Source organism: Balaenoptera physalus (genome assembly GCF_965194825.1).
Source record: "Balaenoptera physalus genome assembly, chromosome: 1".
Lineage (NCBI taxonomy): Eukaryota > Metazoa > Chordata > Mammalia > Artiodactyla > Balaenopteridae > Balaenoptera > Balaenoptera physalus.
Window position 1 is genome coordinate 164,031,727 of NC_138882.1, and position 52,287 is coordinate 164,084,013.

The window sequence follows — 52,287 nt, forward strand, 5'->3', positions numbered from 1 at the left end:
GTCCCCAAACCGCCTCTTTCTCACTATTCTCAATCCTGATTATAATGGTCCCACTACCAGCCTCATCACCCAAGCCAAAATCCTGGACGTCATCCTCGACCCTTTCTGTGTCCCCTCCCTTTCCTTCTTGCATAACTACGCGGTCATTGGGTCTTAACCATGTGTATTTGTTTCCTATTGCTTATATAACAGATAACTACAAATTTAATGGCTCAAAACAACACAACTTTACTATCTGACAGTAGTGGAGGTCAGAAATGAGTATTACGGGGTTAGAATCAAGGTGTAGCGGGGCTGGTTCCCTCTGGCGGCTCCAGGGGAAAATCTGTTCTTGTCTCAGCTTCTAGAGGCTGCCTACATTCCTTGGCTTATAGCTGCATCACTTCAGTCTCTGCCTTCCTTTCCCATTGCCTTCCTCCTACTACTCTGATCTCCTGTCTTCCTCTTTTAAGGACCCTTGTGATTTACATAGGGCCCACCCACATGACCCAAGATAATCTACCCATCTGGGGGTCCTTACGTTGATCACATTTGTAAAGTCCTTTTTGTCACATAAGGTGACATCCACAGGTTCCAGTCATTAGGCTGTGGCTCTTTCACACCATTCTACCCACTTAACATTCCTGTTCCAACTGTTCTGTCTCTGCTCTTCAGGTCATGTCGTCTCTCATTTAGACTCATAAAACCATTTCCTAATTGGTCTCTGCCTCTGGTCCTGTCCCCCCCGCCCCCTCCGCTGATCCATTATCGTTGAAATTGCATCTTGTATGCTCCTCTCTCTTGGTTAAGTTTTTATGGACCCCTCTTTACTTTCAGGATAAAGTCTGAGCTCCTAAGATGCTGTACAAGGTCTTCTGTGGTCTCTCCCCTCAGTCCTTCAGCCGAATCTCCCTCCCGCCTTCACAAAACCACTTTCGATGCCTCCATATACAGAATAGTGTGTGTTATAGAGCTTCTGCGGCCAAGTGTCTCAGGCTTGAATCCCAGCTCTACCATTTGCCACATATGAATTTTGGGGCCAATAACTTAACCACTCTGTTCCTTAGTTTCATGTTTTAAAAAATCTGGTTGTTGTGATGATTAAATTAATATTTTAAATGTACTTATTAAAACAGTGCTTGGCACACAGTTGTCTTTCCTTCCATCATTCCACGTTTTTTCAGACCCATTGATGCTGTCTGGAATGCTCTCCCGACACTCCTATGTCTCTGGAAATTCTTACTCATCCTTTCAAGGCTCAGCTCAGTATCACCTCCTCTGCACAGGCCTCCCTGCTGTCTCCTCCCACCACATGCCAGCGCTCTGGAAACTCTGCAGACCTGAACTAGAGACCCTATCATATTGTTTTTACAATTATTTGATGATGTGTGTAGGAGGAAAACATCTTGAAAAATAAATATAAATCTTTGTGCTTTTCTTTTCCACACGTCCTTGTATGTGACCTTCCGCCTGGTCCCTCAGAGTCATTCACATTGCCTTCAAGAAGTAGTATTTTTATAGCAAGAGTATAATACAAAGAGAAAGGGGGGGAAAAAACCTATGTTTAGGTTTTCAACTTCCAAACTAGGCTTCAATGTGGACAATGTGAATAATACTGAAAGCCAAGTGGTGGGTTTATGGAAACCCAAATAGGGGGTCCTAAAGGAAGCACGGTGTGAAGTTTATACCTGTATAACCCACCCGCTCTTCAGTCCCCAGTGATGGACTGGTAAGAGCGTGGAAGGATGCCTAGCCCATCCTGCTAGTGGGAAGGCCGGTTAGGGGTCACTCAGGTGGAGAATGGGGACAGGAGTTGATCTTGGAGATCAGGGTGGTCTGAGATGGAAGCAAAGATGTGGAGAGGGGCAGAGTCAGTGTCAAGAGACTGCCCGGCAGCCGGGCCAGGTTGTGCTGTGACAACCAAGCCAACGTCAGGAACCATTCACGGCCCCCTGCATCAGCACCACCTGTGCTGAGGAGCCACGATCCCTCTTCTGCCCCTTACTTGCCGGTGAAGTCCTTCTCTTGTCAGCTACCTGCTGTTGCCCTTGAATCACCCAGCAGGACTGATGCCCACCCATGCCATGCCCCAACTGAGCCATTTCCCATGGACACCCACTTTCCACAACAGCTCAGGGACATTATAAGCCTCATGAAACAAAGGGTGGGATCCTGACGCTGAGTATCAGTGGTGTGGGAAAGTCTGCAGCACCTGCACTTGGGCAGAACTGGACACTGAAGCTGACCTGTTTCACATGATGACACCCCATGCCAGACTGAGGAAGGAGCCCCTGGGAAGGAGCAAGCCCTGAGTTGGATTCATCTCTGTATCCCTAACGTATGGGTGGTGCTTGGTAGACGTTTCTTAGGTTGAAAGAATGAATGAAAATCACAGCCTAGTGAGGAAGACAGATACACAAACACATAATTGTAATACAACCCAAGTGCTGAGATAAAGGACTATGGAAGAGGAAAAGGGTCCAGAGACGTCAAGATTTCCCGAGGCAACACCAGGATTAGTGCTCAGGTTTTTTGAACTCCACTCCAGAGCACCCCTGGGGCAGGTAGATGCTCTGGGGAACATCTGCCCAGCCCGTGCTGCTGTCTCCGGGCACTAGGACTCGGTGCCTGGCTGTGCCCTCAGCCACAGCTGATGGGCTCTTCGTGCAGAACCCAGGGAGGGTTCTCCCTCCCCTGATTTTGCTGTTGGGATTCAGAGATGCCAGTCCATTTCTGCTGCTCTCCTGCCCTGAGAACCAAGAGCGGGTCACATTTGGCCGTGTGTTTAGGAAGTGCACAGTGAGGCCCGGAGAGGGAGAGAAGCTTGCTGTCTGCTCCGTGGTTTTAATCAGGATCCTCATTCCCTTGAGGTCTGTTTGCCCCCTACCCTTGGGCTCCGTGTGACACCGCTGAAGACTTGTATTAAATTCCTCTTTTACTCAACTTGCTTGAGCGGTTTTTGTTTTGTGCAATCAAGCGTCTTGGCTAACATTAACCTCAATGATGTCACCATCACACTCTCAGCAAACACTTCTACGACTCCTACCCTGCCCGAGACTTTGTTCTGAGAGCTTTACATGTGATAACTTGTTAAATCCTCAACATTCCTCCGAGGTAGGTACAACTATCATCCCTCATTTTCAGATGAGGAAACTGAGGTACAGAGAGGGTAAGTAACTTGCCACGGTCACACAGCTACGAGGTGGTGGAGCTGGGATTCACATCTAGACAGAGCCCATGCCCAGCGTTGCAGTTTTATCATATTTTCTTGAGCCGAAGTTGGTATCTTTATACATCTTTAACCCATTCTCCTGGAAGAATGTAGTTCTCAATGCCGAACACCACGAGGAGCCCTGAGTGAGTCCTGACAGGAGGCTGGAGGGCCCGCTCTGTCCGCCCTCCCGCCCACCCCGAGTCCTGCCTCTTGCTTTGCCGGCACTGGCAGAGGAAGCGCGGGAAGGAGCTGCTGGGCCGGGCGCAGAGCTTGGCGGCAGAGCTGCTTGTGCGCGGGGGGCCAGAGCCGCGCCCTGGCACCTGGCAGGCAGCCCGGCCCCAACGTTGAGAAAATACCTGGAACAAAGGAGTCCTCCCGCCTCCACTGGCCGCCTCTCCTGTGCCTGCAGCGCCTCGGCTGAGGAATCTGACCTCCAGGCCAGCCCAGGTCGGGTCCTTACACGGCCTCAGGAGGCCACGGGGAGGCCTTGATGCCCAGCCTGGAACGCCTGCCTGCCTGTCTGGGGTGGGCGTCCCAGAGGGAGGCCTTCATCTCACCCCATCTCCACCCAGGGGCTCTGCTGGGCTGCCTGGACCTCCTGTTACTGCCCCCCTCCCCCCTCCCCCAAGGTGTCTTCACAGGGCAGGTGGCTTCACGGCTCTAGGGCCTGGCGTTCCCCCCAGCCAGGAGGTCCGTCTCAACAGCCATGGCTGCTCAGAGGAGCAGACCGGACAGATGTGAGTCTGTGGTAGAGAACCAATGGCCCTGCAGAGGAATTTGGACATGCCACCAGGCATTTGGGGGAGTAAGTCTGGACTAGGGCCCCGGGAGAGTGAAAAGTGGAAAAGACTCTGGAGCCCCGAGGGCGGTGGTGGGGTTCGTGTTAGACATATCTTGAGCAAGGCACTAGAAGCTCCTCGAAGGGGAGGTCCAGCCTCCTGAGGGGGTGGCCAGCCTATGACCTGTTCCTTCTCCTTCCTTCCTTCCTTCTTGTGAGCAAGACTTCGGGAGCACGAATCTGGGCAAGAGACCACCTCACTGCAGCTCTTTCATTCAAATAGGGCCCGGCCCAGAGCCCCAGGCCCAACTCCCAGCCCCGGCCGACATCAAGGCTTACCCCACCACCGTGCTCTAGTGACCCCTGCCATCAGGGCCACTGCTAGCCCGTGTGGTGCTTAATGATGATTCAGAAAAGGAAGCTCTTTACTCCAGGTGGACACAGCCTTCCTCCAGGGCCCCCAGCTGTGCTAAGCGGAGCAGGGCATGGAGCTGGCCTTCAACCCCCGCTTGCTTCTCATTTATGTGAGCGTGCGCAGATCCAAGCTGTGTTGTCTTATGCGGGGGCAACAATGCCTGGGAGGATAATCCCCGAACCATGACCCTGGGCCCCTGATTCCCAGGCCAAACCCTGTTCCCCTGACCTGGATATTCCCCGGGCTGGACAAAAGGAGGCCATTCCAGAGGTGGTCCCTCTTCACTGGCCCAAACCAACTCCAGACAGCAGGGCAAGGACTCAGGAGGGGTCTCTTAGAAAAAGCTCCCAACACCGTTGGGAGGAGACTTCTTCCCACGCAGCACTCCCTGGCCCCGGAGTAGCCCCTGGATGAGGAGCTCCCAGCTCTGTTGGTAGCCTCGAGGCTCTTCTGGGGGCAGAATGCTACCCAGGAGATGCTCTGACCTGCAAAGTGTCAGTCTGTGGAAGATCAGGCAGAGGTGTCAAGGAGCCGGCACACTCAGGCCTGGCTTTCTGGCCCCTGGGCTCACTGCTCAGTGCCCAGACCAGGGAGCCCGTAGGCTCGGGGCCTGCAAGCGTGTTTCTGCTCACTTCAGTCCCCATCATTCACCACAGGGCCCAGGGCATGGCACCCTGTACCCACGACAGGGCCAGCTCGGGGTGAGTCCTGCACACATGAATGAGTGAAAGAACCATCCAGGGGAAGAGGCCCCTCCTGGGGCAGGTGTGGCTGCCCGGGCCTGGGGTGCCAGGACCCCGCCCCTCGCTGCCGTGGGACTCCCTGGGCCTCACCTCCTCTTCTACAGAACGGGCCTAAATGATGCCCGTCTCCCTTGGCTGCTGGACAACTTCCTATTAATAATAAAAACAGCAACAGCAACAATAATATAGCCACCACTTCTCGAGAACTTGCTCTGTGTTAGTGCTTTGCATGAATCCTCACGGTAGTGCTGTGAGCGAGGCGCTCTCCCCGTTTTACAAAGAACTTGGTAATGACGTAGTGAGGATGAGCCTTGTTCAGGAGATGCAGCTGGATCCCTTCTGTGTGTAGGGCAGCGTGGGTTGTGCCTGGGGCCACGGGTGTCTGTGGTCCGTGCCCACCGCGTCTCCCCCCAGGTGCTGAGTGTCACCTGAGTCTAGGGCCAAGGTCATAGCTGCTGGGAGGCTGGAGTCCTGGGCTCTGGTCCCACTTCTGCTTCTGATCGGCTCTGCCACCTGGGTCGGTCACTATCCCTCCCTGGCCTTGGTTTATCCTATTGTAAAGAGAGAAACAGAGGTCAGATCCCTGTTCACCAAGATCTCTCACCACAAAGAAAGGCCAAGAGGAAGTTCAGGCAAACTTGGAGGCTGAGTCTGAATGCCTGGCTTCTCTCTGCTCCCTGGTGGACATCAGCAGCCTAGCACCCGGGGGAAGTGGCAGCCAGAAAACAGTAACTCCCAAGGACTTGGGCACTAGCTATGTGTCCTCCACCAAGGATCCTATCCCTTGGAGCCCCAGTCCCCATCTGTTAAATGGGGATAATAATAGTACCAACATCATCAGGATGTTGTGAGGATTAAGTATAACAGTGAATATAAAACACTTGCTACTGAGCCACACACAGGATGTGCCCCATACCTGCCAATCATTATCATTACCCCTTCTTCTCCCCCACCTCCACGTCCTACAAGTCACCAAGTCCTGCTGATTCTGGTTCCTCTTGTATCCCCTGTACCTCTTAGACCAGGCCTCATGATCTGGATTTCTCCAAAAGCCTCAACCCTGCTCCATCTGCCAATGCCCCATCTTGGACGGCTGTCCACGCCCCTCAGCCGGGCCCTCTGGGACCCTGCCTGCCCCTGCAGCCGCAGTCACCCTGTACCTTTCTGCTCCCTGTATTCTGACCACACCCAGCTCCCAGCATCCTTTCACTTAGGTGAGTTCATTGAAAGGTTACTTCAACTGCCTTTGCTTCCCCCTTCCCCACCTCTGCTGTAGCCCCAGACCCTCTCTAGGTCTCAGTTTCCTTATCTGCCAAACTGAACTGTTGTGAGGATGCAAAGAGGTAGTATACAGAAGTACGTAGCCCACAGTAGCCACCAGACAGAAGCCAGGTGCCTACAGTTGGGAAGGAGAGGTCCAACATCCGTGCAGTGGGGAGTCACATTTGTGGGCGGGGAGGGGACAGAGGCATGCAATGTGATGAGAGCTCCAAGACCCCACCACGGCCCTCAACCCCAGCAGGGGCACCATCTGAGCAGGTGAGCACAGACTCGACTTCTAGGTAAAGCACAGAGCTTGGTTGGCCCCTCAGTGTGATCCTGCTGGCCCCATCCCACTGGAGGACCGAATGGAGAACTGTCCCTCTGACTCAGTGGCCCCAGGGAGCGGCACTGGGACTGGAGCGCTGACAACCCTGAGCCTGACTTAAGAGGAGGGAGGCACCTGACATGAGGCAGACCCCTTCCGACCCTCTACCAGGTCTGGGGCCAGAGCAGTAGCCCAGAGTCCTAGAGCCTGTACACAAAGTAGGGGAACCAGTGATGGGAAGGCCCTCAGTGGTCCTCCAGGCCACGTGGGGAAACTGAGATTTCGATTAGGGTAAAGAAGTTCCTTAGGGTCATATGGAGCATTCATTAATTCAACACATTTTTATTCTATTTAATATTTTGGTTAAGTAATATATCACAACATCCAAGAAACCACATATAGAACGATATACTTTACAAGGCCTTCCTGCTACCTCTATCTGTGTTCCTTCACTTACCTCATCCATGCCCTATAAGTAATCCACTTTATTAGTTTCTTATGTATCCTTTTCAGGTGAATAAATACAACCAAATAGGAATATGCATTCTTATTCATTCACACCCCTGTTTTACTCAAAGGAGGGTATACCATGCTCTGTATCTCACATTTTTCACTTGAAAAGGTGTTTTGTAGTTTAATTAGTCCATAGAGAGCTTTCTTCTATGAGCTTTCTAGTACATGATGGGATGTAGCAGAATTTATTAGCTAGCTCCTTCCTTAATTACACTTGGGTTGTTTCCAGACTTTTGCTATCACAAACAATACTGCAGTGAACAAACTTGCCTACCCAGGGCTGATAATTAAGCAAGAGTATCATGGGCAAGGCTGTACCAGTTGTTAAAATATTGAAATACTTTTGTAGTGTTTGGTAAATAGTACAATTGTAGCTGTAACAATCAATAACTTAATATAATTCTGCTATAACTCTTTAGTTCAAGCTATGGTTGTAGGATGTCAGGACTTGCCCAATGGGCCTTCCGGACGATTAGAAATGTCAGGACTGGGATTTCCCTGGTGGCACAGTGGTTAAGAATCTGCCTGTCAATCCCTGTTCCAGGAAGATCCCACACGCCGCGGAGCAACTAAGCCTGTGGGCCACAACTGCTGAGCCTGCGTGCCACAACTACTGAAGCCGGCGCGCCTAGAGCCCATGCTCCACAACAAGAGAAGCCACCTCAATGAGAAGCCCACACACGGCAACGTAGAGTAGCCCCTGCTCACCACAACTAGAGAAAGCCGGCGTGCAGCAATGAAGACCTAACGCAACCAAAAATAAATTAATTAATTAATAAAAAAAAAAAAAAAAAGAAATGTCAGGACCAGTTGGGACTATAGCCCATGCTGCAGGGTGACTGTGTTGATGTATTGAGCAGTCTTTACAGAACACTCTGTATTTTAGAACCATCACCGGTTTATCATTCTCTTCTAATTATCTAGCTGCTACTGCTTGTAAATATTTTAGTTTTCACTGAGCTTCTACTGGTTCATTCTCATTCTTGTTCAGTAGGATGAATGCAGTGATTTGATATTTGTAAATTTAAGATTTATAGTAAAACTTTAAAAACAAACACCAGAATAAAGAGACAAGAAATGTTGGATGTTTCTTAACATTTCTTTTAAATATTTTATTCTTAAAATTAATTAATTTATTTATTTTTTGGTTGCATTGGGTCTTTGTTGCTGTGCACAGGCTTTCTCTAGTTGTGTTGAGCAGGGGCTACTCTTAGCTGTGGTGCACGGGTTTCTCACTGTGGTGGCTTCTCTTATTGTGGAGCATGGGCTCTAGACGCATGGGCTTCAGTACTTGTGGCATGCGGGCTTCAGTAGTTGCGGCACACAGGCTCAGTAGTTGTGGCACACGGGCTTATTACTCCACGGCATGTGGGATCTTTCCAGACCAGGGCTCGAACTTGTGTCTCCTGCATTGGCAGGTGTATTCTTAACCACTGCGTCACCAGGAAAGTCCGTCTTTTAAATATTTTAAATGTGAATCTTTCTTTCCGGGGAAAAAGAAGAAAGAAGAAATAACAATAATAATCCATCACAGCCTGGGATATCTTTTATTGCTGTGTCCAAATCTGAAGAGCCTAGAATATTTATTAACATGCAAGAATCAGTACAAAATAAGACAAATAATTTGCATTTCTAGAATAAAAAGCAAATTGATAGTCTTGTGCTTCAGGTTATTATGGACGGGGTAATTCTAATCAATCTTATTTTTGAGGAATAGAAAAGTTGGACAAAAGTTGGACAAAGTAGAATCATTTAAAAATCATTCTGCTTAACAAGTGAATGGGTTTAAAATGTGTCCAGTTATTGATGACATACCTCTTTTCAAGAGGTAGAGCCCAATTCCCCCTCCTTTGAGTGTGGATTGGACTTTGTGACTTGTTTCTAATGAATAAAATAGAGTGTAAGTGACCGTGAACAGCTGGGCCATTAAAGAGACTGCGGTCTCCTCCTGCTCTCAGTCTGGGAGAAGTCAACTGCCATGTTATGAGGACACTCAAGCATCCCTAGGGAGAGGTCTACGAGGTGAAGAAACAGAGGCTTCCTGTCAACAACCAGCACCATCTCGCCAGGTGTGAGTGTACCATTTGGAAATGGGTCCTCCAGCCCCAGTCAAGCTTTCAGATGACTACAGCCCTGGCTACCAGCTTTACTGCAACCTCATGAGAAACCCTGAGCCAGAACCACTCAGCTAAGCCAATCCTGGATCCTGACTCTCAGAACCTGTGTAAGACAATAAATGTTTATTATTTTAAGCTGCTAAGTTTAGCAATTATTTGTTATTTGGCAATCAATAACTAACACAAAGGCAGTGGAGTGGTCATAAGTTAGTGAAGAGTTACCAAGACTGGGCCAAGACTCTTTGGAGTGTAGAGGCTCAGGGAGGTGAGCTTATGTTTGGGGCTGCTTTTCCCCTGAGAGGGAGGCTTAGAGGCTGAGTAGTACTTCCACAAATTTGCAGGGTAAGAGGGACAGGATTTGGAGTCAAGGACCATCAGGGAGGGCTCCTTGGTGAACCCCCCTCCCTTTGAGTTAGGACACTAAAAGGCTAACCTCTGGGAGTATGTAAGGACAAATGGGAAGTAGATAGATCTTCATAAAGAATGCACCTCAGGGACGTCCCTGGCGGTCCAGTGGGTAAGACTCCATGCTCCCAATGCAGGGGGCCCGGGTTCGATTCCTGGTCAGGGAACTAAGATCCCGCATGTCACAGGGCACAGCCAAAAAAAAAAATTCACCTCCACTCGGTATTATCACAATCCCTGAAATTGTACTAAGGCGATTCCGGATTGCAAATTTCTCCAGGTGCTGGGCAAAAGCAAAAAAGTAAGTCTTCTCTGGACTTACTCTCTGGAGGAAGCTAACACTACCCTCAGCCTGAAAGTCTTACAAGGAATTTTCCAAATACAGTGACTGTCCAGCACATGCATGTGTGCACACACAAACACACAACAAGCACATGAGGAGTTAACATGAACAAGACCAGTAGAACAAGAGATAAGAAAAACCGACTCTCAGAGGCTTCAGATATTGGAGCTATAGACAGACCTTTAAATAACTTTCTACATTCAAAGATATAGAAGGCAAGCTTGAATTTCAGCAGAGAAGCGGAAACTAGAAAGAACGATAAGCAAAGTGTTACGGGTTGCATTGTGTCCCCCCCAAAAGATGTGTTGAAGTCCTAACCCCCAGTACCTCAGAATGTGACCTGATTTGGAAATAGGGTCAGTGTAGATGTAATTAGAAGTTTAGATGAGGCCGTATCGGAGTAGGGCGGGTCGCTAATCCAAGATGACTGGTGTCCTTACAAAAAGATGATGTGAAAACACACAGGGAGAGAATCCATGTGATGATGGAGGCAGAGATTGGAGCGATGCAGTCACAAGCCAAGGAACACCAAGGATAGCCGGCAATGACCCGAATGGAGGTGTGGACCAGATTCTCCCTCACAGCCTCCAGAAGGAACCAACCCTGTTGACACCTTGATTTTAGACTTTCAGCCTCTAGAACTGTGAGCGAATTTCTTGCTGTTGTTTTAAGCCACCCAGTTTGTGGACCTCTGTTCCTGCAGCCCTAAGAAATGAATACAGAGAATCAAGTTGAAAGATACAGTGACTCAAAGTAAAAACTCAGTGGATGACAGTTAGTGAGCTAGAAGACTGGTCAGAAAAAAGTACCCAGAATCAGGCACAGAGAGACAAAGGGATGGGAAATACAAAACAGAGAGTAAAAGACCGTCAGGGGGCTTCCCTGGTGGCGCAGTGGTTAAGAATCTGCCTGCCAATGCAGGGGACACGGGTTCGAGCCCTGGTCTGGGAAGATCCCACATGCCACGGAGCAGCTGGGCCTGTGAGCCACAACTACTGAGCCTGCGCGTCTGGAGCCTGTGCTCCGCAACGGGAGAGGCCGCGACAGTGAGAGGCCCGCGCACCGCGATGAAGCGTGGCCCCCGCTCGCCACAGCTGGAGAAAGCCCTCGCACAGAAACGAAGACCCAACACAGCCAAAAATAAATAAATAAATAAAAACAGCCAAAAATAAATAAATAAATAATAAAAAAAAAAGACCGTCAGGGAAGAACTTTAACCTCATAGAGGATGGCAGGTAACAACGCTGCCACAACTCCACAGAGGCTGAGCAAGGCGAGCTATTACTCATAGCACAGCAATGGCAGGACTATCAGTATAACGGTGCCCATCCCCTTGCCTCCAAGTCCCACACGGGTGACGTGATGCGCCCGGATAGAGGCTGCGCACGAAATATGGGTTGTGCCACAGCTACACCAGAGGAAACCAGAGCCAAGGGCCCAGCCTTTTTTTTTTTTTTTTTTTTTAAGATTTTTTTGATGTGGACCATTTCTAAGGTCTTTATTGAATTTGTTACAATATTGCTTCTGTTTTATGTTTTGTTTTTTTGGCTGCAAGGCATGTGGTATCCTAGCTCCCTGACCAGGGATTGAACCAGCAACCCCTGCACTGGAAGGTGAAGTCTTAACCACCGGACTGCCAGGGAAGTCCCTTGAGCCTTTTTTTTTTTTTAATTGTAGTGTAGTTGCTGTACAATATTATATAAGTTACAGGTGTACAATATAGTGATTCTCAATTTTTAAAGGTTATGCTCCATTTATAGTTATTATAAAACATTGGCTATATACCCCGTGTTGTACAATATATCCTTGTAGCTTATTTTATACCTAATAGTTATATACCTTAATCCCCAACCTCTATCTTGCCCCTCTCCTCACCCCTCTCCCCACTGGCAATCACTAGTTTGTTCTCTGTATCCGTGAGTCTGCATCTTTTTTGTTATATTCACTAGTTTGTTGTAATTTTTCGATTCGACATATAAGTGATAACATACAGTATTTGTCTTTTTTTTTTTTTTTTTTTGGGCACGCCGTGTTGATCTTAGTTCCCTGACCAGGCATCGAACCCATGCCCTCTGCAATGGAAGCGTGGAGCCCTAACCACTGGACTGCCAGGGAAGTCCCCCAGTATTTGTCTTTCTCTGTCTGACTTATTTCACTTAGCATAATGTCCTCCGAATCCATCCATGTTGCTATAAATGGCAAAATTTTGTTCTTTTTAATGGCTGAGTAGTATTCCATTGTATATATGTACCACATCTTCTTTATCCATTGCTCTGTTGATGGACACTTAGGTTGTTTCCATATCTAGGCAATTGTAAATAATGCTGCTATAACATTGGGGTGCATGTATCTTTTAGAATTAGTGTTTTTGTTTTCTTTCAGATATATACCCAGGATTGAATTGCTGGGTCATATGGTAGTTCTATTTTTAGTTTTTTGAGAAGCCTCCATACTGTTTTCCACAGTGGCTGCAAGGGCCCAGAACTTTTTGAAGTGAGCAGCAAACCAGTCTCATGCTCTGGAGAGTGAATGGGCACATCAGTCTCCTGTGGTCTCCTTGACCTGTCCCATCAACTTTGTGAAAAGCTACAGAGACTGCTCAGTGTCAGGTAGTTTGGGTTAGCCCAGCAAGGATAGACAGGGGCTCTCAGGGCCCATGGTGGCTGCCTTTCTCAACAATCCAACCACTCAGCCCTACACATTTTTAAATGAGTTCAAACTTTCACATGAATAGGCCATCCTATCAGAAACTCAGATTAGACACCATCAGCAGAATCCCAATCAGCAGTATGAGGCCAGGCTGCAGTAGTGACCTCATTCATGCACCCCAGCATCCCTGACTCAGGCAAATGAGTAAGTCCCAGAGGGATCGGTAGGGGTTGTTTCAGATAACCCTTGAGCTTCCTTTCTTGTGCTGTAGGTGGATTGTTCTGCTTAAACTACGGCATTAATTCAAATTTAGCAGGAGGTGTTGACAACCATACGTGCATACAATCATACCCATTGCAACCACACAAGAGAGCTTAGACTAATCTGTTGACCTGGGACTTGTGCCATCTCTGTGGCTTGGTGGCTAAAGTAAAAGGTGGGTCTTTGATTTTTTTTTTTTTTTTGCCGCACCGTGCGGCTTGTGGGATCCTAGCCCCCCTGCAGTGGAAGTGTGGAGTCCTAACCACTGGACCGCCAGGGAATTCCCGGTGGGTCTTTGATTATGGTCTTTGGAGCATGATCTCTTTTGACAAGGTATAAGACTCATACTGCTTATATAGAACCAGGAGTCAGTGGATGCTCCCGGTTCCTAGAACTATCCTCTTTATCTGGGGACCCAACAAAAGGAATGTGACCCAAGGGGAGGGCAATTGTCAATAACTACAGAGGATGATAGGGAAGCCAGAAAGCAAACCCATCCTTAACGGAAAGACTTTAAGGGCTCACTCTCCCCCACGTACAAACATATGCCTCCAAGACCTTTGTGGTGATATAGTGGGGCCAGTTTGGAACCTATACAGGCAGTGGGTTGCACCATAGCTGAGGAACTCAGGGCCAAGGGCCCAGCACGTTTTGTTGTAGCAAGCCAAAGTGGTTATTTGAACAAAAGTAAAATATACAATGAACTTTAAATTCTCCTAACTTCTTATTGAATCCTGAAACTTGGTCAAAGGATGCTTGCAAAGTTATGTGAGTTGAAGGTAAAAAAAGATCAACAACCTTAAGCCAACTATTTAAATATGACATTCAAATTAATGACCTTCATGACTTGATTGGTAATAGAGATATTGTATGATACATACAAATCTCACACATCTAAACTGGAGAATATCAGTAGTAAAATTTCTAAAGGGGCGCTCAATTTCATTCACTGTATATATATTTTTCTACACAATTTCAATGATTTGATATACAAATGTAAGACTTTTCATGTTACCTAGTCCAGTAAACAACCCTGAAATATTTTTTAAAAATCTCACACAGTATTATTGTTAGAAGAACTTTGAATATAATTGCTGTTACTTCAGAAGAACTAACAGCAATTATAACAGAAGAAAAGTTTCAGCCCTATGAATAATATGGCTGCTTTTAAGAATAAATTCTCTATTGATTGAGAGGACACGTCACCTAAAGATGATCAATTTAGCGGAGAAAGCGTTGGAAGAGTTTAATGTCAAATCATGGCTCAGACAAGGATATCACTTAGCTAGTGACAACTACATTATACGAACAATATGCCCGCAACTTCTAAAAACCAATATATGATTTGGAAATCATTAGAATAATTTGATGAATAGGTTAGCACCTACAATTTGTATCACTTGTTAGACAGTCATATAAGATATAGTTTAGATAAATTAGAGAATAAGAGGGAATATTTTTAAATTATTGATATACATATATATAGACACACATATATATATACATTTTAATGATCATATCCACTTGTTAAATATATTGAATATCACCTTTTTACATATGTCATTTCTCAGTGCAGAGATATGTCTATAAAATAAATTCTCAGAAGAGGGATTGCTGGGTCTAAGTGTAAATGTGTTTGAAATTTTGATAGATACCGTCAAATTGCCCTCTGTAGAGACTGTACTATTTTTGTACTCCCATCAGGAATTTACGAGTACCTATTTCCTCACAGCCTCATCATGTCTGTGTTGATAAATTTTTGATTTTTTTTGTTCTTTTGATAGGTGAGAAATTTTAGCTCAATGTAATTTAAATTTGTACTTTTCTTATTATGAGTGAAGTTGGCATATTTCAATATATTTAAAGGTTGCTTGCATCTCTTCTCTTGTGAACTATGTATTGATGAGAGCCATGTCAAGCATTTTTTTTTTAAATAAATTTATTTATTTATTTATATTTTATTTTTGGCTGTGTTGGGTCTTCGTTTCTGTGCAAGGGCTTTCTCTAGTTGCGGCAAGCGGGGGCCACTCTTCATCGCGGTGCGTGGGCCTCTCACTGTCGCGGCCTCTCTTGTTGCAGAGCACAGGCTCCAGACGCGCAGGCTCAGTAGTTGTGGCTCACGGGCCTAGTTGCTCCGCGGCATGTGGGATCTTCCCAGACCAGGGCTCGAACCCGTGTCCCCTGCATTGGCAGGCAGATTCTCAACCACTGCGCCACCAGGGAAGCCCAAGCATTTTTTTTTTAATTCCTGAGAGCAATAGGAAGGTGCTGTAGGGTTACCTGTTGGGAATGAATATACCCAGATTTGCATTTTAAAACAAGCACCTCTGCAGCTCTCTCTTAATTCTTCTCCCTTCACACTATATCACTTCCCTCCAAAGAATAGTGCAAAGTTCCCAGGAATCTGGAGGGATGGAATTCTGCGCACAAAAGGAGTCCTTGGATAGGAGGGAAGGAAGGGAGGAGAAGGCAGCTGTATGATAGCTTCTATTTTCTCTGTCAAGTAGAACATTAGGTCATCTGCTGAGCATGAGCAGGGTAGAAGGAAGATAGAAGTCTGAGAACGGTGTATCTAAACAACAAAACATAATAGAAGTGTTTAGCAGCCTTGAGGCTGGTGACTATGAATTTATAGTGTCACTTATGCCCAGTTGTTTGTGTTCTTCAGCAGTGCTGAGCAGCCTGGATGCCGGCACAAAGGAGATGGGTAGTTAGGTTCATCTAGAGTTTGGAGTTTTGATAGGTAAGTGCTGAGGGCAATTGTGTTCAGGACGTTTGCAGGAAGTGATTAAAACAATAGAACATGATTTCAAAAAAAACAATGGAACGTGAAACTTAAGTTGGTTAAAGAGCAAAATAAAGGCAGAAAAGAGTTGATAGATAGGGAGAAACTGGAAGATTCAGTGGACTGGATATCTTTTTTTTTTTAAACATTTTTTGGGGTTGCTTTTTTTAAAAAGTTTATTTATTTATTTATTTTTGGCTGCGTTGGGTCTTCGTTGCTGCACACAGGCTTTCTCTGGTTGCGGCGAGCGGGAGCTACTCTTCATTGCGGTGTGTGGGCTTCTCATCACGGTGGCTTCTCTTGTTGCGAAGCACGGGCCCTAGGCGCACTGGCTTCAGTAGTTGTGGCCCACGGCCTCAGTAGTTGTGGCTCGTGGGCTCTAGAGTGCAGGTTCAGTAGTTGTGGTGCACGGGCTTAGCTGTTCTGCGGTATATGGGATCTTCCCGGACCAGGGCTCGAACCCATATCCCCTGCATTGGCAGACGGATTCCCAACCACTGCGCCACCAAGGAAGTCCCAAAAGTTACCATTTGAACCATTTTTAGGTGCACGGTTCAGTGGCATTAAGTGTATTCATAATGTTTTCCAACCATCACTGCCAACCATCTCCAGAACTTTTTCAGCATCCCACAGTGAAACTCCATAACCATTAAAAAAAATAACTTCTGGGACTTCCCTGGTGGCACAGTGGTTAAGAATCCGCCTGCCAATGCAGGGGACACGGGTTCGAGCCCTGGCCCAGGAAGATCCCACATGCCGCGGAGCAACTAAGCCCGTGTGCCACAACGACTGAGCCTGTGCTCTAGAGCCCGCGAGCCACAACTCCTGAGCCCGTGAGCCACAACTACTGAAGCCCACGCATCTAGAGCCCGTGCTCAGCAACAAGAGAAGCCACCGTGATGAGAAGCCCACACACTGCAACAAAGAGTAGCCCCTGCTCGCTGCAACTAGAGAAAGCCTGTGTGCAGCAACAAAGATCCAACGCAGCCAAAAATAAATAAATTAATAAATTAATTAGTTAATTAATTTTAAAAAAACAAAAAACTCCCCTCTCCCCCACCTCCTGGAAACCACTATTTTACTTTCTGTCTCTATGAGTTTGACTACTCTAGATATCTCATATAAGTGGAATCATAATATCTGTCCTTTTGTGTCTAGCTTTAATAAAGCATAAGGTCTTCAAGGTTTGTCCATGTTGTAGCATGTGTCAGAATTTCCTTCCCTGTAAAGGCTGAATAATAGTCTATTGTATGTATACTCCACAGTTTGTCTGTTCATCTGTTGATGGGCATTTGAATTGTTTCCACATTTTGGTTATTGTGAATAATGCTGCCGTGAACATTGGTGTACAAATATTTATTCAACTCATGACTTTCAATTTTGGGGATATATATCCAGTAGTGAAACTGCTGGATCATATGGTATTTCTATGTTTAATTTTTTGAGAAACTTCCTTACTGTCTTCTGCATTGGCTGCACCATTTTACATTCTTGCTGGCAATGCACAAGGGTTCCAACTTCTCCACATCCTCACCAACAGTTGTTATTTTCTGTTTTTTTGATAATAGCCATTCTAATGGATATAAGGTGGTATCTCATTGTGGTTTTGATTTGCATTTCCCTAATGATTAGTAATGTTGAACATCTTCTCATGTGCTTATTGGCCATCTATACATCTTCTTTGGAGAAATGTCTATTAAGTCCCTTGCCCATTTCTAAATTGGTTGTTTGTTTTATTGTTGCTGAGTTTTAGGAGTTCTTTATGTATTCTGGATATTAATTCCTTATCAGATATATGATTTGCAAATATTTTCTTACATTCTGTGGGTTGCCTTTTATCCTTTTACTCTATTGACAGTGTCCTTTGATGCACAAAAGTTTTAAATTTTGTTAATGTCCAAAAGTCCAATTGATCTATTTTTTCTTTTGTTGTCTGTGGGTTTGTTGTCATCTTGATAACTTGCTGCACAGCTTGCGGGATCTTAGTTCCCCGAGCAGGGATGGAACCCAGGCCACTGCAGTGAAAGCTCCGAGTCCTAACCACTGGACCGCCAGGGAATTCCCATCGTCTTGATAACTTTTAACTGCATTTCTAACCATTCTAACCTCCAATATGGAGGTCCTTCTCTATATAGAGTTCAATCAATATTCCCCTTCAGTTGGGCTATTCATAAAAAGGAGATCCCCTGAATTGGTAAGGTTTGTATGCTTTTCTCAGGCAGCACAAGTTGATGGAGGTCTTGCTGTTTTCAGGCCAGTTTATGGACACTTTGCTGGCCGTGGTCAACTGGTTGTACAAGGTGGAGCCGAAGCTGGCTTGAGGACCAGCCTGTGTATGGGGATCTCAACCTCATCATGAACCTCATGGATGCCCATAAGGTGAGGGATGAGATCTGGGCTGTGTGGAGGGCAAAGCTGTTGGGTCCTCCACCTGTGTGTGCCTTCGGCTCACGGTACCCTCCTAGGGGAGAAAGGAAGTCTCAAAATGTCTGTATCTCTGCTTGTCAGAGAGGCAGCTCCTTGCTCTGTGTGTTTAAACAAACTGTTGCCAGGATTCTGCATCAGCCACAAAGCATTTACCAAAGTTGGTTTGATTCAGATTTGGCGATGTGTAAACGTCACTTTGAGAGGTTTCCCCCACCTCCACCCCGATCCCCAATCCAATCATCCATTGGTGTCATTTGGGTCACAAAATGGATTTAATTTCAGGTGGAAAGACACCCATTTCCACTGACTCCCAAAATAAACGTGAGGACTTTTTAACCACTTTGGAACCATACTCATCAATATTTAGTGTAGCCTGAGCCTGTCATGTTCAGGTGCATAATACCCTCCTGTTTCAGTAGGATGGATTCTGATGAAGTGACACTTTTATCATTATCTCTGCTAACATTCTTTATCTTGAAGTCTAGTGTCTACTTGATATTAATACAGTCCCTCTAGCCTTCTTACTTTTTTATTTGCATGATATATTTCTTCCATCCATTTACTTCCAAACTGTGTTTTGTATTTACAGTTCATCTTTCATAGACAGCTTATCATTTGTTCTTGCTTTTTTTTTCTCCCTTAACTCATCTGACAGTTTCTGACTTTTAATTGGAGCATTTAGTCCATTAACAGGAGGTGACCTTACCCACTGGCTGGAGATTCCCCATGAAGACAAGACTGTTTCATTATGTCTATATGTTTATTCTTGCCATGTAATCACACCTTGGGAGCATGATAAACTGGATTTTCCCAGCATCATGGGTGCAGTCAGGAGGGTGAGTGAGGCACCTCTGAGGCCCCTCATTGGTCATTTAATGAGGCATTATAGTGCGCCTACACCAAGGCAGCCTGTGGGTCTGACATGATCATGACATAGGAGCTCAGGACAGGATCCTGTGATTGTATTCCTATCTATGATAGGTCCTCAGATCACAAAATGCAAAGATTACATGTATTGGTGATAACATCGGATAATCTCCACTCCTGTAGTATTTCTTATGGGAAACTTGTCTCTGCTTTTTTATTATTTATTTATTTAGGCTGTCTGGCGCAGCTTGTGGGATCTCAGTTCTCTGATCAGGGATTGAACCCAGGCCATGGCAGTGAAAGCCAGGAATCCTAATCACTAGGCCACCAAGCTACTCCCTCTGCTTTTTTTTTTTTTTTTTTTTTTAATTTATTTATTTTTGGCTGTGTTGGGTCTTCGTTGCTGTGCGCGGGCTTTCTCTAGTTGCGGCGAGCGGGGGCTACTCTTCGTTGGGCTGTGCGGGCTTCTCATCACGGTGGTTTCTCTTGTTGCGGAGTATGGGCTCTAGGTGCGCTGGCTTCTGTAGTTGTGACACGTGGGCTCAGTAGCTGTGGCTCGCAGGCTTTAGAGCACAGGCTCAGTAGTTGTGGCACCCGGGCTTAGTTGCTCTGCCGCATGTGGGATCTTCCTGGGCCAGGGCTCGGACCTGTGTCCCCTGCATTGGCAGGCGGATTCTTAACCACTGTGCCACCAGGGAAGCCCCTCCCTCTGCTCTTTTAAATTGCTGTCTCTTTTTCATATTCTATATAGAGTAGGTCTTGGCGATCATGAATTTAACCTTGTGGTTTCAGAAATGAAAGTTCATGGATTTGCATTTGTGGTTGGCATGCAAGAAAGCCAGACACACAGCAAGAGAGGAAGGCTTACTGGACACCGACCCCCACATTCCAACACAGCTTTGTTCTGTTCATCGCTCCCACGCAATAGTGAGCAAGTCTTAGTGGAAGGATTCATGAAGGTTGGAGGCTACTCTTTTGTCAGAGACTAGTAAATTCACAGGTATTTATTGAAATCTTAAACATGAGCCTGGGACTTCCCTGGTGGCGCAGTGGTTAAGAATCCAGCTGCCAATGCAGGGGACACAAGTTCGAGCCCTGGTACCGGAGGATCCCACATGCCACGGAGCAACTAATCCTGTGCGCCATAACTACTGAGCCTGCGCTCTAGAGCCCGCAAGCCACAACTACTGAGCCCACGTGCCACAACTACTGAAGCCCGCACGCCCAGAGCCCGTGCTCCACAACAAGAGAAGCCACCGCAATGAGAAGCCCGTGCACCGCAACGAATGGTAGACCCTGCTCGCCACAACTAGAGAAAGCCCGCATGCAGCAACGAAGACCCAATGCAACCAAAAATAAAATAAATAAATAAGTATTTAAAAAGAAAAAAAAAGAAGTAGGTAGGACGGAGTAGTCGGGAGAAGGGGGAGAGGCAGGAGAGCGCAGGTCCTGGAAGCTGAGGGCGGAGAGTGCTTCAAGAAGAAAACAGTCAGTAACTCCCCTCCGTGCAAATGACAGCGGTAGAGAGGTGTTTTTACCTGCCAAATTGGCAGAAACTTATTTATTTACATATTTAACAATAACACCTAGTGTCGGCAAGGGTGAAAGAAAATGGGCACCCTCATACTATTTGGGCAGCAGATAATACGTAGCAAAAACCTTAAAAACTGTGTGTGCTCTTTGACCCAAATATTCCATTTCTAGACATTTATCCTAAAGAAGTCACTACGGGTGAGCACAGATTATTCGACAAGATTGTAACAGCAATGTGATAATGTTAAAAAAACATATTATTCAATCATGTATACTTGGTTAAATAAGTTATGATAGCCATATGATGAAAAAATACCATGAAGCCAAACAAAAACACATGCGAAATAATCAACGGCACAGTGAAATATTGCAATATATTGTAAGTCAATAGAGCAAGTGTGATCTTGGTTTGTTTTTTTTTTTTGCATTAAAAATGTACAGATGTGTTTAAAAAAAATACACCAAATATTACCAGTGATTCTCTCTTGAACATGGGTTTGGTGATTTTTGTTCTTTTTTTAATCTTTCTGTATTTTCAAAAGTTTCTGCAATAAGCAACCTGTTTTCGTAATCAGGAAAAAAAGTTTTTTTAGTGCTTTGAATAGTGTAATAATAATATGTTAATAATAGTAACAATAACAATAACTAACATGTATTGAGTGCTTCCCGTGTGCCAGTCACTGTGCTAAGTGCTCTATGTACCTTCTCATGTAATTCCCATCACAATCCTACAATCATGAGCCTCGCTGATAGATGAGAGACAACCTGAGAGAGGTTCAGTAACTTGCCCAAGGTCACAGAGTTGCCAGGTGACTGGGGAAGCCCTTGTTTGACACTACTTTCTCCAAGAAACCTTTCTCATTTCAGTCCCCCTCCAGTTCAGGAGTTCCAGGATCACCTGTCCCCACTTCCTCTGTCTTTCCAGGCACTTTGCTGGCCCCTCTGTCAGAGCGCATTCTGCTTTTGGAAAAGATTGTAAGTTCACCTGATGGCCACCCCTGTTAGAGTGGGGGCCTCTTGAGGGCAGGGAGCTGGTCCGCTTCATCTCTGGCTTGGAGCACAGCACAGAGTGCCCCCTGTGGTTGTTGCTAAACTGAACTGTGGGGTGATGCCCTTTGGACTGGCTATAACCTGCTGTTTAGGTTTATGGGAATGTGAGCCTATTGTTTAAAGATCACAGTTATTTCCACTCATCCAAAATTGAGATAAATGATCTCGGCTATTACAAGAATACTGGTACTGGGCTGCTTGCAGTCTTGCTGGGAGGCCAGCATTGTACAATACACAACCAGAGAATTACAGGCTCGATCTGAGACCCCCAGTGATGTGGTGTGGACTCAAAGGGGAATGCAGAGGGATGCCCAGGGACACAGACAGGGACAGTGAAGGGGGCAGGAGATTCAGAGACCCTGACAAAGTGTGACAAGGGGACACCCCTTTGACTCTGCCCCCTGCCTCTGCATGCAGTCACCAAGCCCTGTGGATTCAGCCTCCTAAACAGCCTTCTCCTCTGCCTTCCACCCATTGCTACTGTCTTCCTTCCTGCCCTCCCATTACTGTACCTGCCCCAGCTGTGGGCCCTGACTCCAGTCTCCCTCCTTCCAACCTGGAGTCCCTTCTGCATCCAGGCTCTGGTCTTGTCTTGGGCACTTTCAGTGGCTTATCTCCATTATCCTTATGATAAAGTTCAGCATTCTTATCTTGCCTTACACGTGGTCTGTCTGTTGGGTAAGACAGACTAGGCATGTTGCTAAGGCAACAGCAGATGATTATTTAAGGATTTATTTGATATTAAAAATTTTTTTGAAGTGATCATGGAAAAATGTGAATTTTATTGGACATAATTTTAAAGTTTAATCTTGAATTTACATTAGGGCACCATTATGGTCAGGGGCCCAGAGCCCTCTTCTAGCCTTCCAAGGCCCTTTGTGGTCTGTCCCTTGTCAGTGCCTCCAGCCTCACCCTCAGCTGGCCATTTGCCCCCCCCCAGGCTCTCCAGCCTCCACTGCACAGCTCACCTGCACGTGCCCACCTGCTGCAGCCCAGCTCCAGTGTTGTGTGACCTGAGGGAAGTCCCTTAACCCTTGTGTGCCTCGGTCTCCTCGTCTGTTAAATGAGGTGGGGGAGGGGCGGTTAGGTATCTACCCTATGACAACGTGTGAGCGTGAAAGAAATGGTACAGAACATGGCTGGCACATGGACAGTGCTGATTGTCACCTGCCACTGTTACGCTCCTTGGAGTCTCGGCCTTCGCACAAGCTATTTCCTCTGCCTGGAACATTCTCCTCCCACTGACCTTTCCTTCATCCCAGCCAATTCCTTCCGGCCTTCAGAGCTCAGTCTAAGGGTCTTTTCCTCTCAGCGCAGCGCCTCAACCATAAACGAGTAAATGCGGTGAGAAGGCACCTAGGGAAGAGCAGGGTGTGCAGAAGGGGGCTAGTCAATGGAGGGGTTTCCTTGAGGAGCCTTCTCTCGCAAGCCGCTGAGGGCCGTGACAATTCAGATGCGCAGAGGCTCAGGAAGGGCACCAGAGCTCCTTGACCGGCGGGAGGCGGGAAGCGGGTGCGCGTATCTCGCGCGCGGCTGGACCGGCACCGGGGTCCGAAGGGCGCCCAGCCAGACCTAGTGGTGTCAGTGCGGCTGCTGGAGCTGCCGGGCGGCCCGCCGGAGGCGCCAGCCGGGAGCGCGCGGGAGCCAGGCGGGTGGGCGCGCCAGGAGCAGTGACGGAGCCGGCGTCAGGTGTCCGGGAAAGAGCTCCCAGAGGCGCACGCAAGGGGACTGCGGGGAAGGCGCCAAGAGGCCGGCGAGGAGCTGCGGTGGCCGGGAACCCGGGCCCAGCTGCTCGCACAGGGATGCGCCCCACTCTCGGGCCTGGCTGGCACCCACCTGAGGCGTTTCGGGTCCTGCGGCGACACTCCGCGCACCAGGTTGGGCTGCAAGGTCACTCTGCGGGCCGGACGGAGAGTTGGGATCCAGCTCTGGCAGGGCGATCAAGGACACGCCCCGCTGGAGCGTAGGGTCTGATCTCCCCGAACCGCACCGCTACCCTGGGTCCCCAGGCCGAGTCCCCGCGGCTGCCCGACAGCGTGGCCAGCGGCGGGAGGGGAGCCCAGGACGACCGCGAGGGCCCCGACGGCAGGGCTGCGGACTCCTCGCCAGTCCCGCCCGCCACCCACAAGTGGGTAGTATCTCTGGGGCATCAGCAACCGCCCCCCAGCAACCCTTCCTGGGGCTTCTGTTCCGTGGACTTGGCCCCGCCCCTGTGCCCCCATTGGTCGGGTCCGGAGGGGGCGGGACCCGACGGCTGCGAGCTGGACTGAGAGAGGCCACCTCGGCCCGGGGCGCGCGGCACAGTCTGAGGGTCCGCGCCTCCCGGAGCCCGGCGGGAGCTCGCCCTCCGCCTCTGAGCTGAGCTGCCTCGGCAGCAGCCGGACTGTCTGGCGCGGCGGCACAGACAGACTAGCCGACGGTCCCCGGTCCCCGGAGGAGCCCTTGCCCGAGGAGGTGCGGCCGCATCCGACTACCCGGAGCCGCGACAGGCGCCGCGGGCCGGACGCTCTAGGGACCGCGCTGCGTTCGCGGGCGACGCCCGCCCCGTCCCGCCGGCCCCAAGCCCGGCCCGCCGCTCGCCGTCGGGGCGGCCCCAGCCCCGGGCCCGGCCGGGAGCGGATGCGCGCGCGGTGAAGCCGCCCGGGTCCCGCCATGGCCGCGCGCCCCGGGCCGCTCTGGCTGCTGGGCCTGGCGCTGTGCGCGCTGAGCGGCGGCGGCGCCTCTGGCCCGCGCCCTTCGCCCGGCTGCCCGCAACGGCGCCTGGGCCCGCGCGAGCGCCGCGACCTGCAGCGCGAGATCCTGGCGGTGCTCGGGCTGCCCGGGCGGCCCCGGCCCCGCGCGCCGCCCTCCGCCGCCGCCCGGCTGCCCGCGTCCGCGCCGCTCTTCATGCTGGACCTGTATCGCGCCATGGCCGGCGACGACGACGAGGACGGCGGGACCCCCGAGCGGCGCCTGGGCCGCGCCGACCTGGTCATGAGCTTCGTCAACATGGGTGAGAGCGGGCTCGGGGTGGTCGGCGGCGACCCCGCGAGAAGGCGAGTGGGGGACGGCGGGCCGAGGGGCCCCTCGGGGGCTGAGCGCGGGCTGCAGGGTCGTGTGCGCCACTTCGGGCAGGGCGAGCGCCCTGCTGGGAGCGGGGAATCACCTTGTCGTGGACGAGGAACCGCGGGAGGGAAAACCGACCAGGTCAGGGCAGCGAAGTCTCAGGGGGGTGGGGGTCGGTGAGCGGCCGATCCGGCAGGGACAGATGAGGGATATGAGTCCCAGAGGCGTACATTCACCCGCGGCCAAACACACCCGACGGTAAGATTCATGTAGTGTCGGGTGGACGCGGGCAGTGCCAGGAAGACAGTCTGGTCCTGGGGAGGCAGATGAGTAAACAGAGGCTGTGATGCTGTCACGGTGATAAGGGCGATACTGAAGAGAGGGACAAAGTTCAGCGTGGAAAACCCTGGTCACATCATCAAAGCACCAGGTAGAGATGAGGACCCGGATGTTCTGAGTCCACAGCAGCCTCTTCCCCGGGCCACCTGGGGTCGGGGTGCTGCTGGGGGGTGGGGCGGTGGGGAAGGAGTAGACTCTGAGCTCGGCGGGGCAGGGACTGTGGTCTTGTCACCCTGGGCTCACACCCGGGACTTGGCTTGTCATGGAATGAGTGTCCAGGCCATTGAATGACCTGATGGGCAGCTTGGACCCTCTTTGTTCTCCCAGGTAAAGCCCAGCTTTTCCTCTCTGCAGAAATTATACTCCAAATCGTGGAGTCATTTACCCTTAAAGTTCTCAGAGATAACGTTTTCCATTACTAAACTCTCTTTAATCTACATTCATGAACATATGTCCCCCACCTGCTTTGCCTCCTGTCTGTGGCCAGTGAGGGGCAGGAGTCTGGGCTGAGGCAGACACTAGGCTGGACCTGGGGACCCAAGGACTACAGCTCAGCCCCAGGTGGGGAGAGCTGTGGGACCCAGAGCAGGGAGAGGACCCTTGCCGTGGCCACCAGCCTCCCTTCACCTACAGCACCGCTCTTAACCCTCCCAACAGCCCTGTGAGCGACATGATATTCATCCCCATCTCCCAGGCGAGGACAGTGAGGCTCAGAGAGGCAGTGTCTTGCTCAGGACCACGTGGCCTCTATGTGGCCAAGCCAGGACAGGCCCAGGTTGTTTGGCCCTCCATCCAGTGCTCAAGGAGGTGACATTTCTGTGTCAGGAGGGCAGGCTTTCAAGGTGGAGAGAGCTTTCAGAGGGATTTCGGCAGAGGAACACAGGGGTCAGAGTGACAGTAAGTTTTGTGGGTCTTCAGCCATTTGCCTCAAGGAGGCCCGTCCCCCCCAAACCAGAGCTCGTGATGGGCTCAGGTGGGGGAGCGAGCAGCAGGAGGCAGCTGTTAACCTGTGCTGAGAGCCCAGTGCCAGGCCCAGGACTTGGGCTGGCGGGTTCTAGATGCCACCTTCCTGGTTAGAGGGCAGGGGTGGGGACTTGAGACAGAAGCGACCACATGTGGAACTGAGGCTGGAGCTCTGTGCTGGGGGCAAGCTGATCCCGGGCTCAGGACCAAGAAGAGCTGTGGATGCAGTCACCCAGAGAATGCCTCCAGGGGAGCCGTCCATCTGAGTGAGTCACCGCCTAGCCCATGTCCCTCTTCCCCCAGCATCCCCTGGGGCAAGGGGTGCACAGCCCTGGTGGGAGCTGCTGCTGTGAGTCGAGCAGCACCCTGAGCTCAGGAGGAGCTGGTTGCCCTCCTGCTTCTGCTCCGTGATCTTAGGCAAGTCCCTTGCCCTCTCTGAGCCTCAGATCTCTCCTTGTAAAATGGGGCTCCTAGTGATCTATCCTCAGAGTTGTTGTGTGATAGGTTGACAGAGGGGGAGGGGCAGAAAGTCAGCCCCCTTTTTAGGGTGAACCTGGCCCTGGTCAGTGCTGATACCAGACCCTCCCAGCTGCTGCTCAGCCTTGGTGTGGATGTGATGGAAATGTCCCCACATGTCTTATAGACATGTGAAACCCAGAAACAGATTTTTAAAGCCAACCAAAGGTGTTTCTGTTTTTGAATAAAAACTAACATTTGAAGTTCCATAGTCCTATAAATACTCATTTCATCCATGCAGCAACTTGTGAAAGCTGTTTTTCCAGCCTTATTTCATGGGCTCAGAGAGGTTAAATAACCGACCCAGGGCCACACAGCACGTCCATGGCATCATCCAGGCTGTGGATTCCAAATCCCAGTTTCTTCCCACACCACCTCTGTGTGTTTCATGAAGGTCTAAGGCCTCTGACGCTGTGGATTAACAAGCAGATCTTTGTTCAGTGGAAGCCTGGCCTGTGGGCAGTCCAGCCAGCTGTCTGAGGGCCTTCTTTATTCTCATGTACTAATTGCACTAGTAAAACTCCTTCAGTTTGAGTAGTTTTAACTGGTAATTACCTAGGCTGATGTGGGGGATTAGAACCTACCAGGATTGTTTCCTCCGTTGGAGGCCCCGGCTCCAGGCCCCTGAAGGTCAGCGGCCCCTGAACCACCGTGGAGTCTAATAGCAGAGTCGCCGTGGCATCAGTGCCCACGCCGAGGCTCCCACACCTGTTGGCTCCAGCTCCACCTCTGCTATTGGCCTCATCAGCTCCTGAGAAGCCAGCCGGGCCTGGTGCTTGCCGAGCCCCTGACCGTCAGTGGCACCTGTAGGACCCAGAGGCCTGGGCCTGCCGTCCAGGGGTCAGGCCTCTGCATTTGAGCAGATGCTTTAGGAGCCGTGTCGTGACTGACAGGGCCTGTGTTGGGGGCCAGGGCTGCGGTCAGAGCTGGGCCCTGCCTGGCCTGCCTGTCGACCTCCGCCTGTGGACTCTTGGCTCCCCTTGGCCAGGACACAGTGACGGGGCCGCTGCCCTCGAGGAGCAGATGGAGCCTGTCCCTGGTGCCGCCTGAGCTCAGGGGAGGAGGCCCTGATCTGGGAGGCAGCGCCCAGGTTCTCGTCCCTCCTGGGCCTGCTGTGGACTCCTGCACGTCCCGAACCACACCCCTTCCCTTCTCTGGGCCCCTGCTTTCCTGTCCAGTCCACAGCGATGGTGCCAGAAAAACGAGGTGCCTCCCAGCTCCGGCCCTGTGGCTCCCCGGAGGCAGCTTCTCACACCACCACCCATCCCTCCGCCCAGCTCGGTGTGACTGGCGGGACCCCCGAGTGCCTGAGCCGGCCCAGCCAGTCCTGAGGGAGGAATGAGGCGGGAGAGACCACCTCTGCATGTTCCTCCTGAGCCCTTCTCTGCCTCCTGTCCTGGGAGCACCAGGTGCCCATGCTCCAGAGTGAGAAACTGAGGCACAAACGGCACTGCAGGCAGAAGTGTAGTCAGAACTGGATGGGCCATCTTCACTTTTGTCCTGCCCCTTCCCTGGACTGGACTAATTCACTCCCTCAATCCTGGGGGGCTGAGGACGGGGGTGGGGATGAGCTGGGGCTGTTGGATTCGGGAGGCGCTGGGCTCAGTGCGAGCGAGGGACCTGGCCCGGGTCCTGCTCAGCCCCCTGACCTCACCTCCGTGAGCCCCAGGGTCACTTTCTTTGGTTCTTTAGTAGGCAATTCTTGCATATTTTCCTGAATTCACTCCACAAATAGTCATGTAGTACCTGCTCTGTGCCAGGCTCTGTTCTAGTTCCTGGATTATAACAGGGAATGAAACTAAGTTCCCCCTTGTGGAGCTGACCTTCCAGTGGGAGAGACAGATAACAGTACATCAGCCACAAGGTGATTGTCACGTGGTCTAGACAGTGCCGCCTCTCTCTGGGAACCGGGAGGGGAAAGGACAGTGGGAGGGCAGGCAGGACTGGGCTGGGGGTTCTGACCTGGGACTCAACAGAATTTGCATCTTGACTCCACCCACTACTCTCGGTGTGATCTGGATTTTCAGTCCACCTCTCAGAACCTCAGTCTCCTCTATAAAACGGATATACTCACGGTACCCACCCTAGGGGCTGTACAGCGATTGTGTGAGATGACACCCAGTGATGACCACATGCCCAGAACCTCCATGTCTGTGCTTTCATCTCATCTCACATTTACTGTCACATCTTTGTTTAAAAAGAGGACAGAGAGGTTCAGGGTAGTTCGGTGGTTTTCCCAAGGTACACAGCAGGTTGTCTCCCTGCCTGCACTTCCTTTGCTCTTGTCCTACACAGAAGCTGCCTCTCCCCCCGGCCCAGGGCCCATCATTAGGTGCAGTACGTGCTGCTGAATTGGACTGTATTCAATGTGAGCGTGTGTTGTAAACTAGGAACGTGATTTTCAAAATATCTTTGTTTTGGGATTTATAGAACTGATGCATATTCGTTGTAGAAAATTCATACCATATAGATTCATTATAGAATTTCATGATAGAAAATTCAGACCATATATCTAGAGACATATAATATGGAAGCTCCTAGTAATCCTCTGTCTACCTCAGTTAGAACCAATGTTTAATCCTTTAGCTTAGCCCTTCCCCAGCAACCAGCGCTGATATTTTATCAATTTGTGTTATTCTTTTTTACAAAGTGGAATCTAAATGCCCACTGTTTTGCCATTTTGTCTTTCGCTTAACAATAAATCCTTTATCTGTCTTGAAAGTCGACTATTAAGTGACCACATTATTTTTCTTTTTATCTATCTACCTTTTATTCATTTATTTTTATTTCAACTTTATTGAAGTATAATTGACATATAAAATTGTAAGTTATTTAAAGTGTACATCAGGATGATTTGCTATACATATACATATAACATTCCCCCCACCTAGTTAATTAACACAGTCATCACTTCACATATGTATTCTTTTTTGTGTGTGAGAACATTTAATTTCTACTCTTTTAGCAAATTTCAAAATTATATAACTGTGTTATCAACTATAGTCGCCGTGTTTTACATTAGCTTCTCAGACCTTATTCAACTTATGGCTGAAAGTTTGTACCCTTTACCAACCTCTCCCTATTTCCCCCACCCCCACCTCCTGGCAACCACTTTTCTACTCTTGTGACTTTTTAACTTTTTAAAATCCACATATAAGTGGTATCATGAAGTATTTGTCTTTCTCTGGCTTACTTCACTTAGCATAATACCTTCAAGTTTCATCCATGTTGTCGTAAATGGCAGGATTTCCTTCTTTCTCATAGTTGAATAGCATTCCCGTGTGTGTGTGTGTGTGTGTGTGCGCGCGCGCGCGCGCGCGCGTGTGTGTGTGTGTGCACGCGCGCATGCGCCTTATCTTCTTTATCTATTCATCTGTAGATGGACACTGAGGTTATTTCCGCATCTCGGCTGTTGTGAATAATGCTGCAATGAACATGGGAGTGCAGATATCTCTTTTTTTTTAATTGAGATATAATTGACATATAATATTATATCTGTTTCAGGTGTGCAACATAATGATTCAATACTTGTACATACTGCAAAATGACCACTACCATACTTACACTTTTTTCTCTTTGATATCCTGTTTTTATTTCCTTTGGATATATATCCAGAATTGGGATTGCCGGATCATATGGTGGTTCTATTTTTAATTTTTTGAAGAACCTCCATATTATTTTCCATAGTGGCTGCACCAATTTACATTCCCACTAACAGTGCACAAGAGTTCCCGTTTTCCCACATTCTCACGAATACTTGTTATCGCTTGTCTTTTTGATAATAGCCATTCTAACAAGTGTGAGGTGATAGCTCATTGTGGTTTTGGTTTGCATTTCCCTGATGATTAGTGATGTTGAGCACCTTTTCATGTACCTTTTGGACATTTGTATGTCTTTTTCGGAAAAATGTCTATTCAGTTCCTCTGCTCATTTTAAAAATTGGATTGTTTGGGTTTTTTTCTATTGAGTTGTATGTGTTCTTTATATATTTTGGATATTAACCCCATATCAGAAATGTGGTTTGCAAATATTTTCTCCCATTCAGTAGGTTGCCTTTTCATTCTGTTGATGGTTTCCAGAGGTATTTCTCTTTCCAAGAGTTGAAGATGGGTCTCTTTTCTCCAAAACCCTGTTTGGCCATCAGAATGGTGTGCCCTATGAATCCCTGATGACTGACTACTCCTCCCCGCCCCCCTTCTCAGTCTTTTCTCACCCTTCTGAGGTAAATGACTACTATTGCCCCTAGGTGACAGGGGAGAAGTTTAGTCTCAAAGAGTATAAGTGACTGGCCCAAGGTCCTGGGCACCCAGATCCAAAGGAGCAGATATGAAAACTGGGTCACAGCCGTGAGGAGGGTTGGCCTTGGGGGTGGGAGAGCACAGTGGGGAAGACCAGGTTTTAGTTCAGGTCTGCTACTTGAGATGTGTAAGATTTTGAGCAGGTTACTTAAAGTCTCAGCATCTCAGTTTCCTCATCTTTAAAATCAGGATAATAATACCTGTATCATAGTGCAATGGTTACATAGGTTAAGGCACTGAAAAACTTAGCAAGTGCCTGGCACCGCTCAATAAACAGCAGCCAGAATTATGAGGAAGAGCCTGCTGTGTTTGTCTACCCTCCCGCCCCCATCATTTACTTGGGGACCTGGAGCTGAGTGGTAAGAGCACGGTTCCAGGATCAGATCCCCATTCTACCACTTGTTTTTAGTGGATGCTATGGTGCTCCCCATATATTCTCTTTGGGACTGAGTCACTTGTTGCCCCAGCTGCTTGGAGGGTGGCTGCTGACAACTGGGTCCTTCTCTCGGCATCAGCCCACCAGCTTCTTGCTCAAGGTTGGGCACCCACCTTGAGGGCACCCCACATCCAATGACTGGCTTATTGGGGTATAAATGCCCAGCCCCCTTGCCTCAAGGAGGGACAACTGGGAAGGGCCATCAGCCCAGAGCTCCCCGTGCAGATGGGATGGGCTGGCCCTTTTGTGATTGCGTCACTGTTCAACTGTGCCCACTCCTGCTCCTTCGTTCCCTGCAAGAACACTCTCCACTAAACCTACCCACCCAGCCTGTTGCCCAGGAAGTCTGACCTAAGATATATTTATATGATTTTTGTGTAAGTTATTTACTGCTGTGTGCCTCAGGTTCCTCATCTGTAAAATGGGAGCGATAATAGTTCCTGCCTCCTAGGATGGCTATGAGCATTAAATGACTTACTCTATGTAAAGGGCTGAAACAGTGCCTGTAAATGCAAAGTAAGTGTTAGCCTGGTTTGATTGTTTGTTTGTTTTTAACCTAAGTCCAGCTGGTCAGTGACAAGACCAGAAGTAAAACCCAGTTATTTCCTTTAACTGCTGGCTCTGCCCCCTGAGCAGCAGCCATTCCTTCAGAACAGTCTAGGGCTCTGAATACAGGAAGGGTTCTGGGGAAGCCAAAGGCTGCAAGACCCAGGTATGGAGAAGGTTGGATCCTTCAGTCTGAGGTCATTGTTTCACAAACACTCCTGGGAACCTACTGTGTGCTGTTGCCCTCCCTGGTTATCTTGGTGCCCACTCCAAAGCACAAGCCCCAGCCCAAGATCTGCTTATTACAGTGGGAAAGATAGGCCCACAGACAGCTCAATGTAAATGATCACAAAGTGGGAGAAATGGCCATTCCCCCACTCAGATATGAGCATGAAGGTTCAGCGCTGCAGAAGACAGACCAAGTCCCTCTCTCATTTGCAAGGGATGAACTAGGCCAGAAGAGCGGGAGGAATGAATGGCCTCCTGGCTGGGGGACAGAGAAGGCTTTGAAGGAGGTGGCACTGTGCTGGACCTTGAAAGAAGGGTAGAACTTAGTCAGAAGCAGGTGAAAGGAGAAGGTGTCCAGGCAGAGGGGAGGCATGGAGGTGAAAAAGCTCTCAGCCTGTTCTTGGAACTCTAGTTCCTCAAGTGAAAATCCACTCACGGCTTCTCCTGCTTGGGATCCTTCTGCGTGTTCCTTCTTGCCAGCCTGGCACTTGGCATTTGACATTATAGTCCAGTGGAACCCTGTGGTGTTCCCTTGACATGTCCCCAACCTGATGAGGCTGTGGATGGGGAGAAAGAATGTAGACTTTGGAGACAGACACACCTAGACTCTAATCCCACCTTGGGGGCTTCTGGGTGTGGTCTTGTGCTAATCAGTTAACTTCCCTGATCTTCGGTGTTCTCAGCTATAAAATGGGGTGAAGAATGCCTCTTTCACAGGGTTGCTGTGGTTGCCAGCCTCCAGTATAGTTCTCAATGATCCCTGCCTCCTGGTTTTCACACCCTTGTGTCCTCCCACACTGGGCCAGCACTGGTCTATGTGACCAATAGGATGTGACAATAGGGATGCTGTGTCACTTCCAAGATTAGGTTATAAAAACACTGCAGCTTCCGTCTTGGGCTCTACCCGCCACCCCCCAAGATGACTCATTCTGAGGAAAGGTCATGTCGTGAGAGGTCCACATGGGGAACCTTCTACCCTCAGCCACAAGCGTGAGCTTAGAAGTGGATCTGTTCGTCCCAGTCAAGTCTCCAGAGACCACAGCCCCACCTGACAGCTTGACTGTCACCTCATGAGAGACCCTGAGACAGAGCCACCCAGCTAAGCACCTGGATTCCTGACCCTCAGAAACCATGGGAAATAATAAGTGTTGGTTGTTTTCAGCTGCTATATTTGGGGTAATTTGTTACACAGCAATAGATAACTAACACAGTTAGGTAAACAGTAACAAATATGGCCTGCGTAATGTGCCCAGGATGGTGCCTGACATACAGTTCAGTGCTCAAAAAATGGGAGCTGACACATTATTTCCCACCTCCGTGCTTTGCCTCAAATACTTTACTCCATTTCTGCTTGTCAGAATTCTTCCACCACTCTCAACTATGTTTCCTAGAAAAGTGTTCTCTGACCACTCCTCCCTAAGGCACCTCTACGAGTGCCCTCCACCTTGATCATCTGTATTTCTCTTAGGAATGGAGTTGCTTTCTGCCTGTCTGATTTGGGGGCACGTCTAGTCCCTTTTTCTCCTACCCACCCCCCGACCCTACTAAGAAACTATGAATAACCTCAGAACGGGGACCAAATCTGACTCTGGGCCTGGATGGGTGACACATAAGCAGGGCCAGCCTCCCGTCTTTTTTTTTATTATTGCTTTTTTTTTTTAATTTGGCCACGCCGCACGGCATGTGGGATCTTAGTTCCCTGACCAGGGATGGAACCGACGCCCTCTGCACTGGAAATGCAGTCTTAACCACTGGACCGCCAGGGAGGTCCCTCCAGCCTCCTCGTCTTTTCAGATCACCCTGTCCCTCCTCTGGGACCCGAGTCCCCGCAGGGCGCTGCCTGGAGGACAGTGGCCTCAGCAGGCCACCTCTCAGGCACCTGTTGATGGAAGAATCTTGTGGAGAGGTGATTCCCCCATACCAGTATCGCCACCCAGAAAGTCCAGGGCCACTCATTTTACATGGGCTCCAAGTCTGCAAGTCCACGTGAAGGGCCCCTAACCTGACACGTGACCCCCAGCAAGTCTCTGCTCCCCTGGGCCTCGGTTTCCCATCTATGCAGGGTTGCCACGAAGGCCTTTGCAGCTCCCACAAAAGAATGTGTCCCCCACCCTCCCTGCCCACTGATGGGGCTCCTCCAGGGCTGAGGCACAGGGCGGGAGGACACCCGCCACTCCTCACGGGCACCCACTCCCCACGGGAGAGAGGGGATGTGTCACCGTGACCACGTCTTTCTGGAAAGCCCCACAGTTCAGGTCTTTCCTGGGTTTGAACTGGAGGAACCGCATCCTTCTTGCTCACATCTCCTTGGATCTATTTTTGGCCTTGGCGGGCTTGATGTGGTGCAGTGGGCAGGTTGTTCCCTTTTAATTTGGGCTCTGAAGCCGGCTGAGGCCTGGACCGGTAATTATAAGCACAGAGCCATTTATGGAAAGAGCTCTCGAAAAAGTCAGTAATGAGAACTGGCTAAAAATACCCCCAGAAGTGAAGCGGGGGGCCTGCTCTGGGCAGCGCTGAGATTCCTGGGCGGGAGGAAGCCCTGAAGAGGCAGAAGCGGGAGGTGATGGAGTCTGCAGCTCACTCGGGACCCGCACGGGCCGCGGAGACCCGGGTGTTTCCTTAGGTCTGGGGTCCCCCTCGGCCTTGTTACCGGCAGGACCAGCCAGTCGGGCCCACCCCATCCGCCTCCGGGGCCCCGAGGGAGCCGGTCCTCCACCTTGGGGCCGGGCCGTGAATGGAGGCGAGTCCCACAGTAAAGTGAGAACATGGGTGGCTTGGGTTGGAAACCCTCGGTGACGTGGAAGCCACTCCCAGACCAGCAGGACGCCCCAGCCCAGGGGCTGCGCTGCTGGATGCTGAGCCGCTGTCCTGGGGACCAGGAGCCCTTGGGATGAGGGGCCGGGCATCCCCTCTCTGGGCCCCCGGGACACGAGGGGCTGGATGAGCAGACCGCTGAGGCCTCCCGTTTCCACCCCACATTGTTCAGTCTCTGTCCTCAAATTGGTCACCGTCCAGAGGGCAGATGAACCAGCGACGGGGACCCCCGGGACAGGGAAAGGGAGAGACCGGCAGGCCGATGTGTGTGGGGTCAGAGGCGGGCAAGGGGGCTTTCACAGCTGGACCGAGAAGAAAGTAGCCTTTATACTGGGTGGGACGGGGCAACCCTGGAGAGAGTGGCTTCGAGGAGGGACTCCAGGGGGAGGGTGTTTGCACCAGAAGGCCCAGGAGGCCGTGAGGATGGGCAGGGCCAGCCTGTGTGGGTGAGGGGTGGTGACTGGACAGCAGAGCCAAGCGTCAGACCCTCCCATGGGCCCTGAGGGGCTGGGGAAGGGTTTGAGGGCAGGAAGGACTGTCAGGTCAGAAGATGCCATTCTCTTAATAGCCACACTGGACTGGAGGAAGGGGGTGTCTTTTGAAGTCTTACTTTTTGGTCAGGAACAAGACAGATTTAGGTTATCCGGGTGACTCTACATTTTGCTGAGGGCACAAAAATAGCCAAAGCCGATGTAGGTGTTGGGCGGGTGGCATCTGGAGGTCTAGCCTGAGCTGTGGGTGCAGGGCCTCAGACATGGGAAAGCAGAATGAGGGCCACAGATGTGGTGGTGGAGGCCGCCTCCTCCTGTGGGCCCTCCCCTCAACCGTGGGATCCGGAGGTGGTTTATCAGGGGCTGGAGGAGAAGGCCGAGGGTCCAGTTACCACTCACTGGTGAATCGTGACTGCTTATTGTTCTGGGGGCTGCATTAAGGCGATCCAGAAAGTAAATTAATTTGCTGCTGCTTCTCCAGACAGAAAAGCTGGTTCAGTGATTGAACATTTTGGGCAGCTCTTTATAATTTTGTGGAAAATAAACATGTCAAGGTGCCTATGGAGCCAGACATACCTTTTTCTGCTCCCTGTGCGCAATGAAGTGCACTGTGCCTGTCTTTTCATATCTTTGCCAGTGTGTCTTTGGGAATCTTGTGTCAAAGGATAAATTCATATGTAATTTTGCCAGGGTATTGCAAAAGGATGTTGCCAAATTCCTCTCCATGGTATCCCTACCAGCACCATGTGAGAATACGTACATCTGCGCTTACTTATTTCCCTCTCACAGGCCATACTGAGCACCCAAGGACAAGCCCCCCATCCCTTCCAATCCTCTTGAAACCATCATGCTCTGTATTTTACTTACGATAGAAATGACATCCCCTATTTTATTTGTCTTGTTTGTTTCTATTCTGTCTCCCCTGTTAGACTGTAAACACTGTGAATGCACTGTCTTGTTCTGTCTGTTCACTGCTGTGTTCCCAGTGCTCAGAACAGACTCTTACATACCATAAGAACTTGATAAATTTGTTTATAAATTGAACTTGATAAATGAATGAATAAATAAATGAATGATGAGTACACTTATTTAGAAAACAATCACTCAAAATCTCCCCTTCCCCTCCACCCATGGCCTTGGAGTTGCTGACACGGCCTTCGGAGGGTATCTCATCTTGGCTCAAAGCTGGGAGATTGCAAGTCAGGCTCATCCCAAACTCCTGCTGAACAGCCATCCCTCCCAGTCCATTGCCTGACTATTTACAAAGTACTTTCATGGGCTTGTGAGGAAAGCTGGGTGTCTCCTCATTCTCAGTTCACGCAGGAGAAGACCAGGCCAGAGGGGATTTCCATACCTGGTTAGTGCAGGGACAGGCCTGCAGTGAGGCCCTGACCACTGGCCAGAACCCTCCGGGCTGCCCTAAGCTGCCTCTCTGGCTAAAGCAGGCTCAGTCTGCACAGTTAACAAGGGGGAAATAGAGGTGCCAGAAAATGCTTTCCCAGAACACCAGCTTTTGGGAACTCTCTCTCCCAGTTCAAAGCCACAGGCACTGAAAAACCTGCAAATCCACAGGTGGCCTCGCCCTACCCTCCCCATTGACTGTCAGATAAAAGAGTTACTCTCTTTACCCAGTTCCACACTCAGGACATTTCACCAATTTCTGATGAAAATCATTTTCCTAAAAATGTCCCACCTCTAGTGCTTGCTGGGGTGGGCAGTTTCCTGTGCTGGAACTATTGCGGGGGTGGGGTGGGGGTTGGGCATCAATTTCACAAACCCACAGGATGGAAGTTTGGAACTGGGGTCAGCCCAGGTGAACAGGGCTGTCTTGACCGCATGTGGGCCCCCAGCTCAGCAAGGGAGAGAGGCCACAGAGTTTGGTGCCCGCAGGAGCTGGCAGGTTTGTGGTTGTTCCCTCAGTCCTGGATACATGAATGAGTCAGCGTCAGGCCTGCAGACAGAGGTTCCCAGTGACCCACCAAGGGTCACCCACTGTGCCTTGGGGGCAGATATACTTAAGAATGCTTTGAGAGGGGTCGGGCTCAGGGCGTGGCTGAGTGACCCCTCCTTATTCTCGGGGCCACACCCTGTGGCAGCCAACAGCCTGGACCTATTTCATTCTGCAGATCAGGGATGCTTACACAGCCATGTAACTGAGGTGGTCTCTGCAGTTACCGAATCCACAGAAATTGTCCCTAAAGCTGTGTGTGTGAGTGTGTCTGCAGGGAGGAGGGGACTCGTGTGGTGATAATCATGGCAAGCATCACTCGGCAAAGGTCCAGAACCCTGCCCTCCGTGCCCTGCCTGTATGGGAGGACCCAGATCCTCCTGTGTCACGCTGCCCCTGAAACAGCCTGGCTCGTGGCTGGGCATTTACTGTGGGTCCAGCACCCTGTCAGACAATGGAGGTTCTATTTCCTCTCCTCCCTGGTCAGGGGATGAAACGCCCATCTCCTGCCCAAACATGTGTCCACCGGCCCCGCCCAGCACAGCTGTTTGCCTATCCATCACCGGACCAGGCCTCCACCGCAAGGACAGGAAGTGCTCCCACATCCGCCTCTGCCACCAGCCTGGTGACTTGTGGTCTCTGAGTCCAGTAGCCAGAGAGAGAATTTTAAAAAAGACTCACAGACATGTAATTAAAATCTCAGTGTTGGTTTTGGGGGAAGGCTCTGGGAGGCTCCCGCCCCTGCTTTGCGGAAACACAGATTTTTAGTGTTTGAAAGTGACAGGAGGCTAAAGTGAGACGCTCTAAATATACTGTCCTGGGCATTTCCGGGCAGCTGGGGAAATATGGGGTTTATTCTGCTCCTGCGGTCTCTTGCCCAGACTGTTAGAGCAGCCCTGCCACGGGCCTGCCTCGGGTCCCCTCCAGCCTGGGCTTTACCCTCGCCTCCACACATAGCTTCCACTCTACCCTTAAACCACACTCCCTTGCTGCCCAGAGCCCTGACCCCCCACTGGCCAGAGCACAGCCCACGCTCCGAGGCCAGAATTCCAGCTCTCCGCAGTCAGGCCACAGCCAGACTTATGCCCTGAGCCGCACATTGCTGGATGGTGGGCGGCCCCAGCACCCCACACCTGTGCAGGACCTCTGCCTAGAATGTCTTCTCCCCCACCTTATCCACCTACGAAGACTCATTCCCATCCTTCAAGGCCAGTTCAGGTGTCACCTCCTCCAGGAAGCCTGCTCAGATCATGCCATGGGACCCTGCAGCTTCGCCAGCACTTGACCCAGCATCTCCAGGAGCTGTCATCCTACCTCGCCTCTTCCTGGTTCTTTCCATGTCTCTCTCCGGCCCCCCTTCCTGCTTCCCCTTGTTCCAAAAAGGGTCCTGCCATCCTTTCACCCTTTGCTGGGTTTTATGGCTGTTGTTTTCCCTGCCGGTGCTGTCGTTCCTCGGCTTTAGGCCTTTGCTCAGGCTGGACCCTGCCTCTGCAGTGTCCTCCCTTGACATCGTGGCAAATTCACTCTCACCCCTCAAGGCCCAGCTCCAAAGCCCTCTCTCCCCTCAACTCCCATCCACACACCGGCTGACTCCAGGAGCCCCATCCTGCTCAAGTGCACTCAGCTATGTCCCTGCTGCCACTGTGGTCCTTTTCTGCCTTGGGTCTGATGTCCATCTCCCCAGAGGAGGGACCTGTCCTGTGCCCCATCTGGGGGTCCCAGAGCCAGCAGGGTGCTGAGCAGGGCAGGCTGGGTTTGGGGCTTGGACCAGACATGGACACTGCCCTTGTGGCACCGCCGTGTGCCAGGTGCCGTGCCAGGCGCCTCACGACACAGCTCCCGGAGCCCTCTCGGCACGCAGGAGACAGAGCTGGGACAAGCCTGTTCTCGAGGAGGGAGCGGTCCCACCCAGACTGCCCAGGCCCCCAGATCCCACCCGGCCCTGCCCACCCCGGAACCCGAGCTGGAACCACAAGTGACCGCCAGTCCCACTTTGTCTTGCAGTGGAGCGGGACCGCACCCTGGGCCACCAGGAGCCCCAGTGGAAGGAGTTCCGCTTTGACCTGACCCAGATCCCGGCGGGGGAGGCCGTCACCACCGCGGAGTTCCGGATTTACAAGCTGCCCAGTACCCACCTGCTCAACTGGACCCTCCACGTCAGCATGTTTGAGGTGGTCCTGGAGCAGTCCAACAGGTGCCTGCCCTGCGCCCCACAGGCCCGCTCAAGCCTCTGTCGGAGTGTCCGGCCCAGCCCTGGGTGCCGGGGGGGGACATTTCCCAGAGGACAGAAGGGGACCTTCCTGGGCAGCCCACCCTCAGAGAAGAAAGATGGTTGGCCGGAGGCCTCGTGTCACCGTGGGGAGAGGCCCAGCATCAGTCCTGGATTCAAGTCCCCATCCTACTGTCCTAGCCGTGGGACCATGGACAGGTCACTGAGCTCCTGAGCCTCAGTTTCCGCACCTGTACACGGGCACAGTAACACCTTTGTACGGTAGACACAGTGAGAAAAGGCATGTAAGGCACTCAGGTCAGAGCCGGGCGGGGTAGATGCCCCACTAATGGTCCCCCAGGAGGGCACTGGAAACAAGGCAGCTGTGCCAGCCCTCGGTTAATTGTTCTTTCGTGTCCACAGGGAGTCTGACTTGTTCTTTTTGGATCTTCAGACGCTCCGATCTGGGGACGAGGGCTGGCTGGTGTTGGACGTGACAGCAGCCAGTGACCGCTGGCTCTTGAACCGAAACAAGGACCTGGGACTCCGCCTCTATGTGGAAACAGATGATGGTAAGACTCGGGTCAGCAGCGAACCTTCCCCTGGGGGCTCCTCCAAGGAAGCTGCTGGCGGCAGGCGCAGCTGGATCCCCTCACATGGCCCTGGAGGCCTGGCCTTTCCCACCTGTGATGCTGGGGGATACCTCCACCCCTCCGCGGGGCTCAGTGGGTAGAGAGTGAGGTTCCCGCAGTGCGGGACAGCAGGCGACCCCCTACCAGCCGAGAGTCCCTCCTCTCCTTCTGCAGGACCAACAGTTGTGTTGCTCAGAGTGAGTCCATGTTTTCCCTCCCCAAGAAATGGGAGATTCTTTCTACTCTACGGAGCTGCCTTCTGCACCAGGAGTTTCCGTCCTGGGCTGGGCGAGGGGAAGCGCTCACACCCTCAGGCTCTGAGGCAGAGGCCTGGGTGTGAATCTCGGCTCTGCAGCCTTCTAACTCGGTGACCTTGGCAGGTTACTTACCCTTCTAAGCCTCGGTTTCCTCATCTGTAGAATGAAGATTCACACCTTCATTCCTTTAGCAGGTGTCTGGGGGAGAGCCTCCTGGTGGGCCCAGGGTTGGTGTGTCTGCGGTGCAGCAAGGGGCCACCATGGCTGGAGCACAGGGGACTAGGCAGCGACTGTGAGGAGGTTGAGAGAAGTGGGCAAAATATTAACTATGAAATAAATGTCATTTTATTTAACAGCAGTGGAGGAGGACAGGATCTGATTCAGCTTTTTATCAAACAACCCTCTGAGACACTCCCCCTCAAGGGGGTGTAGCATCTCCCCCTCCTTCAGTGTGGGCTACGCTTAGAGACTTGCTTCCCAAAGTATGCCGTGGGCTGGGGCAGTACCTTTGCAGGGGCAACCTGAGAGGCACCCCTCAGCTGGTGCTCAGGTCCCATGAGCACGTCATGTAGCTCCCAGACACCCTTGATCTGACGGGATGGGAACAGCACTTCACCTCCGTGGTCTTTGTCCCCAAAACCCAGAACCCCAGTCTCACCATGAGAAAAACATCAGACAACCTGAAACTGAAGGACATTCTACAGAATACCTGACAAGTACTTCTCAAAACTATCAAGGTCATCAAAAAACACGGGAGGTCTGAGAAACTGTAACAGCCCAGAGGTGCCTAAGGAGTTGTGATGACTATATGCCAATGTGGGACCCTGGGTGGGATCCTGGAAAAAAGACACTGGAGAAAACTAATGAAATCTGAATAGATCGTGATGTTTAGTAAATAATAAGATACCAGTATTGGTTGATTAGTTGTGACAAATGTGGTTCCAGGACAGTACGTGCTGGGGACACGCGTGTGGGAACAGCTGACATGGAGGCGTATCTGGGGGCGGGGGGGGACGGGAGTAGCGCGCCTGGGAGGAAGGGTGACAATGGAGAGGAAGGAGACGGCTCCCAGGCTTCCCCGGAGGGACGTCGCCTCGGGGCCTCCGTGCGCCAGTCCCCGGGTTCCTCCAGTCCTGCCTGAGGGTCCGGACCGGTCCCTCCTCCCGCCTTCGCGGCCCGGGAAGCTCGGCACCTCGAGCCCTCGGAGCGCGGAGACGGAGAGGGGCGGCGGGGAACCAGCCGGGCTGGCGCGTCACCGCCGGGGGTCCCCTGCCCTGTGACGCGCGGGCGGGGCGCGCACGGCCGCCGCCTGTCCCCGCTGGGCCCGGAGCCGGAGCCCCAGCCAGAGCGGAGCGGACGATGGCAGCCCTGCGGCTCCTGGAGTCTGCGCTCGGGCGCCGGGTCCCCGCCGGCCGCTCGGTGCCCGCGCTGGCGACGGGCGGTGTGTGCGGCTTCGCCAGCAGCGCCCGCGCGCGTGCCAAGTCCTATGCGGACCCCGTGGAGGCCGTGAGAGACATCCCGGACGGCGCGAGTATCATGGTCCGGGGTTTCGGCCTCTGCGCGATCCCGGAGAACCTGATAGGGGCGCTGCTCAAGACCCGCGTGAAGGACTTGACCGTGGTCAGCAGCAACGTGGGGGAGGGAACTTCGGGCTCGGCCTTTCCCTGGGGACCAATCAGATCACCCGCATCGTCTGCTCGTACCTGGGGGAGAACTCGCTCTGCGAGCACCAGTACCTGGCGGGCGAGCTGGAGCTGGAGATCACGCCCCAGGGCACCCTGGCCGAGCGCATCTGCGCAGGGGGCGCCGGCGTGCCCGCCTTCCACGCCCCCACGGCCTACGGGACCCTGGCCCAGGAGGGAGGCGCACCCAGCAAGTACTTAGAGGACGGCCACATCGCCATCCTGAGTCAGCCCAGGGAGGTGAGGGAGTTCCACGGACAGCACTACCTTCTGGAGCACGCCGTCATGGCCGATGTTGCTTTGGTGAAAGGGTGGAAGGCCGACCGGGCAGGAAACGCCATCTTCAGGGCCAGTGCCAGGAACTTCAACGTGCCCATGTGCAAAGCTGCGAGAACCTCAGTGGTGGAGATTGAAGAAATTGTGGACCTGGGGTCGTTTGCCCCAGAGGACATCCATGTTCCTAACACTTACTTAGATCGAGGAATACAGGGGGGGAAATATGAGAAAAAAAAATGAGCGTTTAACAATCCGGAAAGAGGATGATGAAATATGCAAGTCTGCAGATAGTATAAGGACCCGGATCATCAAGGGGGCAGCTCTTGAATTTGAGGACGGCCTGTATGCCAATTTGGGCATAGGAATCCCTCTTCTGGCCACCAACTACATCAGCCCCAGTATAACCGTTCATCTTCACAGTGAAAATGGAATCTTGGGCTTGGGTCCGTTTCCACTGGAAGAGGAGGCGGATGCAGATCTCAACAATGTGGGCAAGCAAAGAGTCACCCTTCTTCCTGGGGGCTGTTTTTTCTCCAGCGATGAATCATTTGCCATGATTCGAGGCAGACACATCAACCTAACCTTGCTGGGAGCCATGCAGGTTTCCAAATACGGTGCCCTGGCTAACTGGATGATACCCGGCAAGAAGGTGAAAGGAGTGGGGGGTGCGATGGATCTGGTGTCCAGTACCAAGACCAGAGTGGTGGTCACCATGGAGCACTGCACCAAGGCTAATGAACCCAAAATTTTGGAGATAGGCACCATGCCGCTGAATGGAAAGCAGTGTGTGGACTGAATCATCACCGAGAAGGCTGTGTTTGACATGCACAAGAAGAGAGGACTGGGCTTCCCTGGTGGCACAGTGGTTGAGAATGCGCCTGCCAATGCAGGGGACACGGGTTCGAGCCCTGGTCCGGGAAGATCCCACATGCAGCAGAGCAACTAAGCCCGTGCGCCACAACTACTGAGCCTGCACTCTAGAGCCCGCGAGCCACAACTACTGAGCCTGCGTGCCACAACGAAGAGTAGCCCCCACTCACCGCAACTAGAGAAAAGCCCACCCCAACGTAGCCATAAATAAATAAATAAATAAATAAATAAATAAATAAATAAATAAATTTGGAAAAGAAAAGAAAAAAAAGAGAGGACTGACCCTGATCAAGCTCTGGGGTGGCCTGATGGTGGAGGACATCAAAAAGAGCACGAGGAGCACCTTTGCCATCTCCCCGAATCTCAGACCCATGCAACAGGTCGAAACCTAGCCAGAAAGTAAACCTTGGTCCCAGACCGTGTGCTTCTCCCTTTAACCTCCTGGATTGCATCCCGAGAAAGCCGCAATCACATTTCTACATTTCACCAGCATCTGGCCGGCTTTCTCCTGCCGTCCCAGACTGGCTGCCACTGGATAGGCTTTGTTCTCTCAAGAGGGACATGCCTTTAATTAAAAACAAAAGGAAAACAGAGGCATTGACCTTATATGTCCTGTGAGTTCTGAGAAAGCTCTGCTCCAATCACCCTCCTCCCTGTCTGATATTTACATTAAATTCTATGCAGCTTGAGATGATCCCATGGGAAAGGTTTTACTGAAGTGCCTGCTCTTGTGAATGAATCATGAAATGTAGGGAAAAGTGATGGGGGAGGAACAACTCCACCCAGAGTCTGCAGAAGGCACCGTTTTAGTGTACTGGAACAATGAAAACATACACACATAAATGTGAATTTGTAACCAGGAGAAACGCTGTCTAAATGAAAGATTTTTTCCTTTGGCCCTATTGACCTTCCTTCTGGGGCCTTTCATTTTGTCGCTAAGTTTTGTTTCCTTGTAGCCTCACCTCCTCTGCCTCTCACATTTCTCCTCCTCGTAGCTAAATAGATGTCTCTAGAAGGGAAGCAAGACCGTCTAGGCGGCCAGTAAACTGGTAATAGGGGCAACTGAAGCGGGAGAGACTGTTTGGTGCCGACGTTCCACCAGGGAGTCTTCTCTGTGAATAAACAGCTCACCTGTGTGTGGCCAAAGGCTGCGGCTTAGGATGGGAGGAGTTCTAGAAACCCGAGCGATGGACTTAGATGGGTTTTCTCTTCTTAAATCATAGCGTTCCTGTGTCATCCAGATCAGACACCTAGACCCTTCTTCTCTGTTACGGAGCCTAAACCAGCCTCTTGTTCATACTCCCTTGAAACTCATGAGGGGCAGTGAGGTACTTCATCCTGAATCCACAGTCTCACAAACTAAACAGAAAAAAATGAGTTTCCGTTTGCATGTGTGTGTGCGTGCGTGTGTGCGTGTGTAGGTTTCAAACCCAGGCCTGCTGTGGAGCCCACGTTTTCTCAATGCGGCTCTAGGGCTGCACAAAATGGATGGGAGCTCATAGGTAAGAACAGGAAGCTCCAGCTAGTCAAGGAAGGCCTTTCAGAGAGGTCTCCCTGAAGCCTCACCCTGACGGGAGGCCCGGATCCTGGAGTGGAGAGACAGTGTACCTGAGGGGACAGCCACAGAGTGTCAGGGGACCGTGACCAGGCGGGCAGTGGATGGACGTCATTGAGTGGACTGTGCAGCACCTTCTGGGGCTTCTGGGGAGGAGGACCTGATCTGCCCTGCATGGTGGGAGAAGTCCTCCAGCAGCAGCCTGGGACAGGCAGAGGTTCTAGAAGCAGACGAGTTACAGGGCTGTTAAACAGTAGAAAGAAGGAAAAGCACTGAGTTCCTACTTCTCATGCGGTGAGGAAATACCCTGTGGGACAAAAGCACACCTGGTCACAGCTGGATCCCCTCCAAGGGTTTCAGCCAGGCGTCCTGATTGTCCTTCAACGTGGCACTAGGGTCACATCCATGACCTCAGGCTGAGGTGGGGCAGGGGCTGCAGGGAAGGGGCAGGTGGCACCCAGAGCAGAAAGAGGCCTTGGGGAGAGATGGGAGCAATCTTGGCCTGGCCCAGGGAGAGGGGGCATGAATCCGCAGGGATGGGATAGGTCAGGGGAGCTGCCAAGACATCCGGGCCCTGATGGGGTAGACTCAGAAATGGGGGGAGGCTGGAGGTGTCGGGGGCCTTCCTGGCCCAGAGGAGCAACATCTTCATCTGGACCTGCGTGCGGGGGGAGGCCACAGTGTGGCCCCCATCTCGAGGTGTGGCCACACATCCCACGTCTCTCACAAAGGGGACAGCATGCCTGCCAGCACCCTCACAGGTCAGGTCTAGAGGCAGGGACCCTGGGCCTCAGAGGTTCCTGAAGTTCCTGCCTCTGCTTTCTGGAAAGGGTCCTGCCAGAGCCAGGCAGCCTGCGGGCCACCACCTGGACAGCCGGGGCCTGCCCTGTGACCCAATCTCTCTGCGCCCAGGAGACCCCAACACGATCCTTGACCAGACAGTTGCACAAAGAAAAGCCTACAGTGAACACGGCCTCGGGAGCACCAAGGGTCCCCCTGGCCTCTCCGTGGACAGGGCTCTCCAGGGACTCACAGGACACGGCGGCTGCATACACAGGCCCGGAGGGCTGCCGGGCCAAGGCCGCCCCACGTGCCCACCAGGTGTGGGGCTCCGCTCCAGTGCCGCGTGGACGACAGCCGCCCCCCTGCCCCCGTCGCTCCACGGCCTCCTCCTGGTGCGCTCACGCGCCTTTCCCTCTGTGGCGGGGCTGCTGTGTGTCTTGTGGCTCTGCGTCCTCACGGGCCTGCTGCTCTTCCTCGTGACCCTAACCTGCCGTGACCCAAACTCCCCGAACGGCTTCTCCCTGGGCCCCTTCCAGTGTCAGCTCCTGTCTCAGCAGGGTCATCCCTGAGTGGCACCTCTGATGGGCCCAGTGCATGTTTGTGGCAGGTGATGTCATAGGTCAAAGGTTAGTCTCTGGTCGATTAGTTGTTTAGTCAACTCTGGCTCATGGACTCAGGGCTGAAGCACAGCTGTGTAAGGGCCGGCGATGTCCTTGACCTGTAATGTGCAGTGGAGGATCATGAGACCCACTAATAGAACACATATGTTTATGTATGTGCACATGTGTACACTAGCTATATAAATGCACACGTGTGTGTACACATACATATATGTGCATGTGTGTATATGCCTGTGCATCACTGTTACAACATTGGGGTGAAATGTATATGGAAGTGGGATGTTCCGCCCAGTGTTATAAGAAACATTAACAGTGAGCTTATAGTCATCCCCTGTTGTTTAGTCTGAGAAAATTCCACAGGGAAAGGAAATACAGAGGTTCTATCACATTCTCATCTTTATGATGAAAGCCAGGAAATAACTTAAATGTCTAAAGATGAACTAATATCTAAATATGCAGATGTATCTACTCAAAGGAATTTTATACATTTGAAATGTTCATAGTTGAGACTTAACAACCGAGAAAATGTTTATGTGGAAAAATTGGGAAATATACAGACTTCTTTCTTACGCTCACAATTTAAATTAACATATGAAAATATCACAGAAAAATGAAAATGGTGTGTTGTAGCAGGGGAGGGGTTTTATGGGTGATATTTTTTCTAAGTTTCTTTACAGTTGTTGTTATATATCACTTTGACAATCAAAAAACAAGAGGTCATTGGAACTACAAAGAGGTACAGGAGGATAGTTTTATCGGTGGAGGTGACTTCCAGGGATAACCAGTGTGTTTCTCCGGCGTCCTCAGGCTTTAAGCAGCTGCGGGTAAAATCCCAGTTTTACAAGCATCACTACTCCTAGGCTGAGGCCCCCGTCATGTCTCTGCCCACAGCCTTTTCTCTCTTTCTTCCTTTTCAAACCACAAACCCGCTGCTTAAGAACTTAAATGGATAAGAAGGGCTCTGGAATTAGATGCAGGTGTTTGAACGTGGACTTGGGGTAAATGTCTCTGGCCGCGGAGCCTGGGGTCTCGTTCGGGGGCATCGGGACGGTGAGTGGCCTGCTCTTGGGCGGTACTCAGCAGAGCAAGCACTGAGTCCTGGCAGCCGCTCCCGCAAACCGGGTGTTGTAAATCCTACACTGATCCCCAGAAAGGATGGGATGGAAGGTAGAACTCGGGCCTCGGAGCCCCGAGATGGGTGGGAACCCTGGTTCTAGAGTGTCTGGTAGTGGAGCTCTGAGCTGTCACCGAGGGGCTCTGATGTTTCTCAGGGAAATGATGGGTCTGGCGTCACCATGAAGACTGGTTGAGATCATCACGTGAACTGACTGAAAGCTGTAAAGCGCTGTCACCACTGGCAGTGCCCTGGACCGTCACTAATCCCGAGCCTGTGCTCACGAGGACCCTCCCCCTCCCCTGCAGACCTGCCCGCTGGGGGCTGGGGCTGGACTTGGGACTCGGGTCTTCAGAGGAGGAAACCGAGGCCCAGTGGGTCCCCTGCAGCCTCAGGCTCCGTGCTCCTGGTCCGCCCACAGAGAGGTCCCTGCTGTGTCCCCGTGCAGGGCCCCACCCTCGAGTGACCGCCCTCTCTGCTCTCTCCGTCTCAGGGCGCAGCGTGGATCCTGGCCTGGCCGGTCTGCTGGGGCAACAGGCACCGCGCTCCAAACAGCCTTTCGTGGTCACCTTTTTCAGGGCGAGCCCCGGCCCCGTCCGAGCCCCTCGGGCGGTGAGGCCCCTGAAGAGGAGGCTGCCGAAAAGAACCAACGAGCTGCCGCCCCCAAACAAACTGCCGGGGATCTTCGGTGAGGTTGGGGACCAGGTGGTGGGGACAGAACCCTCCCGGCCTCAGTGGGGTCAGGCTGATGGTCAGTCACCCAGCCACCTTTCCTGACACCACTTTACCCCTGCACCCTGGGGACCAGCCACTGCACGGTCTCCAGGACTCTGAGCATCTGCCCTCGCTGCCCCTGCCGCCCTGGCTCACCAGGCCCCACCCCCACCCCCACCCCCCCGTCAAAATCAGGTGCCCCTGGTGGCCCTCGGTGCTGCCCCAGGCGCCCTGCAGGATCCAAGCGTTTGTGTGAAGGTGTCCCCACCAAACCAAGCCCCGTGGGACCAGAGCCCCCGGCGCCCTCCTTTCCTTCACAGGGAGCCAGGCTTTGCTTGGCCTCATTGGGAGCCACTTGTCCTGTGGAATGGGCGTGGCTGGAGAGGCGGATGAGGTCAGGGGTGTCTCCGGAGGAAAGGAGGAGGGGCTGCTGGACGGCAGAGGGTCCCCGGGCTGTTTATTGGACCATCGGGAGTCACAGGCTGAAAGTCAGGGGAGGCTGGGCTGAGCGTGGGGTGACTGTGACCACGGGGAATCATCTGGAGCCATCGAAGGTTCTTGACCTGGGTCACGGCGCCAGCAGAGCTGCAGAGATGGGCTTTATGAGACCAAATGGGTTAGTTTCCCATCATTCATTCATTCAACAAATGAGCCCATCAGGGCATCCCCCGCCCCGGGAGCTCCCCGTGGTAGGTGCACAGAGCAGGAACCCCAGAAAAGACCTTGTCCCTTCTGTCCCCCGCAGACGACGTCCACGGCTCCCACGGCCGACAGGTGTGCCGTCGGCATGAGCTCTATGTCAGCTTCCAGGACCTTGGCTGGCTGGTAATTCCTGACTCTCCTTCTTTCCTAAATGACAGTCCCCACCTTGAAGATGGCAAGTGTATGTCCAAGAGGAGGTAGAATCATGGGGGATTTGGATTTTCTTGGTTTATTTTCCTCTGTGTTTTTCCAAGTTCTCTAAAGGGAGAATGTGTTGCTTTTGTAGTGAAAAGTGCTTTTTTGTGAAAACCATGAAAATGGAGACTGTCTGAATCCTTAGCCATAAAATGTCAGAGCTGCAGCAGGAAAACTGAGGCCAGGGTGGGCAGTGCCTCTGGCCTCTGCTGTGACTGGGGGTGGGCTGGGGAGGACGAAGCTGAGCGCTGATGGCGCATGAAGGGGACGGAGATCGTGCCCAGCCCTGTCTGCTGAGGGTCTTCGGGTGGATGTCAGGCCTCCGGGGGAAACTGCCCTGGGAGGGGCCCGAGGGTGGGGTGATGGGCCCTGAGGCTGAGGGAGGGTAAGGGGCAGCCCTGAGCTGTGCTGTGACAGCTGCTGGACTGGGGGGCTCGGGAGCGGCACATGGGTGGGACTCACCTTCTCCCATTACCGGCCCCCAGGACTGGGTCATCGCCCCCCACGGCTACTCAGCCTATTACTGTGAAGGGGAGTGCTCCTTCCCACTGGACTCCTGCATGAACGCCACCAACCACGCCATCCTGCAGTCCCTGGTCAGTACCGCGTCCCTCTGCCTGGACGCCCAGGGGAGGGGTTTGCGGAGGAGAGGGGCGCGTGCAGCCAGCAGGTGATGGCAGGACTGCTGTGTCAGGGAGCTTTCTCCACATGGAAACCTTTCTGCGTGCACGTGCAGTGCAATCCCACAGCCGTGCAGCAACTGGTCCCCGTGTGGGCCACCCCCAACCCGTGCACCTGAACACACGTGCACTAGACTCTTGCTGATCGGTGTGCACACGTACACACGTGCATGTGGGGGACTTTCACGTCCATGCGGTGGGTACCAGACTTATAAAGGCCTGCCGGCTGGTGGTCAGAGGCACAGCCCGTGCATGATAGGCGGGCATCCCACACAGCTACTTGTGCCCTCAGAACACACACGTGCACCATGTTCACTGGCGCGTTCGGCTCCTGTGTGTCACACACGCCCTCAGGGTCGGGGTGGGTGACACACGTGTGGGTTCTGCCCCCTCTTCCTGTGCAGGAGTCACCAGGTACCCCGTGCCCTTCTGGTTTCCCCTCCCGTTCCTTTCCGTTGGCTTTTTTCTGGGTCCCTCTCGGCTCTTTGTGTCTCTACAGGCTTTTGATGCCCCGATGTCTGGGGAAACTTTAAATGCTGAAAAAGTTTCTAATAGGAACACTGTTGCTGCTGCTTATTGCTAAGTGTTTTAAATGTTTTTTTGTGCTGAGGCTTCTTTCTAGAACATTGACCTGGACACTCTAGTTACAGGTTGTTCAAGGTGATGCCCTAGAGCAAATGAGTTAAGAAGGCAGCATGGACCCCAGGATAATGCCTCCTTTCCCAATGGTCACATGGGATTTGCTGGACCCCTGGGGAGCTGCCTTCCTTGAAGAAGGTCAGGGGTGATGGAGCCTGTCCTGGCAGCAGGCTGCTCAGAGCTGGGGCTTCTGGGGTAAGGCTGGGCTCTGGGGACCGGGGGCCAGGATGCCGGACAGGGCCCCCCATGAGACGGCTTCGCCCAGGTCCTGCTCAGCGGCCTCCGTGAGGCCTGGGAGGTCCCGGTGGATGGAAGCAGGTTCCCTTTTCCCTCCAGCCCCTGACAGGCTGGGGGGCTGCCTTCCGGGCCCTTCCACGTGGGGCCCCGATGAAGAGTCCAGGGTGAACGGCAGCTCATCCTGCCGAGTCTCCAGATAAATATTTTTGTAGAGGCTGCAAGAGCTCACTCAGTCGGGCTGCCTTTAGGGGTAGAGCTGTTTGGAGGAGGGTAGCGGGATCCCCGTGCCAGGTCCCAGTCGTGCCGCGGCCTCGGCCTCAGCCATGGAACTGGGCAGGTGACTCGGTCCCTGTGCCCTCAGTGGTCATCTGCCCAGAACAATCCCTGCCTAGAAATTGTTAGGAGGGGTGGAGGTGCTTTCAGAAACAACAGTGTCGGACACCCCAAGGGTGAGCCTAGAAGTCTGGCCGCTAGCAGGTGTAACACGGACCTTCACCGGCTCCCAGTCTGGAGGGGGAGACGGACCAGAAACAGCTCATGCGAACAAGACACGATCAGGGACGTTGCAGAAGCGCAGGGAGGAGAGAGGAGCAGAGGGGACCCGGGGGCGGCGCTGCAGGGGCGCAGGCAGGACCTGGCACACGTGCCGGGGACCAGCAGGGTCAGGGTCGTCCTGTCTGAGGGGAGGGGCTGTGACAGGAGCCACAGGTGCCCAGGCTGGGCCTGAGGGCAGCGGCGGGGTGGCCAAGGGGGGCGGGGCCGGGGCAGAGTTCGCGCCAGCACCTGCCGGGCTGCGGGGCGAGATGGAGCCGGGGAGGGGCGAGCGGCTGGAGCCCGGGCGGCAGGAGCTGGGGGCTGGGACGGGGTCCCCGCGGCTCTCACGCGTCTGCCTGCCGCCCCCTCCCCGCCAGGTGCACCTGATGAAGCCTGACGCGGTCCCCAAGGCGTGCTGCGCGCCCACCAAGCTGAGCGCCACCTCCGTGCTCTACTACGACAGCAGCAACAACGTCATCCTGCGCAAGCACCGCAACATGGTGGTCCGCGCCTGCGGCTGCCACTGAGGCCCCGCCCCGCCTGCTGCGCCGCCCTTCCCGGGTCAGCTCAACCCTCCGCAGGGGGCACCCCCAACGCCCTCACAGCTCAGGCAGGGCGGCAGCGAGGGCGCCCCTCCGCTGCCCACATCCTGCCAGGGGCTGGTCCTCCCCAGGCCCCTCTGCCCCGCCCCACCTGGCGCCTGCGGCGGTGGTGGAACTCTGGCCTGGTGGTCTGCGTCCGCAGCAGGGTCCTACCCCAGCCCCCTCTCCAGAGGCACGGGCTCACCGTTCTTTGCGGTTGGCAGAGAGTCCTGTCTGAGGACCTGCCCTTGTCCACTGCTGGCCCAGCTGTGGGCGGATGTGGGACGAGCTCAGAGGCACCTGGAGCCCAGGATGGCCACCCCAGGCCCTTCACCGTCCACAACAGGGTCTGGGGATGTGTAGACAGGTCCTGGTCCATCTCCAGTTGCCTGCCCTTCCCAGGTGCAAAAGTGGGCATTTCTGGGCACTTCTGTTAGAGTGTGGAGTTGCCCTCGGTGTGCTATATTTGTGGATCTGAATTACCAAACCGCTGGCCACAAGGAGGCATGTGGGTCACCTCCAGAAAGAGCTAAATGAACAGCATGATTTAGGGCCAAGGCCGATGGCATTCATCTTCCCTGTCTTCCTCCCTTGACCTGCCTCTGCTGTCTGGGGAAGACGTGCACTTTAGGGAAACAAAAAATCTTGGGGGCTTTATTGACCCCATCTGGTCACCATGTTGAACCATCAGGAGTTCAGCTCTGTGGAAAAGTTTT

General features: G+C 52.0%; 1 protein-coding gene, 1 long non-coding RNA gene and 1 pseudogene across 4 annotated transcripts; 2 read left to right on the plus strand and 1 right to left on the minus strand.

The window, feature by feature from the left end:
- Positions 1-14,926: 14,926 nt before the first annotated feature.
- On the minus strand, positions 14,927-23,584 carry LOC309654342. Its single transcript, XR_014260167.1, has 2 exons — positions 23,504-23,584; positions 14,927-23,023 (listed from the first exon to the last, which is right to left on the minus strand). It is a non-coding gene; the product is annotated as an uncharacterized lncRNA (long non-coding RNA).
- LOC309651804 (bone morphogenetic protein 8B) lies at positions 22,996-51,680 on the plus strand. 2 transcript variants are annotated; one of them, XM_082444873.1, is made up of 7 exons: positions 22,996-24,659; positions 39,296-39,485; positions 39,924-40,072; positions 47,783-47,977; positions 48,749-48,828; positions 49,386-49,496; positions 51,368-51,680. In XM_082444873.1, exons 1-7 carry the CDS (start codon positions 24,320-24,322, stop codon positions 51,515-51,517), a joined length of 1,215 nt encoding a protein of 404 aa, XP_082300999.1. In that variant the 5' UTR covers positions 22,996-24,319; the 3' UTR covers positions 51,518-51,680. The 2 variants fall into 2 exon arrangements, with proteins under 2 accessions (XP_082300999.1, XP_082301000.1); XM_082444874.1 differs by having other exon boundaries at positions 24,305-24,659; positions 49,386-49,553.
- Positions 40,240-47,332, plus strand: LOC309653807 (succinyl-CoA:3-ketoacid coenzyme A transferase 2, mitochondrial-like; annotated as a pseudogene). The gene is made up of 2 exons: positions 40,240-43,201; positions 43,494-47,332. The product of its transcript is annotated as a succinyl-CoA:3-ketoacid coenzyme A transferase 2, mitochondrial-like (transcript).
- Positions 51,681-52,287: the final 607 nt, after the last annotated feature.

What these genes read in the sequence shown, in the direction of transcription:
- LOC309651804 (XM_082444874.1), top strand. Translation starts at nt 24,320, where the DNA reads ATGGCCGCGCGCCCCGGGCCGCTCTGGCTGCTGGGCCTGGCGCTGTGC. An exon ending in TCCAGGACCTTGGCTGGCTG is followed by an intron (nt 48,829 to 49,385) that starts GTAATTCCTGAC and finishes ACCGGCCCCCAG; the next exon opens with GACTGGGTCATCGCCCCCCA. An exon ending in GGGGTTTGCGGAGGAGAGGG is followed by an intron (nt 49,554 to 51,367) that starts GCGCGTGCAGCC and finishes CCTCCCCGCCAG; the next exon opens with GTGCACCTGATGAAGCCTGA.